Raw genomic sequence first — 68812 nt, forward strand, 5'->3', positions numbered from 1 at the left:
GAATGTAATTTTGGTGTATATCACATTTAATCCTTATCTGCATCTTTAACTGAAGCCAATTGCTTTTATATTTTTATTCTGTATGCTTTTGAACTAATTAGGGGCGAGATGTACTAAAGGGAAAATGCGGTAAAACACCTGTTTTACCGCATTTTCCTATGTACTATAACCCGGCCGCACCGTTATCGCAGGGTAGGGTATCGCCACCTTTGGGTGGCGATACCCTATAGAAGCCTATGGGCTTCTTTTCGCCGCGTCGCCGCAACCCCGCCGCCTCGCCGACCCCCCTTTTCCCCCTCCCTTGGGCTTACCTTCTTGCAGGTCCTCCTGGACCCCGTGTATTTGAATACATCCCGCCCTAAAACATATATTTTTTAAATTAACTGCTGCGGATGTTTTTACATATTTTAGCCCAGCTACTGCGGAAAAGGATGCAGCGGATGTGCTATTTGCATACAACTATGAATCAGACCCTGAGTTCTCAGACACCAGATTGACAAACCAGGTTATTCCAGTTTCACTGAACTGTGAGTTCAATACTACATATACACAAAAAATAAATATGCAGAATAAATATCTCACATTTCTCCCACCTACAGTGAAAGACATTCCCAGTAAGTGGGTTATTTATGTTGCTTCAAAGCTTTGTCATTTCTCAGACCCAACTTCTATACCTTAATGACAAAATAAACTGGATTCTAGAATATGGGTAGATAGCTTGCTTATAGTTAGAACAACTAAATTAAGAAAACTTTTTTTTTTAGGTATACAGTATTTCATCTTAAATCATACACCCTAAATTGTAAGCAATATTTCAACATAAGCAAAGTGTGTTGTACACAGAATACTGAACTACAGTACTATAGTTATCAAACTTTTTGCCTACTTTTCAACAAAAAATCTTTATGCGAATTGTTCATAATAGAACCTATTTATTCATTATTTATTTACTATTTATGATATTGTACTATTTCTGAACTTCCTGTAATAACCCTCACAAATGTATCTAAATATTTGGTTATGAACATTCTGCTATTACTGTAGGATAGTAAGTTTGTATGGTAAACCCGGTCTCCTAAATTCTCAAAATTGTCCAGTTCAAGATGTTCCACCTTTGTGTCATTGAATATTGTCCAAATAAGCCTTTGCTAACTCTTAACTACCTGTCAGGATTAGAGTGACCATTTATTGGTTAATACAGATGGAACCAGCCTCTTCCAGGCCTTGCCTGGATCACCAGCCCCCACCAGCCGCCAGAAGGGGACGCGCGCACGAGATGCTCATGCGTCCCATTCCAACGGAGCCCTACACCGCCTCCACGCCGCTCCCCCGTCGGTGCCCACAGCCCCCCGCACCCCCCTAACCCTGCCCGTCTCCGAAAAACTGGGACGCGAGTGCGTGTGAGACGCTCACGCATCCCAGTCAGATGGGGCACCTCTCCACCGTCGATTGCTAGTGGGGACATTCTGGCAATCCCTGGCACTGAATGAGAGGCGCTCCCTGTAGCAGCATCATTTTTTATTCAAAAACAGATATTTTTTTTTGTAAATGCCCATAATCCACATGGTATAATAAAGGCTAGACACTAATGGGCCTTCTATAGTTAGATAGCTATACAGGATCTATCTGGAAAGTAATGAGATTGATTTTTTTTCATGCCACGCAGAACAGGTAAATGGCTGCATTGTATTGTGGGATGGGTGACTTGGCTACTCATTACCCTCAGCAGCAGTTGCCTGCGAGTGTTTACAGTGTACAGAACAAGCAGTAAACAAAGTGTTATATTCTTCTTTGGTCGAGGTTCAAGATGGAGCGTACATCGAGCAATGATATGCGATAAGTTTTCTGTTAAACTTGGGAAATCGGGTACAGAGATGCTTGCCATGCGTCACAAGGCCTTAAGGAAGGAATCCTTGTCCAATATGCAAGTTTACCTCTGGTTTAAATTCTTTGAGGAGGGCCAAGATGACTTTAAGGATGAATCACTCTCTCTCTCTCTCTCTCTCTCTCTCTCTCTCTCTCTCACTTAACAAGCTGAAATTAGCAAATTTGGACAAAGTGAGCGATGTTTTGAACACTGTCGTTAGAATGGTACCAGAAAGGTTGGGAATTCTAAAAACTATTGTGCAAGAGATTGTGACAAATTAATTAGTGATGCGAAAGGTGTTTGCCTGATTGGTTCCCAAGGTTTTGACTCATGATTGAAAAGACAAGTGTGTGGCGATTTCTCAAGAACTTTTGGTGCTTGTGCAAAGTAAGCCTGACTTTTTTTTTGACAGAGAGATTACAGGTGACAAAACTTTGATCTTTGAGTACGATACAGAGATTAAAAGGCAACATGCAGAATGGCACACACCATCGTTGCCTAGACCAAAACAGGGCCAAATGAGCAAATCAAAGACCAAATCCATGCTCATTGTCTTTTTTGACTCAAAGGGTGTGGTCCAGTGTTCCCTCTAAGCTGTGTGCACGTGCGCGCGCACACAACTCGACGAGCGTGCGCACAGACATTACAACAGAGCGCACAAAGCAGCAGTGGTCCCTTTTTGCAGTTGTGGACTCAATTAATGTGTGTTTCACCCATTAACTACATTGTGCTGTGTTTTAAATGTTTAAATATTTAAATATTTAATATCATTTTGAAATAAAGTTAATACAAATGCTGAACGTAATTTTCCAGTTTTATATATAAGTGACGCACAAAAAATTTAATTTCCTTCCAAAGTTGCACAGCCAAAATCTTTTGCCGCACACAGCCTTCGTAAAATTAGAGGGAACATTGGTGTGGTCCACAAGGAATTTTATTCAGGCCAACCTGTCAATGATGCATTTTACAGGGGAGTGCTCAATCGCTCTAGAAACAGGGTCCTCCACATCCGCAGGGAAATTGCCACTACCTGGGTCCTTCATTATGACAAAATGCCAAGTCACTCATTGCTGCAGGTGAGAGAGTTTTTGACAAAGCACAACGTGGCAATAGGGCCTCAACCACCATACAGTCCAGATTTGGCCCTGGCTGACTTCTTTTTGTTTACCCAGGGCCGGCAACATAAATCTTGGGGTCCGGTACATGGACATCGCCGGGCCCCCTCCCAAAAAAAAACCTCTTCACGTGTTTGTGTGTGTCTAGATTTGTTTTTTTACAAACTACTTCTGATAGATAGATAGATAGATAGATAGATAGATAGATAGGTCAGAGTGATGATAGCATGCTCAACAGCATTCCTCTGCCTACCCTGGCTTCCGCAGCTAGATAGCAAATACCGGATGAAAGGTAACCGGGGCCGGGGGGAGAAGAGAGAGGGTGATCACTCTGCATGTTTGTTGTCTGCTCCGAGCCAGCGACGGAGCAGACAGCATAATAAAAAAAACGGAGTGCATTTTTTTTTGTGCCCAGTGATCATGGGGCCCCTCCAAGCCTTGGGGCCCAGGTCAGATGTCCCCCTTGACCCCCCTGTCGCCCGGCCTGTGTTTACCCCCGATCAAACTCGACCGTAGGCAAAGTGGATCCAGCCGTGACCAGGGCACTCAAGGATGTTCCGGTTAATGCTTTCCAGGAGGTGTACGAAGTTTGGCAGTGGAGTATCTGTGCTTAAGAGTAATACTTTGAAACTGAATAACCCTATGTAACTGAAATTTCAATACATAGTTTTCCCAGATTTATGCTGGGTACACACCAGGACAACTTTCACCAGGACAATGTTAATGGCTGTTCCAGACCATTATACGGTTCAGATACTTCAAAATAGAAAACAAGTAATTCTCAACACGTTTCGTCCCTACGAGGGACTTCATCAGGGGTTCGCAGATAACATAAACATTACTTACAATGGCCTTCACACGTGGAGTATATCCACAATAGAGTGATTTAATAGGTCCTTGTAACGAATTCTGAGGTTCGATGTCTTTTAGACTCTTTTCATTCGAGAGTCCTTGTTTTGGCCTCTTAATTTTCACAAACGGTCATACCTTTAAAAAGTTTATATCCACAGCCCCCTCTCCCTTAAAGTAGGCTACAGTATGTACTGTTCCCTGACCTGTTTGGCTCGTGCACTCCCTGTGAAGTGTTGTGTTGGGGTTTGCAAGGAGTATATCTGCACTACCTCCTCTGGCAGATCTGGGTCTTCTTGTAGACCTTTGCTGTGTGGCTTTTCTGCGTAGTAAATTGTGCAGGATACAGCATGGCGTGACAACTCAGTCAATTTTGTCCACCCTCAGGTTGATGGCAGTGTGGAATATGCGAGACCGGCTAGCCAGGATTACAAAAGCATTTTCCATAACAGCCGTGCCCTGGATATCCTGTAGTTAAAAATCATTTTTTGATGTTTAAGGTCCCTTTGTGCATATGGCTTCATTAAGTGCTCGTGCAGGCCGAATGCCTCGTCCGCCACGAACATCAAATTAAGCCCATCTTTAGTTTCCTGGACAGACGGCAAGTTAAGGGTGTTGGCCGTGAGTCTTTCGTAAAACTTTGTGTCCTTGAAAATGCCACCATCCTACGCACGGCCATTCCTTCCGACATCCAGATTAACTCATAGTTCGCATTAACCACAGCCATTAGTACAATATTAAAATAGCCCTTGTAATTAAAGTAGAAGGAACCACTGTTGATAGGCTGGGCTGTGCGGACATGTTTCCCATCAATATTACCAGAAAGTTAGTCTTAGGCGCTAGAGGCTAAAGGGGTGTAACTTGCCACCCTGCAGCCACCACGTAAGAGGATTGCCAACCTCTAAAAAACCACAAGATAAAAAAGAAAAAATACGTGGGGCGCTCAAAGGTAAACAAGATGAATAACAATTTATTAAAACAAACAAGCAGCACAAACACATACAATTTCTAAAAGCACATTAGTAGATGTGACAGGGTTAATATAACACTGGAATGTGAACACATACATATGCGCTATTCCTTTTCCTCAGGGAAGAAATATCGACCAAGTAGGTCCCAATCAAGTTCTTATTTGGGGCTGGATATGTCCAATGAAAACCATATAGATTTGAATAAATGGCTAGTGTGCACACTTGAATTTGGCAATAAGGCACTTTGCTTTGATATGCATAAACCGCACAGTTGGGAGCAAGGACTTCTGTCTAGATAGTGTGGTAGACAGTGTCCGTCCTGCCTCCCCAAGGCTCTTACCACACGGCAGTGGATTCAATTAAAGTGTCAGTCAAATGATTTCATTTACAACGTTGCTAAATTATATTTATAAAGGAAGTTCATTGATCTGCATTTTTATAATCCTAACACTTTAGTATTTATTATCACTATTCATTTGTTTTTCACCCCCTTATAATGGCACTGGCATCATCATGGTTTTTAATCCAATTACAGGCTGTTTAATCGTTGACGCTATATGCCATAGAGGTCTTGCAGTTATTGATACAGTTCATTTCTAGACTATTTTCTAATTCAAAGCGGATTTATCAGATGTGCATATCTTACTCTTTAGTTTTTATGTTACCCATACATAATTTGTTATAAACAATATCTGTAAACAATGAAAATGAAAATAATATAATAATAATCCTAATAATATTAATAATATATAGCAATAATAAAGAACGGGGTGAAGGTGAAAGTAAATAAAAATAAAAATAAATACAAATAAAAATACAAATAAATAGAAAAATAAAATAATAAATAAAAAATAAAAAAATAAATAAAAAATAATAATAATAAAACATTTTTTTATAAAAATAAACGTAAACAATAATAAATAAAATAATAAAAAATAATAAATAAAAAATAATTAATAATAAGAAATAAATAATAAAAATAAATATAAAAATAATAAATATTAATAATACAGGAGGTGTATAATGGAAAAATAGAAATAAGTATAAATATATAGATGTGAATAAAATATAAAAATGAATAATGAGAGTAGAGAATGAAAATACCATAAATGAATTCAGTATAAACATAGAGAATAATAAATATAATTTTTTGGAGGTAGGAGTAGAGATGCATGTCAAAACACTTGTAATAACATAGATATGCATGTAAATAATACATATATTCATACTCTGTTGGTCATCCATTTGCATGATCTGTATTGTGTGGTCATACATCTTCTATTCATGTAAGGAAACAAGGTAAGGAGAAAGAGAGGGGAGATGGAGGCAGGTTAAAAATGACTTTGAGCAAGGTTCAAGAATGCGGGATGGATTGGATGAAATTGAAGTCTTCTATACAGAATGATACCTAGAAAATGGTTTAAACCACCTTCTCTGTCCACTTTCAATGTCATTATATGAATTCAAGATCAATATTTTCATTAAGGCCCTGAGGTTTAAGAGACTGTAATCTGAGGATCCATGCCGCTTCTTGCCTGCACAGGGTCCTGAATCGATCCCCACCCCGACTTGTTACTTTAATTTGCTCAATTCCAATCACCAGCATTCCTTTGGGATTGCTGTTATGTACCTCAGAGTAGTGCCTAGGGACACTTTGGTTCATGTGTTTATTCAGAATGTTCCTTCTGTGTTCTGTTACTCGATTTTTGAGTTGGCGCGTAGTGCGTCCAACATAGTACATTTGACACGGGCATATTAAAAGGTAAACTACATAGCTTGTGGCACAGTTAATAAAGGATTCTATCTCAAATGATTTCCCTGAGACCTAGTCCTCAACTGAATGTTTCCCATCAATGCCTCCTCCACAATTTGGAAAGTTCCATCGCTGTTCAAATTCCTCTGCGATGACTTTCCATTCGTTGACGCTGGTAAGGAACTGAAATTAAAAGTAAATACAATTGATTAGTAACTGCATTTTTTCATTTTGTTTACAGCTGCACATTTGCGACAAGCCAACTGCAACCCTGGACTTGTCTAAGCTTTCTGATACTCCATGCCCATCAAGTGAAGCTGGCACTCTGGCACCCACTCTGGAACCCACTCCACTGTGCCAACAAAATGCGTGGTAAGGGGAAAAAAAGGAGAAGCAGCAGACGAACATTTTTTGGTGCGGGCACAGCGGGTCCTACAAAGGAACCCTGACAAACATGACAACTATTTCACTTATGTGGCAGAGTGTGTATGCCACATGGCTCCTGACCAGCAACTCACATTTGAGAGATTATGCATGGAGTTGTTGTATAATGGCTGTTTAGGGTGTCTGCGAAGTGGCACCAAATTAGTTGGCATGGCTAGTTCACCAGGAACACCACTGTCACCAGAAACACCAGTGTCTACTCCCCCAGCCACCCTACCAGCCCTTCCAGCACACAATTTCCTCCAACACCCACCCAATCAACCTCCTCACATCTGCCTCAAACAGCCAACTACCGTCACCTATATTCTTCAAAACTAGCCAGCGATGCAGAGTCTCCTCTTTTTGAGGATCTGTAATAAAGGCCCTTATTCTGGTTGGTGCGGTCGAGCCGCATATGCGGCTCCGACCGCACCAGACGAATCCCCGCCCACGCTACGGATCGCCACGGCCGTCCGTACACGGACGGCTGGCGATCCGCACGAAAATGGTGGAGGCGTACGCCTCCACCATGGTGGGAGCTGCCCCCTGCATTCGATGGTCGACGACCATCGAAGGCAGGGCCGCACGCCGCGGCAGCTCCCGCAAGCTGAGACCACACGGACGATTGTCCGTGTGGTAGCTTGTATGGGGGCTGAAAGCTGACATCCGCCGACGTCAGCTTTCCGCCCCCATGAGTGGCGTCATGCCCTCATTACCATGCGTACGCCCCGCGTTTGCATGGGAACGCCCATGAAACGCGGGGCGTATACATAGGGAAATGAGGGACTGAAGCCCCTCACGCCCCTATACGCCCCCTTTGCGGCGTCTAATTTTTTTAAACGGAGATTTCCCCTGCACATGCGCAGAGTGACCTCTGCGCATGTGCAGAGAGAAAACATCGGCGGTACGGCCGCATGCGGGCCGTACCGCTTCAATCTGAATAAGGGCCAAAGTATTGGCTATTTTGCCATTTTCAAATAGGTATGGTACTGTGTGACAGACATTGTCTCAGCCGCAGATCAGTGAAGACCACTGCTCGCATGGCGCGCGCCAATGGGACCGGACCCATTGCATCTGAGCCATGTGTGCCACAGTCTTTACATATCTGCAGCAGACACCCTCTGCCACACAGTGCCATATCCCTACTGTTGAATTTTCCAAAGTGTCTGTTTACAAAGTTGCCAGAGTGTTTTTCATTTTTGGATATATATGCTGCTACCTGTATCCTGCATTACCAGAGGGAGAACAGTATTCTCTTCAATCTGGAGAGCAAAACCAAAGTATTCCCCTTTTTTTCTTTCCCAATAAGTATGGGGTACTGTGTGACAGATATTGTCTCAGCCGCAGATCAGTGAAGGCCACTGCTCGCATCTCGCATGGCGCATGGAGCACATCAATGGCCCATTGCATCTGCGCCATGCGTGCCACAGCCTTTACATATCTGCGGCAGACACCCTCTGCCACACAGTACCCCATACTTATTGGGAAAGTTAAAACTGGGTGATACTTAAATGATTATATATATATATATATATATATATATATATATATATATATATATATATAGAAGAAAACAGCACTCTCAATATTCTTTAACAGCTGCTGGGGTGTCCATATAACTCAGACCACAATCCATAGAGGCCATACATATCCAAGAAGATAAAGAGCGCACTCACCAGACTTGATGATAAATAAAACTTCAAACTTTTATTAGATCCATAAAAAAAAATTTCAAGGCAAGGTCGACGTTTCAGGTCACAGCATGACCCTTTTTCAAGACAGCAGACGCCTGGATCCCTGAAGCAGTATGGGATTCATACTGCTTCAGGGATCCAGGCGTCTGCTGTCTTGAAAAAGGGTCATGCGGTGAACCGAAACGTCGACCTTGCCTGGAATTTTTTTTTAATGGATCTAATAAAATTTTGAAGTTTTATTTATCATCAAGTCTGGTGAGTGCGCTCTTTATCTTCTTGTATATATATATATATATATATATATATATATATATATATATATATATATCTCACAACCCAAAAGTGTTATACAGCGCCTATATGGATATAACTTGCAATGTGATATTTTCTGTCTTTCCTACCTTAGACAATTATAACAATTATCATCAACCAAGACTTCTTCTTAAATATAAAACATTTTTTGTAAAACATATAAAAACTGGTTCACTTGAAATAGTAGTATTATCTTGGGATTGGGGATCATACAAAGTACCCGACGCGTTTCGTCTCTTTATGAGACTTCCTCAGGGGTTTGATACTTTTATTATGAATCTTTAAGGATTTAAAAGCAGTTTTAACTCTTAATGGAGATCAAAAGGATTTCTCCACAGTAGACCTTAGAAGTATTAGAAATATTGGTACTCTTTATTTAGAAGGGCGCCCATCTCGGCCATCTCGGGCATTGAATGCACAAAAAAATCAGGTGCGATGCGACAGACGAGATGCCCGAGATTTCCCATAGGGAACAATGTTAAATGTCTCAATTGACCCGATTTTCCTGTTCAATGCCTCAATTGACCCAATTTTTCCATAGGAAACCATGTTAAATGGGCCACAGAGGCCAAATAGGCACCCTGAAGTGAATAATGGCCACCCGAATTGTTAACGCCACCCCACGATCAACGTCAACCCGAAGCGTGGCGAGCGCAGCGAGCCCGCGAGGGGCGGCGGTACGCGTCCTACGACCTTTTCATACCCCCACTATCCACGTCGGCAAGGAGTTGAGAATAGAAAGTGTGGCGAGCGCAGCGAGCCACCGAGCCCGAAGCGTAGCGAGCCCCGCGAGGGGACGCGGATACCTTCACAGGTATCCGCGTCCCCTCGCGGGCTTCACAGCTGTCCGCGTACCCTCGCGGGGCTCGCTGCGCTCGCCACGCTTCGGGCTCGGTGGCTCGCTGCGCTCGCCACACTTTCTATTCTCAACTCCACGCCGACGTGGATAGTGGGGGTATGAAAAGGTCGTAGGACGCGTACCGCCGCCGCTCGCCACGCATCGGGTTGACGTTGATCGTGGGGTGGCGTTAACAATTCGGGTGGCCATTATACACTTCAGGGTGCCTATTTGGCCTCTGTGGCCCATTTAACATTGTTTCCTATGGAAAAATCGGGTCAATTGAGGCATTGAACAGGAAAATTGGGTCAATTGAGACATTTAACATTGTTCCCTATGGGAAATCTCGGGCATCTCGTCGGTTGATCGCACCCGATTTTTTAGTGCATTCAATGCCCGAGATGCCCGAGATTTTTTACTAACGATGCCCACGATCAAAATCGTGGGCGCCCTTCTAAGTAAAGAGTACCGAAATATTAGCTGTAATTGCTTATCCTAGGTTTGGGAATATACCAATCCTCAATCTTCCTTTATTTCAATGGTAAAAATTAGCCATTTCTATGTGAATAGTAATCTCATCACCAAATGGGTTTCATAGGAGAGTAGTGCTCCAGAAAGGATATTATGTTCGTATAAATACGGGTACCCAAATGTAGTGAGGGCCCTTAGCCTCTAAAAAGGGGCAAATGAAGCAATCACTTCCAAAGTAATAAAATTGAGAGTGATAAACAGCCAACCAAGAAGCTCCTGCCTGATATATTTTAAACAGTCTATGACATGGAAGATATGAGCATTCAAATGGTGAATCCAAATTTACTATCAGACCGTATGCTATATATGGCCGGTAAATGTCCTTAAAATATGCCAGGAAAATGCTCCTCATTTTCCAGGTGTATTTGGCTGAAGCATGCATGGATCAGTTAGATCCGTGCAGGCTTCTCTGTGAAAAAAAATGAATAATAATAATAATTAAAAAAATACAGTGTGCATTCCCCCTGCCCGACAATTGCCAGTCCCAGGCTCATGGTCTGGTCCTGTTTCCCAAAATACGGGGGACAAAATGACTAGGGGTCCCCCCGTATTTTGTATAGCCAAAACATTAACCCCTGACTGGTCAGCCCAGGCCAAAACTCTGGTGGAGTGGGGACCGCCCAATAAAGGGGAGCTCAGGGCTGTTCCCGGTGCGCCTGGGTGGTGGGCACCGTGTTGATAGCCATAAATGTGTAAAAATAAGAATGATAACTTAATTACGAAAAGGAGTGATAGTCAGTGGCGTAAGTTCGTCCCAGTTGCCCGGAGGCAAGATAAATATTGGTGCCCCCCCCCCCCCCCACAATACACACACATACACACCACCTTAAATAAATACATGTTATGTATATTATGTTTAAACTTAAGAGAGTGTGACGTCTATGGTATTGCTAGGAGGGGGAGCCAGCCACTTAACCATTATTGATGACTTTGAATTAAGTGGCTCAAATGTGCAGGGGAAGAGAGGTGCCCCCTTGGGAGCAGCAGCCCGGCGGCAGATGACTCCATTGCCTCCCAGAGTTCTGCCTCTGGTGATAGTGAAAGAGATAGGTGGCCATTGCAAGTCTCATTGGCAGCTCTCACCTTACAGGAGCCATCACTAGAATTATTGCTGATTGCCAGGGTAAACTGTTCAGCCCTATTGTTGTAATTGCATCGCACTGAAACCAAGGCTCTGCAGTTCCGGCTAGTGGCACCCACAAGTGCCCACTAGTCAGAACAGAAGTCAGCTTCTCGTTTATGGTAATATGGAACATACGAACAGGGATCCTCTGTGGAAAACCATTAGGGGGTTACCAGGGCTTGATAAAACCTCTGGGGGGCTCAGGGCAACTAAGAAAGGTGGGTCTCCATTCTTCTGTAACACCCCCTGGAAACTTTTGCACTCACTCCAAAGCAGAAACCCAAAACAGGGCTGCCAACATTGGTAGCCATAGGGGGAGGTTTGCTCCTATGCCAGTGGTTCCCAAACTCACGGTGCCCTAGAGAATTTAAATATTTTCAAGGCACCCCTAGGCCAAATGTTTCTTATCGAAAAATTCAGAAAAAAATATATAAAATGAAGTGCATTGTGTTTATATGTCACAGTTATCTGGTGAGGGGCAGGATTTGCTTCTGTTTGTCCACATATATTATGATTGGCAGCCACAAGCACTGGTTTTGCCTGGTACATTGACCATAAATAATATGAATTGATCTTGGACCACCAACCCAAGGCACCCCTGCAAGTGTCCTGAGGCTCCCCAGGGTGCCTAGGCACACAGTTTGGGAACCACTGTCCTATGCTATTACTAACCTCAATAGCATTCATCTCCACTCATTTCCAGTCTATTCTGAACACCTCACACCTCACAATATAGTTTTTAGGCCAAAAGGTTGCACGGAAGTAGTTGGATAACTATGATAAGCGACACAAGTGGGCGGCACAAACACTAGACTGATACGGCACACTTAATAGCATCCCTGGACTGATATGGCACACTTAGCATCACCCCTGGACTGATATGGCACACTTAGCATCACCCCCTGGACTAATACAGCACACTTGGCAGCACCCCATGAATTATACGGCAGACTTGGCTCACCCCAGGAATTATTTGGCAGATTTGGCTCACCCCTGGACTGATATGGCACAGTTATAATCACCCCTGGACTGATATGGCACACTTACAATCACCCCTGGACCTATATGGCACACTTAGCATCACCCCTGGACTAATACAGCACACTTGGCAACACCCCATGAATTATACGGCAGACTTGGTTCACCCCAGGAATTATTTTGGAAGACTTGGCTCACCCCTGGACTGATATGGCACACTTAGCATCACCCCTGGACTAATACAGCACATTTGGCAGCACCCCATGAATTATACGGCAGACTTGACTTACCCCAGGAATTATACAGCACAGATGGTGGCACCCCTGACCTGATACAGCACACATGATGGCACACATGGTATTATACGGCACAGATGACAGAACCCCTGGACTGGCACAGCACACATGGAATTATACGGCACACATAGTGACACTCCTGCAGTAAAAAGAGTTATTCTTTTAATAAAAAAATGGCAGCACCCCTGGATTGATACAGCAGACTTAGCAGCACCTCATAAATTATACGGCACACTTGGCTTACCCCTGGACTGATATGGCACACTTAGCATCACCCCTGGACTGTGACGGCACACTTAGCAGCAGCCCATGAATTATACAGCAGACTTTGCAGCAAACCAGGAATTATGCGCCACACATGCGGGCATCCCTGACCAGATACAGCACACATGGAATCATACGGCACAGATGGCGGCACCCCTGGACTGATACGGCACACATGGCGGAAGGGATGGAATTAGACGGGAGACAAATTCCTGCAGTAAAAAAAAATTTGTATTCTTTTAATTATAAAAAAGAGCAGCACACCTGGAATTATACGACAGACTTAGCAACACCCCATGAATTATACAGCACTCTTGGCTAACCCCTGGACTACAGCGCATTTAAAAGCCCTTGCAGTAAAAAAAAAAAAAAAAAAAACACCTTATTTTTATTTTCATTAAAAAAAAGGGCAGCACCCCTGGTCTGATACCGGACACATGGGGGCACCCCTGGAATTATATGGCACACATGTGGGCACCCCAGGACTGATACAGGATACATGGGGGCACCCATGGAATTATATGGCACACATGTGGGCACCCGTGGACTGATACGGGACACATGGGGGCACCCTGGATGGATACAGTACACATGTGGCCACCCCTGGACTGATACAGCACAAATGTGGGCACCCCTGGACAAATACAGCACACATGTGGGCACCCCTGGATGGATACAGTACACATGTGGGCACCCCTGGACTGATGCAGCACACCCTGGGCACTGGCAGCAGTAATTTAAAAAGAAAAATCATTTTTTGCTTTTAATTAAAATAATGCAGCCCCCTCTGTAGCACTAGCAGCCCCCTCTATGCATTGATCATCCCCCCCCCCCCCCCCACCAGCAGGTTTCCCCCTCACACCCCTCAGCAGACATCCGTGCTGTCTGAAATCACTAGCCTGTTTGGAAATGGCGCCGTCCATTGGGAACTATATATCCCCAGGTCTCGCGAGAATCCGACGCGGGATGATGACGTTTTAGCCTCGATTGGGACTCGGAAAGATGGCGGGAACCGGCAAACTCCTCGGATCCGGCCTCGGATCAGGTAAGTTTGTGGGGGTTCGGATCTCTAGGATCTATGTGGGTGAAAGTATTTTACATTAAACAAACCTGTTTCACTGCAGAGAATTCTATTGAATTACACAATAGAATGTTCATGTTTATTTAGCCTACAGTAATGCTCAGCTTTCTCTTTTCTCAAAGATTAAGAGATAAGATATGTAACATTTCTAAAGCTACAGTATTTAGATCACAGAATAGTTATCTAGATTAAGAGATAAACTATGTAACATTTCTAAAGCTATTTAGATCACGGTACAGTTCATCTAGTTTTGTTTGATTGTGTACTACATTTGGTTTAAAATAACTGATATTGTAATGTGGTTTTAGTGTAGGTGGATATCTAATACCACCTTTACACTGAACAAATAACCCAGGCTGTAGTGGAAACAGCTACTGAAAAAATTACCTGGGTCAATTTACATAGCAATTCTACCCCTATCTTGATGACGGTTGAGCACGGAAAGAACCCAGGTAATGTGGCAGTGGAAACAGACTCAACCTGGGTTAGGCAACATAGGAAGCACTACACCACCGTTACCCTAAATTGGGTCTATGATTATCCACTTATCCAGCAAGGAGCCACACGATAATGGCTCATTACTTAAATATATCTAAACTAAGAGCTACCTACCTTGGAGCAACCCCAGACTACTCCTTGTGGCATATCAGAACCAAAGGTGAATCTAAGGAGTGGTCCGGGGGTGCACCGGACCACCCATTAGACCCGGCCTCTAACAGTGAGGCACAGGTTGGCAGCGGCGACTCTGCAGTGCTCATGTTTCTGAGTGCTGAGCCTCCTGCACTCACAGTGCGTCGGCCGGAGCGGGTGTTAGCTGCGGCAGCGCTACCCTCCATATGGAGTCCCTTCCAAACCCTGGCCCGCCCACTCACTTCCTGCATGGCACAGAACAGGGCACAGTTTGTCTGTCAGCCTGGCTGCACTGTGATGACACAAGCGCCGCCCCACCACCATAACCATGCTGCGGAGCTTTTGTAGGCTCTCCTGCAGGCAGCAGATTCCTGGCAGTATCTGCTGTGGACAAGACGCCGGTGCTCGGCATTGGAGCTGCAGAGACCAGTACCCACAGAGGTTAGTTTATAAAGGCATGGGGGGGGGGGGGGAATGGTGGTATTATCATCAAAATATATGGTACTTGTTTCTTAGTGCGGCCACAATCGCGGGCATCGTGTACCTTAAAGTTAAGGTACACGATGCCCGCGATGGACCCGATTTCCTTTGAAATCAGGTCCATTTTGCCAGCAAAGGCAAAATCGCGGGCATCGCGTCGGTCGCGGCCATTAACATTGCCCCCGACGCGACCGCGCGATGCCCGCGATTTTGCCATAGGCTTCAATGTTAAAATATTTTTTAACATTGAAATCGGGAGCATCGCGTCGTTCTTGTGCCATTATAATGGCACAATATGAGATGGACTTGATTAAGTCCATCTCACCTAGGAAACAATGTGAAATGGGCCAATATGACCCATTTCACATTGTATATGGCCCCGTCGTCACCCCACGATTGACGCGAACCCGAAGCGTGGCGAGCGCAGCGAGCCCGCGAGGGGCGGCGGTGCGCGTCCTCCGACCTTTTCATTCCCCTACTATCCACGTCGGCGTGGAGTTGAGAATATAAAGTGTGGCGAGCGCAGCGAGCCACCGAGCCCGAAGCGTGGCGAGCGCAGCGAGCCCCGCAAGGGGACGCGTATACCTGTGAAGTTATACGCGTCCCCACGCGGGGCTCGCTGCGCTCGCCACGCTTCGGGCTCGGTGGCTCGCCACACTTTATATTCTCAACTCCACACCGACGTGGATAGTAGGGGAATGAAAAGGTCGGAGGACGCGCACCACGGCCCCTCGCGGGCTCGCTGCGCTCGCCACGCTTCGGGTTGGTGTCAATCGTGGGGTGGCATTGAGGATGTCAAATTGGGGGTGTAGGGAATATTTTACATTGAATCAAATGTAAAATCGGGTCCCAGGGACCCTATTCACATTTGATTCAATTAAAAAATTGCGTCGGTCGCATCGCATGCGATTTGGTCGCATGCGATGCGACCGACGCGATTTTTCCGACACGACCACCCCGATGGAAATCGGTGTGGCCGTGCTAGGAAACAAGTACCAAATATATTTTATAAGGCGAAAGGTGGGGGTGGGAAAACTGAATTATATAGGGCATCCCTGCTAAACCATGCCCCCTCTCCATGAAACCACGCCCCCTTGTGGGGCCCGCGCGAGGGTGCCTACCCTTCTGTAGCATTAGTTGCATTTGGGACCACCCATTAACACATTTACCATTTCTAGATTCGCCAATGATCAGGACCCACATCTCCTCCTAATGTGGGCTCCCTTCTGCCTCTTACAAACTACACATAGCTAGTGGCAGGTGCTCAATTAGTTTAGTAATACCATTCAAGTGCATGAGAGAGGGGTAATGCTGAGTAAGTAACAATACATGGTTTCTCCCAGCTCACTGAATGGCATTAGTAATCAGTCTAGAACACTACATAATAATAGAATATAGAGATATTGGTTACAAATATGTATATATATAATATATATATGTAACCAAAATCTCTGAATTCTATTATTATGTAGTGTTCTAGACTGGTTACTAATGCCATTCAGTGAGCTGGTAGAAACCATGTATTGTTACTTACTTCTTATTGAGGGCTTACCTGATTCTCATGGGTTTGTCCTCCAGGCTCCAGAACACTACACCCTGACGGTGTACTGTCATTTAAAAAGCCTGCCACACTGCCCCCTGGGAGTTGTGACATGGTGGCTCACTATTCACCCACTGCATTGTGACGCATGCCACACCAGGTGGGCATGCCCAGTGACGCAGGGACAGGAGGAGGCTTATGGTGGACCAGGGGAGTATAGGAGGGCCTGGCTAGAACCTCTACTAAGTAGAGAGATTCAGGGAGAAAGTGTGTCAGGATAAGAGAGTGGGAGAGAGAGAGATACAATGTAGTCAGGGAGGGAGGGAGAGAAAGTAGCAAGAGAGGGGGGAAAAGCACTCACTGACCCAGCAGAGGTACCTGATGGGGGTGGGCACTTTGCGGCATTAAGCCATGCCCTCTTTATTACCAATAATTTGCAGCACAGGGACAGGGTCTCCGAAAGGGGCTCAACCCTGCGAGGGGAATGCAGGTCACTGGGTGCTGAGGGGAATGCAGGTTTGTGAGAGGTGCTGAATGTGTGGTTTGAGGAAGAAGTAGGAGTCAGGGATCACACCAAGGTAGCACCAACAAAAAAATTAAATTGTGGGAGGTGAGGTTATGTGGGAGGGTAAGAAGATGATAGTGCAAGTCAAAAGAGCTTATTAGGTTACCTAAAGAGAAAATATATCAAAGGAGAGGACCAAGAACAGAACCATGGGAAAACAATTAGAGGAGGGGGGGGGGGATCATGAGAGGAGACAGAGAGAGATCAAGGATAGGTGATAGGATATCTCGAATCACCAGTAATTATGACTCTTCTCATGCTATATCCAAGAACATGACCCCAGGCGGATGACCTGGACTACCCCATTTACATTGCAGTTCACCCTGGTCATTCCCAGATCCAACCCTGTTCACTAACTGGGTTGAATTTCCGGTTTTGGATCCAGGTTTTTTTTAGGGAACCATTGTTACTGCATAAGTCAAAAGTGTGGCATACAGTATCCTGTTAATCTCAAATATATATTTGCATACTCCATTGTTTTTTTATTGTTTTGCAGCCAATACAACTCCCACTTTTGACCAATTCATGACTTGTAATAGCAAGAACGTAGTCTATGCAATAGAATGTTCATGCCATTTATTTTACATTGGTTGTACCTCTAGACCATTCAAAGTCCATATGTGGGAGCATTTGAACAATATCAAAAAGGCTTTGAGTCACACTCTATCACAGCACTTTAAGAGTATACATAAATCTTCCCCTGGGGCCATTATTAGAATTTTTGCATGAAACAGGTTTCGATCAACATCAGAAATAGGAACCTGTCGACCATTTTGGTCCAAGAGGAGATGAAATGTATTTATAATTTCAATACTCTAAAACCTGAGGGTCTAAATGCTGACTCTGAAGTCAAATGGTTTTTATGAGTATGTTTTTATGGTATTTTATATTCTTTTTTTACGGCATCTCATTTTATCTGTTTTTAACATTATTGTTCTTCTTGATGATTTTTATGTTTTTAATTAATTGTTGTTTAGTAGGGACGTATTATGTCATCTGAAGCGCCAGTGGAGGGGACTTTCTCATTTTATTGTTTGCGATTTGTCTTTTCAATGGTGTTGGGGGTCACCATTTGTGCCTAAACACTAAAATGTCTTTATGACTGGTTATTGTCGCGCATATTGTTTAAATCTCGTCTAGTTTGAGTGCAGCTTCAGTGTATGTGAAACATTTTTCACATTATTGACTAAAAATTAACTGGCTTTGGCAAATAAAAACTTAATCAAAAACGATTGCGCATATTCAATACTTGTAAATAGTAAAACTTCATAAAGGTTTATTTATTTATGCATATTTCTTTCATTCTGAACCCTGACAATATCAGTAACACATATGACCATTTTTCAGTTGCCTGTAAAATGCAGAGGGAAATTTGAAAGGAAATGCCAGATATAGTTCTGAAAAATGGCTGCTACATTCCATTCCATTGCATATATTAGTCCAGGGTTATCCAACAGTATGTTCTATTTAATCATTATTTGCTACAGTTAAATGTACTTTTGCTTCGATTTTGTGGAGCAACTTCTAAAACAAGTTTTTCTGGCAAGGTGGATTTTTTTCCTGTAAACTATCTTGTTTGTGTCACTTACTTTCAGTAGGGTTAGGAAGGGACTTCCCTGTCACAGCTGCTTGGAAGTGGTCAGATCTAGCTCAAATCACGCTCTTTGCACAAGCCACCAGCAGTTGTACCATGCTCAGGTTTATATGTGATTCTGCCATGGAACAAAATGAAGCTCTTTCTCAGAGAAAAGTTCTCAACTGGGACATTAATGACATGAAGCTTCCACAGGTATGGTATGTTATCATATGACAACCCACGTTCAAGGTTGGCTGTAATGTTTAGTTATTGACTAATGTGCCACAGGGCTATGGAACGCTAATGTATTGTTACTAGTTGTAGACAGTCGTTTGCTCTCCATGATGTCTATGCAGAGGTAGATAATTCTCTTGTGAGAAGAACCCAGAGCCTACCTATAAAAATACAGTCATCAAACAATTATTATCTTTTAGCTTTGCAATGTTGAACATTACGCTAATTTAGGTAATCACTTGTAGTCTAATTATTATCCAAATAACACAGACCATGCTTAATTGTAATTATCTCTGGAAAAAGTATGTATATTTGATATATATTTATCATTTCTATTAATGACATATAAAACTGGCTATTCCAATTTTGATGCAAGGATTTAAATAGCTGCTAATGTGAGCTCAATTGGGTAAAAATGGAAATAGCGCATAATCTCCTGACTGGAACGGGTCATTTTGTAACATGCTGTACATAAATCTGCTAGCAGTGGATTATAGGAGCGTTGTTGGGCCAGTAACAGGGCACAGAGATCCCTTGTTCCTGGAGTGCGAGTACTGTACGTCCTGAACAAAAGGTAAGTTCAGCTTGGGGTAGGGATTTGCTGTATATTCCACCAGTGCCTTTTTGTGACATTCTGTTTCTGTTTATAGCTAAATATTATTTATATAGTACTTACTGCATATACAGTATAAGCAATCTTTATTAAATGACTTGTTTCAGACCAATTGAAAGTGTAAAGACAGAACGGGTGCTGTGGAAATTGTGATGTAGATTTAATAAAGCTTCTAACATTGAAAAGCAGTAGTGTTGTCAACAGCAACCAATCAGATTCTAGCCAGCATTTCTCTTGAAATCCTAGAAAATGATAGACAGAATCTGATTGGTTGCTACGGGAAACTCCACCGCTTTTCATTTTAAGTAACTTTAGTAAATTTACCCAGTGTGTTTCAGTCAAGAAATAGCATAGAAAATAGGGGAAAATGTAATCCAAACCTAATACAATATCTATTATAAGCATTTGGTCTCTAATGTACTCGGTACAGTACATACCACTTCAGGGAAAGCCTGAAAGTGTTCTTGGCAATTACCAGGCCTGGAATGACTGCTCTGCGTGTATGCCAAGGATGTGTATTGCCCTTGTTTGACTCTACTTACATCTCTCCATCTAATGCATCGATTACCATCCGAACATATTCCTAATATGCTGCTGATATAATGGCACTGCTATTTTATTATTTTATTTCACTTGACAAACAACCATGCTGTCTTGGAGAATTGATAACATTGGGCATCACAGATGGTGTAATTCTTAGCAGTACTGCCTTACTGCTGAGGTCATGGGTTTGATTCCCACCATGGCCCTAACTGTGCAGAGTTTGTATATTCTCCCTGTGCTTACGTGGGTTTCCTCTGGGTACTCCGGTTTCCTCCCACAATCCAAAAATATACTGGTAGGCTAATTGGCTCCCAACAAATTAACCCTAGAATGTCTGTGTGTTTTGTGTACATGTGATAGGGTATATAGGCCCGTATTCAGATCTGATTGCAGTACAAATTTGTTCTCAAAATGGGCAAAATCATGTGCACTGCACATTGAATAGATTTTATTTCAAGTAATTGTTTTTGTCTACTTTTCAGCATTTGGGAGCAAATGATTGATTATCATATGCTTTAGTTTATTACCAGATCTTTGTTCCCTCCAGACAGATACTTCTATAGGTGTCATGTGCAGAGCAGTAGCTAGGTGACATGGTGCCCGGAGCAACGGTATGTTTCGGCGTTCGTCTCCCCCCCCCCTCATCATTTTTCCCTCTTATCGTAATGCTCCTTAAACATTATGCCCCACAAACTGTGTAATACACATTACTCTGCTTGCCTACATGATGGTTGCTAGGAACGACCGCTGCTTAGCGAGCAGTCCTGAATCACCCCCACAGTACATATTAAAACACACAACAGAAACACAAAGGGCGGTATTCAATGAGGCAGAATCGCCAAGTTTTATGGCGATTCTGTGTTTTTTTCGTGTGTGCCGGCGATTTTTGGAGCTCCAAAAGCGTATCACCCTATTCAATGAGCTATAATCGCCGATGACGACCGGTGAATGAAGCACCAATCGCCAAATGTTATTCTCTACAAATCGCCGTTTTCTGTCTATAGGAATTTTCATGGGGAATCACCATGAATCGCCAAAAGTGTATTCAATGAGAAGGTGGCGATTCTTATTTCTTGTTTCATATCGCCGTTCCTCACCGAGTGTCCCTCGTCATCTTTTTATGGTGAACTTTTATAGGAACCTGTGAAATAATTGGTTTTAAGTGTTCAATTTAACTCTGCAAGTGTAATGTATTATTATTTGCTGCCCTTGTGTGATGTGATGGTCGTAGAAGTGCTATACAAATATATATTTAATTTTTTCAGGTATTTTTTTTTTCTCCCACAAAGCACTGTTCTTACCCATGGTGCACCTCACTTACCCATGATTCTCCTCCCCACCTCACTCCTTCGTTTGGCCTTTGAGCAGATTACCCAGCTTTTGCCGTCTGCTGTATTGGAAGCGTTTTTTCAGGGTAATTTGCATTTTTCTTGCATTTCACTGCAATTTTTTAAACAACTGACTACATTAATGAGGCTGTTTAGGGAAACGCCGGTTTGGCTGAGAATCGCCGTAAGGGGCGGCGAATCTCAGCCACGTTGAATAGGGTGACTCGGCGACTCCCGACGAATCCCCATGCATGGCGATTCGCAGCAAAAAAACGGCGATTGGCTGGCGAATGTAAAATCTGAATCACTGTGACCAACGATTCAGGACATTGAATACCGCCCAAACACTTACGTTTTTAGAGTGCCCTGGAGGATGCCATTGCCACAGATGATCATTAATGGGGGTACTGGGGAACATCTCTTTTCATCATTAGTACCCACCTCCACAGCATTTTGCCGCGAATCGCGGGTCGGCAGGAGGAGGCGGAGCCAAAATAACGCAATTTAATGAGACCTTGTGTCATCATATTTGAATCACACCCTCCCTTCACAGACCAGCGATTTGTGGCATATAGCCGGGATGGGGCGGTGCTACAATGAAAACATAATGAGAAGAGGAGCTGCTGCTGCTGGTCAGGCACAGCAGCCCTCCTCCCACAGACATTTTTAAACCTCCCCTTGCTGCCCTCACTTGCTGCTGTAGGGTCCGGGCTGAGCTGCCTGATCCCAGCTGAAACTCCCAATCATGGCAGCCAGCCTAAAGCATGAGTCGGAAATAGGCTGCAGGACGGTGAGTGGATGGCAGAGGGGAAGAGTGGGCGGGGGTGATGGGTGTAAAAGAGAGGATATGCTTTTCAAGTTGCCGGTGCTGCTGTGCTGTCATATAGATACACTGACAGGCGTAGCGCAGCTAGCAGCAACCACGGACATGCAGCAGGATCTGCATGTCCGTGGTTGCTGCTGGCTGTGCTGCGCTGCGCCTGTCAGTGTATCTATATGACAGCACAGCAGCACCGGCAGCTTGAAAAGCATATCCTCTCTTTTCCCCCATCACCCCCCGCCCACTCTTCCACTCTGCCATCAACGGGCGGCATCCAGAGCTCACGCTCCGCCGGCTCCACCCTCGCTACGCCTCTGGTCATGTGTTTGAAAAATGACAATTGGGAGCTGATTGGTCGGAGCACCATTTTACATTTGAAATGAGTGATGACAAGAATGTCATTCATTGTTAAATCTGCTTCTTAGAGAAAGGAAAATAAATTAGTTGAAAAGTAGTTATGTTAAAATCACAGACTTTTGCATCATCAAATTAATGACACATATAAAACAAATAACAGGATGTTTATTATATATAAAACATTTTCACACCTAGGTCTCAATGCATCCCAATCTACAGTATGTAGAGAGCTCACTTTATTAATCAGGAGCTATTTTAATTTAAAGTAAAAAGTTTTCATTAATGAAGTTATATCAGCTGCAGCTACACAAGTGTCTAAAACACATTCAAACGGCCTAATTCAGATCTAATCGCAGGACAAATATGTTACAAAACCATGTGCACTGCAGGTGGGGTAAATATAACCATAGGCGTGCTCAGCTCATTTTTTTAGGAGGTGCACCATTTGTGGGCTATATCTATCACCAGCTACTGGGCGTGCCTATTATTGACTACTGGGCATCAATGCAAACGAAATAGGGTACATATTTATGTATATAGCTTCAGAATTAATCATTCCTCCCACACACACTGGAAAGAGGGACAGTGCGCGCCAAAGGCATACTGAAAAAAATTACACTGTAATGCCCATTGAACATAATGCCACACACTGTAATGCCCATTACACATAATGCCACATACTGTGATGCCCATTAAACATAATGCCAAACACTGTAATGCCCATTAAAGCTAATGCCATAGACCATAATGCCACCCACCATAATGCCTATTACAAATTATGCCACACAATGTAATACATATTACACATTATACTACACACTATAATGCCTATTACATATTATGCCACATAACAGCATACTTACATTATTATTATTATTATTATTATTATTATTATTATTATTATCATTTACTTATATGGCACCACAAGACAGTTGAAGCAGACACTGACACAATGCTCATTGCCAGGGGAAAAGTTAGATGCTCATTGATAAGAGGAGAAACATGCTTGTTGCTAGGGAAGATACATGCTCATTGCTAGGGGGAGATACATGCTCATTGCTAGGGGGAGATACATGTTTGTTGCTAGGGGGATTTGCATGCTTATTGCCAGGGGGAGTATATGTTCTTTGCCAGGGAAGAGTTATATACTTGTTATCAGGGGGAGGGGTTATATTCTTGTTGTCAAGGGGACTTGCATGCTCATTGTCAAGGGGACTTACATGCTTGTTGCCAAGGGGGCTTACATGCTCCTTGTCAGGGTGAGGAGAAGATACATGCTCATTGCACAGGGAGTTTCTAACAGCACACCGCACTCCTCTGACCGCCGCCTCCGGCCTCCAACCCACAGCGGGCCGCACGCACATTCTGTTAGCGGCGGCCCCTCCAAAAATATCCGCCGCATTGGAGGAGACAGAGACTAGAGGTCGGTGGCCTTTTTTGGAGGGGCCGCTGCCTACAGAATGTACGTGTGGCACGCTGTGGCTTGAAGGCCGGACATGGTGGCAGCCAGCAGCAAGGGAATATGGGTGTGTTGGGCATTAGGGGCTGTCTGGGAACTCCTGGCAACCCCCCTACCCATGCGCACGCCTATGAATGTAACATGGGCAGAGACGATTAGATATGGGTGGGGTGTGGGAGTGTGTTCAAACTGAATCTAAATTGTAGTGTAAAACTAAAGCAGTCAGTATTTTCCCTGCACAGAAACAAAATAACTCACCCAAATCTAACTCTCTGCACATATTACATCTGCCCCACCTGCAGTGCAGCAAGGGGCCTGATTTAGACCTGTTCACTATTCTGTGTATGTTAGCAGCATAGCGAACAATGCCGCCTGGACGAATGCCTACTCCCCTGCCACAAGAATCCACTCTCTTATATGCGAGGGGATGTGTACGCTAACACAGCCGCAAGGAGGATAAATCATTCGATGGTTGATCACCATCAAATGATTTCTTCAGCCTTTGATAAGAAAAGTTAGCCTGGACCTCCGAATTTGGGGCATTCGCTGATGTCATGTGACTTCCGCCGCCCACCCCAAGCAGGCATCGTCACACCTGGGTCTGCAGGGGAATGCCCAGCAGTTTTATGGGGACGCTCATAAAATGCTGTGCATTTCCTTGCCCCAGCCCCCTGCCTGCTCCCTTCCCTCACACTATGAAGCGAATGGTCCTGGGGTTTGCACAAGCGTATATTCGGGGATGAACTTGAGGCATCACGGATGGTGTAATGGTTAGCATTACTGCCTCACAGTGCTGAGGTCATGAGTTTGATACCCACCATGGCCCTAACTGTGTGGAGTTTGTATATTCTCCCCGTATTTGCGTGGGTTTACTCCAAGTGCTCCGGTTTCCTCCTACAATCCAAAAATTGACTGGTAGATCAATTGGCTTCCAACAAAATTAACCCTAGAATGTCTGTGTGTGCGTGTGCATGTGGTAAGGAACATAGATTGTAAGCTCCACTGGGGCAGGGACTGATGTGAATGTTCAACTATTCTCTGTAAAGCGCTGTGTAATATGTGTGCGCTATATAAGAAACTGTTAATAAATAAAATAATAAATACATTTGGCCAGTAACGAATGGGTCTGAATTGGCCCCATGGTTTTTCCCATTTTGAGAACAAATATGTCCTGCGATCAGGTCTGAATTTGGAACTAAATTACCATACACACTGGGCAATTTCAAGCTGAAAGCAGCTAAGTTTTGCCATTTCAGCTGCTTTCAGCTGTAAAACCTCCCAGTGAGTACAGGGCAGTGATGAGTGGTGAGCGCTGATGCGGGCTCCCGCATAATCACTGGCTGACACTCATCTGCTGGTATTTTCAGCATATGAGCGACGGGGTGGGTTTCCATAGCATCCTGTACAAGAATTTTTCAGTAATACCTTTCACTATTATTAATTTATTTATTAACAGTTTCTTATATAGTGCACACATATTCCGCAGCTCTTTATAGAGAATATTTGCACATTCACATCAGTCCCTGCCCCAGTGGAGCTTACAATCTATGTTCTCTAACACATGTACATGCACACACATTCACTTTAGGGTTAATTTTGTCTGGAGCCAATTAACCTACCAGTATATTTTTCGATTGTGATATTACCCAGAATAAACACACACAAGCAAGGGGAGAATATACAAACTCCACACAGTTAGGGCCATTTGAGGCAGCAATGCTAACCATTACACCATCCTTGCTGCCCCATGGTATCAGGAACATTTCTCCAAGACATCATGGTTGTTTGTCAAGTGTCTCTTGTTACAGTATAACAGCAGTGTCATTATATTTATTTATTTCTTAACAGTTTCTTATATAGCGCATACATATTCCGCAGCGCTTTACAGAGTATAGCTGCCCATTCACATCAATCCCTGCCCCAGTGGAGCTTACAATCTATATTCCCTACCACATGTACACACAGACACAGACATTCTAGGGTTAATTTTGTTGGAAGCCAACTAACCTACCAGTATATTTTTGGATTGTGGGAGGAAACCGGAGTACCCGGAGGAAACCCACGCAAGTACGGGGAGAATATACAAACTCTGTAACAGTTAGGGCCATAGTGGGAATCAAACCCATGACCTCAGTGCTGTGAGGCAGTAATGCTAACTATTACACCGTCCATGCTGCCTTCCATTACCTGTGTATCAGCCCTATTAGCTGCAGCTTACAGATGGTACTGTATATACAGTATATACAGTCAGAGCCTGATTCAAATTTGCAAGCAAAGTAAAAGCAGCAACTAGGCAAAACCATGTTGCACTGCGGGTGGGGCATACTTTCCTACTTCTTTAGTGTCCTCTCCGAGAGGAGACACTTCAGACTACTTTGGGGGAATTCGCAAGTCCTTCGTAAGGGAGCGGAGCAAATTTACATGATTCATCATGTCTGGGGCCCCTTTGATTACAGGTCACACAATCCGTCCGCTTCACTAGGAATCAGGCAGGATGTGGGAAAGTTGAGGGGGACTACCCAAGAAAACAGGTGACTCCGACAGCTTTCAAGAGGGTAGGCAATTATGAGGTGTGGCAGTTGTAACATGTGCATGGATTTACATGTGGGTTCGGTGTGTTCAAACTGAAATCTAAACTAAACTAATGTAAAAAAAAATAGCTACCTAACATTTGTAGGCTACATTCAAAAGCAGCCAGTATTTATTTACCTTGCACAGAAAAAATATAAATGTATTTGCTCCCCATACATTGCAACATGGTTTGTTCCAGACACAAGGTTGCTGTTTTGCTTTACTTAAACATCTCAATAAGTGCACTCAGACCACCTGTCGTTACTGTCATTCCTCAAGAAACTGGTCACACAGGTTCTTCACATAGTACACAGCACATTCTCAGGTGTCATTTTACTGGAAAATAACTAAGGAGTGGCCTGAATAAAAAAATATATAGCTGTGAGGTAGTTTGTATGTAATAGCTTCCAAGCAGAGTTGTATTAGTTATTTTGATTATTTAGAACCTAATTATATATAATTTGGCAATCTTCCATATAATAGATTGCTAGAATGGCCAATCAATACTGCTATACATAAAAATAATTGTCTTTCCCAATATGATCTATTTCCCCTATCATTATTCTATTCAATTCAGCATTGTCCTGATGTGGGGACAGGTGCTCCGAATAGCAGCTGGCTTCACGATCATTAACACTGCTACTTCAGTAGCATTGATACATTTCGCTGCTGAGTCTGCCCTGAGCGGATGTGTGACCTGAGGCTTGACTGAAATAAGATGATTGGAGAAGTTGATACTGCTGCAATAAGTGAATAAGTGATCTAGTGCCACTTAGGGCCTAATTCAGACCCTAATCTTACAGGCCCGGATTCGGTCCCGTTTCCAATGGTGGGGATCTACACATGTGCATGTGTGCACAGATATATATATATAAATATATATATATATATATATATATATATATATCTGTACACACATAGACAGAGAATAGATTCTAGGCGCCACTTGTGTGTACTTTTCTTCAAGTGCTTACAGGAAAAAAACAGAAGGCTAAAGAAAATCTGTATAAAATGTGTAGAGGAAATCCCTTACATATAGGGTGTCAGCTATCCCCTAAGTATGTAAAGGCCCATACACACTCTGTTTGCACTGAGCGGCTTTCCCCCCAGCGATCATCGCTGGGCAAAAACACCCAGTGTGTAAGGACTGTAAGTCTGGGTATGAGACTAATGTAAAGGTGTGTATATATATATATATATATATATATATATATATATATACATAGACAGGGATTAAATGAAGAATGATGCTATATATTAAATCTATGATAATTGTATAACAGCAATGAGCCAGGTGTGTTAAACGTTAAGTACTGATTTAAACAATTAATAACAATAGGAAGACAGTTTGCATAGTACACATGAGAAGAGTTTAAATTGCGATGGAAGATGCCATCTTTATTAGAAAAAACTGCAGGTAGGAGGGAATAAATATCAATATGTATATATAAGAAACATATATTAAAAAAAAAAAAAAAATATATATATATATATATATATATATATATGTAAAAAGGGGGTGGGGTAAGAACACACATAAAAACATAATAACCTAATGTAAAATCAGGAAGTAGCTTAACTTTAAAAGGAGGAGGTCAGTGGCAGCAATCAACGCATTTTGTCAGTATTATATATATGTACTGTTGGGGGTGGGATGAGATAGTCGCACAGGAATATATTAGGTTTGAAATTATTTCGATATGAACCCTCATATATATAATTCCCTTATATATTTCTATAGGAGAGAGAGGGTGTGCTACCACTGGACACGTTTGGAACACAAATTTACAAGAAAGGAAAAGTATGTCACTGGGTGATGCATCATACTTTTTCTTTCTTGTAAATTATATAATATGTAGTTTCTTCAGTACTCATATTTTGTTAATGATTCCCACAGCGGCCCCAGGGGAGGTTATTGGGATCCCTTGGTCTTTTGACCAGTGTCAGGATTCCAGCATCAGCATCCTAGCCGCTGGTATGCTAACCAGATCCTGGCCCTAGGCATAGGCAAGCTATGCTAATGCCATTTGGAATACCTAGAGGCATGCATGCCAAGCCTAAGCCCAGCTCAGCTTGACAGGGTCAGCGGCAGTTTTGTGGAACTTTTAAGTTAACTGACCATTTTTTTATTGGTGCTGTGGCTGTCTGCAGCAGTCCACGATAAAAGCTCCACCCTTTTAGAAACACACAAATTGTGATGTGAGGGAGCAAGGGATAATGCTGCAATAAACCTGCTCCAGTGATGGGCCCCCAGTAGCGCACGCAGGGGGGGGGGGGGTTCTGATTACCCAGAACCCCCCTCCAGGAGTCTAAGGACCCTAGGCTGAAAGCTGAGGGTCCCCTCTTTCCATGGGTACCAGAATTTTTAATCGGCCCTTGGGAACCGGAGATATCTGACTTCAAAGCAGTGGTCCCCATCCAAGCCTGTTAATTGCTCTTCCCAGTCAGATATTTCAGGTTCTGTCTGACTGAGAGTTTGAGGGTATATTCCAAAAGCTGGGACTCTTCCCCTTTGATGGACACTAGTAGCTTGTCTCTACTGTTCCCAGAACCAGAGATATCAGCCTTCCAGCAGCTGGTTACTGCTCCAACTTCACACACCTGGTATGTAGTTTTATATACTCATTGGCGGATTGCTCTGCCTCCTGAACTGTGATCCCCTAGTCCCCAATACTATTTGGTAGGTGGGATTCTCTACTTTTTAATTCCAATTAAAATCTAAGAAATCTTTTTCCGGGAACTGGAGATATCTGCAGTCAAGCAAGCTGTCCTCCCACCAGAAAATTATGAATAATAAGCCCACTCCACTATACACCCCTCCTCTGCATATTAAACATCCTCTACCACCCCGGAAGTTATGTATCAGGGCCCCTTCATTCAGCCCAATGCCCCCTTCACCCACCTCATCTCCCACCATCTGTGCAGTAAAGGGGTAATTAGTGGAAATTACTGATCCAGGCCCTACATGCTGAGCGGTTGATATAATACCCCCTACCACCCGTGGGACATCAAAGCTTCCCCCACCCCTACCGCTGGAGGATTGGTAGAGGCCCCAATACATTGCTATGCCCAGGGGTCTACACTGCTGTTGCTGCCCCTGTATGTGTATGTATATATATATATATATATATATATATATATGTATATATTATTATTATTATTTATACATTTACATATAATACTTTAACTGACCCGGCATATACTGGGTCACCTAAGTGTCCATCTCCGGAAACCCCCTTCTGAAAATCCTGCATTTATTTATTTATTAACAGTTTCTTCTATAGCGCAGCATATTCCGTTGCGCTTTACAATAGCATTTGCCCCTGGCCCCAGGCCGGTCTGCTGCTGAGACCTTGCAGGTTTGTGAGATCCAACACATACCGGAATTTCAGACACCGGCAGCAGAGTCCAAGACGCAATACAGGGATCCATTTGAAGAGTATCACAGGGAGAAATCACACAGATATATTGGTAAGACCGTATTTCTAGGAATGTCAGGGGCAAATGCAGGATTTACGGGGGGTTCCATATTGCACACATATACATACTACACCATACACATGCATAGCACAACACACACACATATATAATGTACATACATACATGAAGGGGAGGCAGACAGATGACATGAGGTGCCACCAAGTAAGTGGTGGCTTGATAGCAGAATGTAAGCAGGCAGAGATGGTCGGAGGACCAGCTTCAGGACTAGGTTATGCAGCGGAAGGGTATGCATTGATTAAAAGGTGAGTTTTTAGTGCCCATTTGAAGCTTCAGGGACAGGAAGAGTCTAATGGAGCGAGGGAGTGCGTTCCACTGAAGGGGTGCAGCCAACAAAGTCCTGAACTCTAGCGTGGCAAGCAGTGATCAGGGTGGAGGAGAGACGATGGTCATCAGCTGACCATAGGGGGCGGGAGGGAGTATGAATGGAGATGAGGCTGGAGATGTGTGGAGCAGTGGAATTAAAGATGACCCTGTTTGTGACGGTGAGGAGTTTGAAGAGGATTATGTAGGGGAATGGAAGCCAGTGCAGATTGAAGGGGAGTGGCAGAAGTGGAGCAACGGGAGAGGAAGCTAAATCTGGCTGCAGAGTTAAGACCAGATTGATGGGGAGTTAGATGGGAGTGAGCAATGCCAGTGAGGAGAACATTGCAGTCGGCGAGATGTGAGATGACCAGTGAGTGGAAGATAAGTTTATTTACACTCTGGGAGAGAAAAGGCCTGATGCAAGCAATGTTGCATAACTGGAACTGACAAGAATGTGCCAGCTTGGATGTTGGATGCAAAGGAGAGGGAGGAGTCAAGAGTGACATCCAGACAGCAGAGTTGGGGAACAGGGGAGATGATGGTGTTGTTAACAGTGATCAATATTTTAGTAGGGGGTGTAACTCTAGATGGAGGAAAAATAATGAGTTCAGTTTTGTCCATATTGAGTTTTTAGAGAGCGTTCAGACATCCAGGAGGAGATCCAAGTGGAGGGGGGAGAGGATGAGATGAGGGAGTGGACTTCCTCATCTGTAGTGTGGGAGGACAGAGTTGTATAGTTGAAGGGGGAGGATGATTGGGGTAGGTGGGAAGCAGAGGGGGATTATGTTGTATTATCTAAATTTTATAAAGAAAGAAGGAGGCAAGGTCAGTGGCAGTGAGGGATGATGGGGGGGGAGGGCGAAGGAGTACATTGAAAGTTTCAAAGAGATGGTGGGGACTGGATGACTGAGAAAAGATGAGTGATTGGAAAAAAGATTGCTTGGAGAGGGAGAGAGCAGCGTTGTAGGAGGAGAAAATAAACTTGAAATGGAGGAAGTCTGCCAAAGAGTGAAATTTCCTCCAGAGGCATTAAGGGGGCCACAGAGGCCCCCTGAATGGGGCAGGTCATGGTGCAAAGAGGGGAGAGGAAAGTCTCCAGGGAGGACTGGATAGTAGGGTCAAGAGCCCCAAGATTGCGTCTGGTGATGGTGGATCTGGGCGTTGAGGGGATGATGAGAGGGTGAAAGAAAGCAGATAGTGGACAGAGAATGGGAAGGAAGAGTATGAGAAATCAGATAGATCACAATGGTGAACAAGGTGAAGACGAGGTCAAGGGAGTGTCCGGTGCACTACTGTGTGGCATAATGTTTATAAAGGGCACTACTATGTGGTGTAATATGAATAAATAGAAATACAGTGTGACATAACACAAATAAGTAGCACTACTGTAAGGTGTAATGTGTATAATATAAAGTGACATTTTCTGGGAGGCATTATGTGAATAAAGTAAGAGGCACTTCTGTGAGGTGTAACATGTATAAGGTAAAGGGGTCAAGTCTAACATGTATTAGGTAAAGGGGCACTTCTCTGAGGCGTAATGTGTTCAAGATATAGAGGTATTACTGTGTGACGTAACATGAGTAATGAACACTACTTTGAATAACATGAACATTCGGGGGGGGGGGGGGGGGGGCACATGCTGCTCCGATTTTAAACATTGGCCATGGGGGCGACAATGCTCTTTCTGGCACAGAACACCAAATGTGTATGTTAGGCTTTAGGGATGATGATTGCTATGGTTGAAGAGTGATTTTTTTTTTGCTAGCTGTTGCTGTGATCTGTGATGCTGTGATGGGTGCATGTGCTGGGAGTGGGTTGCTGGGTCAGAGGTGGAACTAATGCCTAAGGGGCTTCAGGCAAAATCTTGCCTTAGATATCAAATTAGTTAGGAATGACTCTGATGACCCCATCACATAGCAGTAACAGGACAGATAGAGGTAAAAAAAGGTGTCCCATGTAGAGAATTACTAGACATGGCATGCTATGTTGTAAACCGCATGCCACATCAGGAGAGGCTACACCTTACCAGCTGCAGCATAGTTATACCATGTTTGGGGCAATGGGCATATTATAATGGGCCGAAGGTGCTTATTTTACCTTGCACTCACATATGGGTGTGAAGTAAAATAATTGATGTTGTCCTTCCAAAACCATCTGTGATGTTGGTTGCACCTACAGTAGAAACAAAGAGGGCTATCTAAATATCCACTATTTAATAGGAACCGCAAAAAAAAAAAAAATGACAAGCTGTTACTTGATAAAATACAAAACTGACAAAAAGAGAACACAATACTACATTGTTGCTGTGTTCCTCTGTAACATTGTTTTTTTTTGGCAAAATATACAGTATATGTCTATGTCATGTATATATTAGGGTCAATTAAAGGCACTTTGCAGAAACAACTGGTACTCCCACCTGCAAACTTAAAACACTTGTCTCATCCATAAAGCACCCCAATATAATTGTCTCATACCTTGTACCCCCATTTCCATCACTTTGTATTTTTTCACCCCAAATCTGGCATTTCATTATTGGCTAATTAAAAAGTTAAAAGTGCCTAATAATGCAGTGTTCACACTGTTTGTGTAAACTACCCGGCTTTTACCTGGCATTGTAATGATGGGACTGCAGCACCGGATCCTGTTCTCACTGCTAAGGCAAAGTTCTGGGGGAAGCAGTTCTACCCGGTAATTTGCCCTAATTTGCCAACCGATGTCTGCATACCCGGGTAAAAAGCAGGGTTGGAGACCCGGGAATTTCGACATGGGTTGACCCGTTGACACTGGGGAAAAAAAACCTGTGTTAAAAGGAATTACCGGGTCGACACATTAGACCCAGGAATTTTCCTAGCAGTGAGAACGGGGTATTAGTCATTAAGGGGGTGGCCAAGGGGTTCTGATCCAAGTCCAACATTTTTACACCAAAATTGTAATTCCCCCCAATGTTTCACCTGCTCAGAGTAGGTGAAGGGACTTTGAACACAAAGCTGTTCCTGGCTGAGTCTACAGTCTTATGGCAAAGTAATACAGGCTATATGTGAGACATTAAATTCCACAGGTGTGCCAAGTCAACAGTGTCTAGGTCGACAGTTAATAGGTCGACCACTATTGGTCAACAGGCAATAGGTCAACACATGAAAAAGGTTGACATAACTAGGTCAACATTGACAAAAGGTTGACACAGTCAAAAGGTCGCCATGGAAATGGTTGGCAGAGAAAAAGGACGACACACGTTTTTCACTTTTTGTGTCAATGTCGACATTTCTTGACATGGACACTGTATTATTGTACTGCGTCTCCTCTCATGGCACACTGCGCTCACCATGCTTCGGGCATGGTGCCTCCCTGAACTCTGCACTCTATTATATTCTCCGTCTATGCCCACTTGGATGGTGAAGTAAGAACAAGTCAATTTAAAAAATAATAAAAACTTGTGTTGACTTTTTCCTGTGTCGTCCAGTGACATATTGAGCTTATGCTTGCATTGACTTATTGTCTATGGCGACATAGGCCATGTCGACCTTTTTCAGGAGTTGAACTATTGCCTGTCGATCAACAGTGGTCGACCTATTGGTCTAAGGGGCCCACTTCTGCCCCTGTCACCCACTGTTTTTCCCTGTCACACTCTGCTTCTACCCACTGCTGTGTTGCATATTATGAACTTGGGTTGGGCTGAAGGAGGAAGGGCAAATTATATTTTTGCATCTGGGCTCACCACCCACAAGTTGCACCACAACAGCCCAGTATGCCTTCGTTAACTATGCAAAAGTTCAAGCACCGGTATTTCCATCTGCAAGCAAATCAGGAAACAACAAACCTAAATACTAATTGTTTTGATAGTGTTCTCAGACAGAGATCAGATTGCAGGGTGAGATATACAGTAGGAACATGGTATTACTATTACTATTAGTGGCATCATCAGTATAATAGTGTTTATTCCAATGATATGTACCCCATGTGCCTCTTACAGTCACTGATACCCCTTTCACATTGCATCTCCAACCAGGGTTATTACCAGGTTGGAGACGTACGGACCAGGGTTGAGGTGCGGAGTGAAAGCACCACAGCTTATTACCTGGGTCGACCAACATGGCAATTATAAGAAGGGTGAAACCCAGGTCGCCCATGAAATGCTGGGCTTTCTTACTAACACCCCCCCCCCCCTCATGCGAGCATCATCCTGACAGTGCAACTTGGCGACGGTGCTCGGACAGAAGCCCTGTACATGCCCATAAACGATTATGCGCATGCGCAGGGCACAAACTTTGGACCCCCGTACGAATGTGTGGGGGACTGAACACACTAGGATCAGGGCCTTAGTTCGGAGTTGGGTCGGACCCAAGATCGCAATCCTTGGTCCGATCCGGCTTTGAAATGTGAAAGGGGTATGATATACTCTATACCTCTCACACACATAGCCCATTATTCAGATCTGATCGCAGTACAAATTTTAATTTTTATACTGCAATTTAAATTTCAGTTTCAACACACCCCACCCAAATTTAACTCTCTCTGCACGTGTGACATCTGCCCCACCTGCAGTCCACATGGTTTTGCCCATTTTCCAAACAAATTTGTACTGCAATCAGATCTGAATAAGGGCCATAGTGACACACTATGCCTCTCACACTCAGGGCCTCATTCTGGTTCACTCCTTCTGGCAAATTCCTTCTTAGATGGACAAAACCATGTGTACTGCAGGGGAGCAGATGTAAAATGTGCAGAGAGAATTAGATTTGGGTGAGTTATTTTGTTTCTGTGCAGGGAAAATACTGACTGCTTTATTTTGACACTGCAATATAGATCACCCAAAGCTAACTCTCTCTGCACAAGTAACATCTACCCCACCTGCAGTGCACATGTCTTTTTCCATCTAAGAAGGAATTTGCCAGAAGGAGTGAACCAGAATAAGGCCCTCCATGTACCTCTAATACACACAATATTTTTTTACTATGTGCTACCTGCAGTTTCCTCTCAAGAGCCAACTGCCAACAGCCTCCTGTGTTTCCTCCACCTTCCTTCTACTTTCCTTTCCTGACAGTCAGTGTATGTATGTGGTGTGTCTGTGCTTCAATTGGCTAAATTACTGCGGGCCGATTCAGACCCGTTCATTCAGCGGGGTGCTGCTTACCTGTTTTACCTGCGATTATACGCAGCCTAATGAACAGGTCTGAATCGTGCCCAGTGTTTGTTGTCACTCAGCTAATCAAAGCACAGAAAGTAATGCTGAGGAGATCCTGCACAGATCTGGAAACTCCTCAGTGTCAGAGACACAGCAGCTGCTCAGTATGGTAGTGGCTAGATCAATACCATGGGAAACTCCACGTGACCTGCTACAGCAGGGCCGCAAGGGCAAGGTCGGGGGCTAGCAGTTTTACTATCCATGTCAACATCTATTCAATTTAGTAACCTGTGGCTAGCGAAGCAGAGCGAGCCACCAAGTCAATATACTACAGCAGCGTGCTTTTTGTACTTGGGGCCTGAATCTGGTTCACTCGCAAAAGCAAATTCTCTAATGGTCAAAACCATGTGCACTGCAGGTGGGGCAGATGTAACATGTGCAGAGAGAGTTAGATTTGGGTGTTCTTTTGTTTCTGTGCAGAGTAAATACTGGCTGCTTTATTTTTACACTGCAATATAGATATCAGTTTGAAGTACAAACCCCACCCAAATCTAATTCTCTCTGCACATGTTACATCTGCCCCCCCTGCAGTGCACATGGTTTTGTCCATCTAAGCAGGATTTTTTTAGAAAAAATAAACCAAAATAAGGCCCATGGTTTTGTCCACTAGAGAGAGAATTTGCTTTTGTGAGTGAACCAGAATCAGGCCCTAGATGCGATGTGATCTAGCACAAAAAGTACGTGCTGTACATAGATTTTGTGTTATGTGTGGGAGCACACATCACATGGGCAAAACGCACCGTGTATGGGTACCGACCAGCCAGCTCCTAATTGTCATTTTCAAAACACAGTCTGTGACATGACAAAAAGGAACTGAATGGCTGGTCATTTAGCCATACCCGGCAACATTTTCATGGGTCCCGGTTTTTTTTTTGCGGGCATCAGTATCCTGTGGTGGTGGGGGTGCATTTGGTATTCCCCCATCACTTGCTGCTCTGATTAGCAGACTAGCGGTGGATAGACATTATGCTCATGCACACAGGGTCCATTCACGGGAGATAGGGGGGCACCTACGTCGACTCGACATAGACAATAATGAAAACAAATCACGTCAAGTTTTTCATTTTGCTTATGTTGACCTAATGCATGTTGAGCTTTTTAATGTGTCCACCAATAGTGGTCCACATTCTGACTGTCGACCTAGACACTGTCGACCTAACAACCAGTATCCTTCTTGTCTCTTCTCCCAGAAATACAGATGTAAAAAGTCAGCTTAATTTTCTGATATTAGGGGAGATTTATTAAATCTTGGAGAGAGGTAAAGTGGAGAGAGATAAATAACCAACCCATCAGCTTCTATATCCCACACACCCTTAGCGATTCAAGCCACCGACCATATTAACATAGAAACATAGGGGGTTATTTTGGTTCACTCTTTCTGACAAATTCTTTCTTAGATGGACAAAACCATGTGTACTGCAGGTGGGGCAGATGTTACTTGTGCAAAGAGAATTAGCTTTGGGTGGGGTTTTACTTCAAAGTGAGATCTATATTGCAGTGTAAAAATAAAGCAGTCAGTATTTTCCCTGCACAGCAACAAAATAACTCATCTGCCCCCCTGCAGTGCACATAGTTTTGTCCATCTAAGAAGGAATTTGTCAGAAAGAGTGAACCAAAATAACCCCCATAGAATTTGATGGCAGATAAGAACCCTTTGGCCCATCTAGTCATATTTGTTCACAATATCAGCGATGCCAGCGGGTGTACAATGCAGGGCGACAATATAGTTCAGCGACGTCACCAGGACCCCTGCCGGACATGCAGTCGCTGACAATATCATCAGATTGAGCTGCATGCACAGACAGGGAGGGTCGTTAATGACCCACGGGAGCACACATCGTTCGACGTTTGGAGCAAACACGTGGGGTGATATAATGAACAATGGGGGTTACTCACACCTGATCGCACGGCTTCAAATTCACAGTGTCAGCGATTATCTATAGCCTACGCAGGCATACGGATCATGCGCGAGGCCACCCTGCGATAAAGTCCTGCTCATTTTTTTTACCGCTGCCCATTAGCAGACTAGCGGTTTGTGGGTGTCACCTGCCAATTTTCTGGACAAATGCAGGCATGCCCAGGCGTTTTCAGGGGGGGTACGTGATGTCACCTCCCAATCCTCATGTTTCTATTGCATCGGCTAAGTCCTGGGCTACACACATGCTGCACACACTGGGAAAATGGATTTGCAGCTGATTGGAGGCCTGCAATATATCTGCAGGCTTGCACAGGTCTACTACTGTCAATTTCAAACCCTGTCTGGAACATGTCAGTTAGGGGCTGATTGGCTGGTACTTTATCACTCTCTATTTATCACTTTTTAAAGCTTAGTACTTATGGCCCAATAAATTAAAAGATAATTTCACAATTTACACAGATTGTAAGAAAAAATACTAAAATGATTAACTGCTGCTTTTGTATTATATGAAATAATGGGACAGATGTATGAAGTAGTGTAATGAGGGAGAAGCGGTATCAGTGCATACCGGTTCTCCCCCATGTATGATGTTGCCAGCATGCAGTAAATGCTAGGGGTGCTATGTGCCCTTGTCCATATCGGCGCTGCTTTCTAAACGATAGCAGGCTGATATGCAGAGTTAATGTATGAACAGTCGACAGCAGTGACCATTCCCCCCTGCCGCTATTGACTTCAACAGCTACTCGGTGGCGCTGTCCCTGCTGCTTGGTCCAGGCTGCGCAGGAGATCACGCGTGAGTAGCGAGATCTCGCGCATGGCCAGTACAGCTGGCAGAGGGGAAGGAGAGAGCACGTCAGTGTGAGCTGATGCATTGTCTGTTCAAGGGGTGGAGTTTGCGCTCCTCCGCTTCGGCGTACAAGATCTAGTCGATGTCCCTTCCTGCTTCACCTGATTGATGAGGAGAAGCAGGAAGTGTTATAGTGGAGCGATAAGCACTGCTATAGTACATCTGCCCCAATGTTTCTTTTACTAGATGGTTATAAGTTTACTTTGAATTATGAAGGCATTCCGTGACTTTTATAAAAGTACACAAGTATACAAAAGTATACAATCCCAGAATTGCTCAGTTTAATCTTCACAATTATATTATGGAGAAAACACACAAAAAAAGGTGTTTTATTTAAAATAAATATTTAACCAGCAGGCACGTGCTATTGTTTGGCTTATTTTCAGGATTTGGAAAAAACAGAATGGTTCCAAGAGTGGCCGGACTCCTCTGTGAAGCACATCTACAGTTCTGTAGATAAAAATGCCCAGAGACATCTAAGTGGCTGGGCAATGCGCAATACCAATAATCACAACTCTCGTATCTTGAAGAAGTCCTGCCTTGGTGTCCTTGTCTGCAGCAATGACTGTACAACCTCAAATGGTGGGAAGATATACCTAAGGCCGGCCATATGTGACAAAGCACGTCAAAAGCAACAAAGTAAGTAAGTGTGTGTGATTCTCAGGGTCTTGTGGAGTGTACAGGAGCAAGTACAGGATAGGTTCACCTGGTATTTCAAATCTAAATAATTATTTTGGCAATGTATTTTATTGCAGGGAGATAAAGGGGTGGAAATCACTCATTTATAGGGGCACACGGCTGTTTCCACTCAGCCAAAAGTTCATCTTATTTGTGTACCAGCTCTAAGCAGGAGGTGACCAGATCTGCTTCTATACTTTTAATAGGATCTACAGTATAGTCAGTGTTCCTGTTGCAGCTGGGAGCCGCATCTCTTAACTCATACCTCCCAACATGACCCTCTCCAGGAGGGACAGTATTCTCTGTTTCTGGACATCCCTCTTAATTTATGATTGCCGCCATAGGCAGAGCCAAATTTCCCATTAGGCATATGAGGCACGTGCCTAGGGGCGGCACATGTTTGGGGGCGGCACTTGGGTGCCTGTGATAGTACTGTCAGCCCAAAATGTACCAATAACTGCAAAATATCCACTGTACTGTACTATATTCCATTTTAAATAGAGTGTAAATGGATAGGACATGCAGATACTGCCCCTATAAACTGTCCTACTTAGTAAACATTATTGTTGTGCCTAGGGGCGCCCTCATCCCTAAATCCGCCCCTGGCCATAGGTTATTTGCTCAGAAACAGATTATAAAATCGGGCGCAAAGGATATAAAAATAAATAAATAATATTCCGTATCAACACAATAATCAATCCATTATAGACATGCAGCAGCTCCTAGTTGGTTTTCTGGTAACCAAATATATAGAACACGTGGATAGTTAAGAAGAGAGCGCTATTCAATACAAATATATAAAATATAATTAAAGAAAATTATATATGTATAAACAATATATGTAAAAAACAACAATACTAATACTTGTATAGCATGCAGTGTCCATGAAGAATTTAGCACAGGACAGCTCTACTGATAAGAGCTATTCTTTTCAGTTGTGGGGGCTTCTGTTTGTGTGCAGAAGCTGCTGCAGTGGCAGTTAGTTCATTCTCTCTCTCTGTGCCCAGCTCTCTGCAACAGAGTGGAAGACACTGGGAGGATCCAATCGGATCCCTCTTAGAGCACAATGCGAAGAAAAGCCCATTGGCTTTTAGGATTCGGTATGAAATACCGACGTTTAAAATCCTGACGTTCAAAATACCGACAGCTATTGACAAGGTCAAAATACCGACATTTAAAATACCGACAAGGTCATATAGAATGTAGACAGGTGAAAAAGTCTACATGACTTTCAGTCGTCAGGTCGCGATGTAGACATGGGGTTTTTCACTGTTTTTTTTACCCGAATGGACACAGTTGGCAGTTAACCGTAGCCCCTCGCATTCCTGGATTCGCTCGCAATGCTTCGGGCACAGTGCCTCGCTGCGCTGGGCACACTATTTTATTCTCCCACCACGCCCTAGTGGATGGTAGGGCATGAAATACCGCCTGTCGGCACATGTCGGGTCAAAAAACAGTGAAAAAAACCATGTCGAACTCGCGACCTGTCGACCGAAAGACATGTACACTTTTTCACCTTGTCAGGATTTTAAATGTCGGTATTTTGACCTTGTCGGGAGTTTGACCTTGTTGGGTCAATGGTTGTCTGTATTTTGACTGTCAGGATTTTGATTGCATCCCGGCATCTACAGATGGCATTGCTTACCAATTCCATGCTTTGGAATGTATCACAGAAAAATAAACCTGGTTTTGCAGTGTAAATGATTGCCACTTAAAGAAACCCCAGAGAACGGTTTCGAAACGTCTTACTTCCTGATTCTCACACCCTATGTGAAGATAGGACAATTCTGATGTCATTATGATTGATGACAGTGGTAAAAATAGTTTAAACATTTTAACATTGTCTGCGGTATAACTTTAAACATGATGCTTTAAGAACATGTTTAAAGTTATACTGATAACACAGTTAATCTTAAACTAACATTATAACTGTGTTGGCATAATGATGTTGTCATTGTCCAGCCCACATATAGTTTGTCAATATATTCTGTGCCTTTAGCATGGAGTTATTTTATCTTTGGGCGAGCCCCCTAGGAAAACCAAACAACACGCTGAACAGGCTTGGGCTGTATGTCATGCTAATGGTGAAGACTGTGCTACTCCATGTCACTGCTATATTACCTGCCTGTCATCGCCTAGGGTCAGTGTGAAGAATGCCGCCAACCCTCTCCACAAATGACCTGTAACTATATTTAGTTCTAAAAATAAAATATATTTATTTTATTTTTATTTTTTTAAGTCTCTAATGTACAGTATGCCTCCTGGTGCATTTAAGTGGTATTTTGAGTAGTACGTTTGCCTCAAATGGGTTTAATAACACATAAGCCTTTATATCTTCCACCACAGCAAGATAACATTACTGTGTCTACTGAATGCAGCCTTCAGTCCCACTGGAGGGTTTCTGCTACTTTATATTAAAGTCTTCTGGTGGATTGCAATAAGTATGTTTGAATAGAAGCCTGGACCTAGACGGCCTATACGGGGCATGCACATTTCATTCAATCCTGAGCTCCAATTACTGACATTGACAAACAGCATACTTGTCTTCCTGGTGCTCTCCATGCGGGAGAAAATGCTCTGTTCCTGGACTTTCCTGGTAATGTATGATTGCCATCACCTGTGGTGAAACACCTTTACCTAGCTCCCCACAGGTGATGGCAATCATACATTACCAGGGAAGTCCAGGAACAGAGCATTTTCTCCCGCATGGAGAGGGTCAGGTAGGCAAGTATGACAAACAGTAATTTAAGGTTAAGGTAAAGTGGCCTTTTACATTCCAAACAACGTGCATGAGATATGTTTGCTCTATATATGGCAAAATACAGTGTATGCTGGTGCTCCATGCCATGTATCTAGAGGCTGTCTGAAGTTTTTGGAAGAAAAGATCAAGCTATTAAAGAATGGATATTGAACATGTTTAAATTAACAGGTGATCTAGCATGCAAAATATAAATTCATGAGGGTCAATTTTCAAGTCAATGGCCTCTTCATGCTGTATTTATAAACATTTTATTAAAACAGAAAATCAGAGAGCATGGGAACATAAAGGATGTCTATATATAGCATTCTGGAATAAAAAGAGTAGAAACCGACAAAATTAATGAAAAAAATGCACATATTTAAAAGTCTCTGCATCGCCTCCTATAAGCAGTTACGGTACTTATGTAATATCTGGGCTCCCATTTTTCTTATGAGACCGGGTCCGCTCGCCACGCTTCGGGCACGGTGGCTCTCTGCGCTCGCCACACTATATAAAAATCAACTCCATGCATAGTTGGATAGTAGGGGTATGAAAAAATGGGGTGCATTTAACATGGGAGCCCAGATAAAACATAAGTACCGCAGTTACTGCACCCTATTAATTTAGTCAAACATAATTTGGTATTTATTACAATTGCTGAATGACTGCATCCTTAATACTTTAATATTTGCTAAAGTTGTATAGTAACCTGTGAACAACACATACATATGGCCAATGTATTGCATGCATTACAGTCTCTCTGTACACGGAGAAGAGACCCTAGTGAACAGGGCTGTAGAAGGGCACTATCCAGTGGCGTAGCTACGTTTTGGGCGCCCCCCCCCCGCCCCGCTAAGCACTCCTACCCCCCCCTGCCCCGCCTCCCCGCCGCCCATGCAAACCCCCCCTCAATCCCCCACAGCCTTACCTATCGCACTGGTCCCGGCGGCTCCGTTCTTCTGCTGAGGACCACCAGAAAATGGCCGCCCCCATACAGCAGACAGTTTCAGAGAACAGATAAGCAAGCATACAGTATTAAAAGCCAGGGCATTAAAACAGGTCTGCTTGTATGTAAGTAATATAACAGCCCAGCACCGCTATCATATTTATATCATATCATATTTACCAACTTAATCAGTTAGAGAACCTCAGTGTTGCATGAACCAATCCTCACATCCGCAGTTAAGTGGAACAAAGAGCACAGACAGTGGGGTACTGTGCAAAGAGGAAGGTGTGATGACTAGATCAATCTTCCTCCACCATGTCCTTGATAAACATTGTCTCCAACCAAAAGAAATTTATGGTAATAGGTGCTTAACGGACTCAATACATGGTCAAGGAGGAAGAATTAATGTTAAAATGGGTACACACCTACAGATTTATCTGTCCAATCTATCTGGTGGGAACAAAACTCTGGTAATGTATGGGAGCAAATTAAAATCAATCCTTTGCTCCCAAATGTTGGAAAACAAACAGTGATGATCAATTGAAATTGTCTCCCGTACATTACCAGATGTTTGTTACCACCAGACAGATTGGACAGATAAATCTTTGTGTGCTTTAGTCGCTAGTAAATGATATGGGGCAATTTAAAAATAAATGGTCTAAAACATGGCAGGTTTAAAAGAGATCATTTGAGGACAGAAAGACCTATGTACAGTCCTCTCCATTTCAGTAGTGTAGTTTGCTTAGAGCCCCGGAGGGTGCAGGGTCCACTTATAGTGAGGAATGTCCTTCATTGTTCCCAGAGACTTCACCGCATTCTTCATCTATTACGCTGTGTTACAAGCAAGTTCATTATGAAGTATACAAATTTCCCAAGAAAGGGCCAATATCGATTACATCTCAATAAATTAATAATTAATTCAAGAACCCTTTCCGAATTAAATAATATTACACAAATACATTACATCCTAATTTGTACATGCCTTTTACATGCCTAATACATTACACACCTTTTTTTTTAAATACAGTATGCTTAAATCACTTATTGAAGCACTATGGATACTGTTTTTGAAGGGTAAAGCTGGGTAAACACCTATAGATTTAGACGGTGCTTGCGTTCCATACACAAGCGGGACGCCACTTCCGCGATGCACAGACGGAGATTGCGTTCCAGACACAAGTGAGACGTCACTTTCGTGCGTCTCAAAGACCGAAAGTGGACGGACGGCGTCCTCCGTTCTCCACTTTCGGCACAGTTAAAAAACACATATAACCAATACATGGGGAGCATGAATAAAAGCTCTACTAGCGCTCAAAACAAGGCATATTGTAAACGTATTTAATGTACCAAAAGTACGTAATGCACTCCCTGGAAATCACTCACCCAGGATGGTATAAAACCAGGCACAGTGTCAGTCACTCTGTAGCCTTGAAAAAGACAGCAGAGGCTGTCGAAACGCGTTGGCAGACAGAGTGACTGAGCCCTACAACTCTTGTGAGATGCCCTTATTCCCATAAGGGCCTCTTTAAGGTATTTTGTTTTTATTTGTTTTTAATTTGTTTTTTAAGTATTAAAAGCATTTTTTAGCACTAAGACGGCCTCCACAATTGTTTTCATGCACTGCTCGTGACTTGAGCCAGTCTATGGGAGCATTCAGAGGATAACGCTTAGAAAAGATACCTTGATAGGAGTACCATCATCTTACGCACTGTAAGTACGGTACGCATGATAATAGAACATAGAAGACCACACTCCTGGTGATCCTTATAATAAAAAGATACCTTTACATACACATCAGTGCATGCTTACTAGTGAGTTCGGTACGCCTAATTGGTTCCCGCTATCCCCCTAGTCATTGGCTTTTTCCAATCAAGTATAAAACTTATGGTTCTTCTTATTTATCTATTTCCATAAAACCTGCAACAAGGGACAATTTGTTGGAAATACTCCAATTGCAGACCTCATCATAAAAGAAACCTTTATAGGAGTCTATAAACTACTCCAAGTGTGAGTATGGTACGCACCATTATCCTTCTTGTGTGAAAAATTCAGTGTCTTTCAAATAGAGTAATGACACATTGCTCTATATATCTTCTATCCCACAACACGGTTCTTCATCATTGAAATCAAAAACCACATCAAGGAGTCAAGCGCCTTCCATATTATTCCTCTCTAAACCTATAGATTTATCTGTCCAAGCTATCTGGTGAGAAGAAAAATCTGGTTGCGTATGGGAGCATATGAGAATCGAACATTTGCTCCCAAACACTGAAAAACAAACAATGGTCATTCATTCAAATTGGTTCAAACAATTGTTTTTGTCTATTTTGCAGTGTTTAGGAGCAAATGGTTGATTGCATTACCAGATTTTTGTTCCCATCAGACAGTTTGGACAGACAAATCTGTAAGTTTGTACTCTGCTTGAGAATCAAAAATTACATTACAATCATTTAATATGTGGCTTAGAAGTGCTATCCTTCCTTATTACTATTGTTTATATTAATACAATGTTTTAAAAGCCAACTGAATCTTCTAAATGTTTACCAACATGTCACCATCTTCCTTTATACTACAAAACATAAACTACAAATTTACTTTTGCAGTTTTTTGCAGTTTATAAAAATGTGAATATTGTGATGTTAGGTCTCAAAATTACTTACAATGAATACAAATAAAACATTATACGTTAAACACTTAATTAACTAAATACTTTCATGATAATTTACTAAATTGGGCAACATATTCTTTGGAATATTTCAAACTGGGAGCTTTTTTGATGATAAATCATCCAGTTTGGCTGATGAAATGGTTTGAAATTAAAATCTTTTGACAAAATTTAACATCTTTTCTAAATGCAGGTACTGAATTTTGAACCAAGTGATAAAAATGGTTCTTGCTATATAAAAATTCTTTTTTTTCATCAACTTGTCCTTCCATGAATTTACCGTATATACTCGAGTATAAGTCGACCCGAATATAAGCCGAGGCACCTAATTTTACAACAAAAAACTGGGAAAACGTATTGACTCAAGTGGGACCCTCACTCGAGTATAAGCCGAGGGGGGCTTTTTCAGCATAAAAAATGTTCTGAAAAAGTAGGCTTATACTCGAGTATATATGGTACCTTTTAGGAGATGTCCATCAATTAGTTGCGCCTGTTTGTAAAAAATATTTTTAGAGGACCAATTTCTTGAATGAGAAGTATTTTCCTAAATGGATTATTTTTTAAGGCTGCAGATCCAAGGATAGCAACTAGTGGGATTTACATTTGAAAACGTAATTATTACATTGTAATATTATTCACTTAAGATAATTATCATACGAGTGGTTCCCATAATGGGTACCAAGGCACAGGCAGGGCTGTTGTGGGTTTGTAGTCCAGAAGCAAAGCAAATTATTTATGATCAGTGTAATAGGCAAAACCAGAGCTGGTGGTTCCAATCATGAAGTATATAGCACAGAAACAGCTCTGGTATGTGTGCTCAATGATATTCTAAATGCAAGGGATAGAGGAGACGGTTCAATCCTAATCCTTCTGGACCTCTCTGCAGCATTTGACACCATTGACCATGGGATTCTAATTGAGCGCCTGAAAAATTTCTGTGGTCTGGGTGGCACAGTCCTTAGCTGGTTCAAATCATTTCTCGCTGGCAGGTCACAGTGAGTTTCATCGGGAGTATACTCTTCACCACCAGTGCCGTTGTCTTGTGGTGTCCCACAGGGTTCTATACTATCTCCCATGCTTTTTGCAGTATACATGCTCCCACTGGGTGACATAATCAGATGTCATGGCCTGGTCTACTACTGCTATGCAGATGATACACAACTGTACCTGTCCTTTGCTCCAGGCCCTGGTAACACAATAACAACCGTAAATGTCTGCCTTGCTGAGCTCCAGGAGTGGATGAGTGCCAGTTGGCTGAGACTGAACCCAGATAAAACAGAAGTCCTGATGATAAATCACAGGACAAGAGCCAACTGACAGGTCTTACGCTGGGGGGCACAGCACTAAAAAACTCTGATCATGTGCGGAATCTTGGTGTTGTCCTGGATAGTGGCCTGACACTTAAACACCAGGTGTCAGCCACAATCAAATCCTCATTCTATCATCTAAGGAATATAGCCAGAATCAAGAACTTAATTCCCTCAGAAGCCCTGCCTAAAGTCATACATGCATTTATATCATCACGCCTAGACTACTGCAATGCTCTCTACCTGGGTCTTCCAGCAAAAGAATTGCACCGCTTGCATCTGGTACAAAATGCAGCCGCCAGACTATTAACTAACCAGCCCCACTCCTGCCACATAACTCCCATTCTATACTCCCTTCACTGGCTATCTGTAAAATGGAGAATTGTTTCAAGATTGGCTTACTCACTTTCAAGGCCCTACATGACCAAGGCCCAAGGTACCTGCAGCAGCTGCTGATTCCTTACTGTCCTACTCGATTACTACGATCCTTTGAAGAAGGACTACTAACAGTACCCAGAATCTCCCTGAATTCATCTGGGGGTCGAGCTTTCAGCTTTGTTGCTCCAACTCTATGGAACTCTCTTCCTCGCACAGTGCGAGAAGCCCCCACTGTAGAATCCTTTAAAAATAGACTAAAAACCTACCTATTTACTCAAGCATTTTACTGATCTACTGTTAAGCTTGTTTTGTATTTTGAGCTGTAAAGACAATGGTAAAGCACTTTGAGTCCTATTGGAAGAAAAGTGCTATATAAATATTATTATTATTATTATTATTATATATACAAATAGAAGCACAACCCTGTTTACCACTACATGGCTGAGCCTAAGAATGGCAGGTAAGCAGAATTTATTTAATATATACAAAATATAGGTGGAAAAATGTAAAGCGCTTTTTAGAATAAAATGTAACTTCCCTCTATCTCAGGGGTGGCCAACCGGTCAGAGGTAAAGAGCCGAAAAATATCGGTAGTCAAGCTAAAAATCCGACATCATGTGCGCGCCAAAGGCACATGCGCCCAAAAAAGGGACGTAGGCTATTTTGACCCCTTGGGTGGGTGTGATACAAATATGCCTCCAATAGTGCAGTGCCATATATACATATGCCCCCCACGGTGCCAGGTATGCACCACGCGGTGCCGGGTATGACCCCACAGTGCCAAAAAGCTGGTATGCCCCCACAGTGCAAATTTCCCAGCAGCAGCACTCACCGTTGTTGCTGCTGCTGCAAGGTGGGGAGAGGACAGTCTGGTGTCCCCCTGCAGTCCTCCTGTCATGTCACCGATGGGAGGAGAGCACAGCACACTGCTCGTCTCCTTCCCCCTCATTTCCCTGTGACTGGGCCGCCCACCAATCAAAGCTCGCTGGCCGGCTCCTGATTGGCTGCTTGCCCACGAGCTCTGATTGGCAGACGGCCCAGTCACAAGGATGCACAGTAAGGGGTAGGAGAGATGCGCGATGCGCGCTCTCCTCCCCTCAGAAGGAGAATGCATTCAGGGAACCGGCAGCAGGGGGGACTGGGACAGACGGTGGGCGGCGGGCAGCAGTGGGAGCAGGAGCCGCACTTTACAAAGGGGAGAGCCGCATGAGGCTCAAGAGCCACAGGTTGGCCACCACTGCTCTATCTGGTAGTCCGGGCGTCTCTCAGTCCTGTATTTCAGGATTTGCTCCAGGTAGATGGGCTCATATAGATAACATGAAACGGAAAATACAGCAGATTTTGTATTGATCTGGTGTGGTCACAAATAATTACACCTCAGTGTATATTAGTCCCAAACAAGGTGCTCTTTTTTTCAGAATTATCCTTCCACCTTCATTAATTGTCAAAGCTGTCGTACCGAAACTCACATAGGTGAGGCCAGATAGACCGCATGTAAAGGTATCTTGTTTAAGAGGTGTCGTACCCCCACTCACAGCATGCTAGGTAGATCTTCCTTAATAAAGGTATATTTAATGGATCCCCAAAGGTGATGCGTACCCCAACTACCCCAACTCACTGTGGAGCGTATAATGCTGCTCTTTTAAAGGTATCTTTGTGACTCAGGGATTTATGTGATAAAATCCATTTATTCGGAAGCACTCCAAAGTACACATAAAAGATACAAAAAACACCAATCAAGGAGGATCCTATCCACAATCAAACAAGAGAAACTGGATACAAGTATAGATGTTATAACAACCTGAGTGTGGTTGGATCCAGTGTCCACACAGATGGAAAGGGTCTGTAGATGTTCCAGTCTCCTGAAGTGTAGAATGGGTCCTCCTTGCCACCCAACGCGTTTTAATACTAGGGATCTTTTTCCCTTGATCCATTTTGTATACATATGTTGTCTTTTTAAGGGAGGTGACCCTTTATTAGGTGTTGAGAAAATAAAGCAGCTGCACAGGAAAGTGGAGGTGTAATATACAGATGGAGCTTGTGCCGTCTTTGCAGGGGATGGCGGAAGATTCGCCAGCCGCCATCCACCGCCAGCCACCGTAAGGGGACGCGCACGCGTCCCCTTACAACGGGGCTACCCCGGGTCCCCGCCGCCTCGCCGAGGGTCGCCCCGGATCCCAGCCGCCTTGCCGCACCCCCCCCCCAACCCTGTCTGTCTCCCTGAAGCGGAGACGGACAGGGTTCCCGTCCCCCCGCCGACGGGAAACTGAGACGCACGCGCATCTCAGTCAGATGGAGCGCCTCTCCGCCGGCGATCGCCAGCGTACAGATTCTGGCGATCCCGGAGCAATAGCGAGAGGCGCTCCATCTGTATCTGTTGAATTTATTTAATGTATATATTTTTGCTGAATATCTTAATGAGGAAGGGGGCTTGAAAAACTTTTTATATGCTAGGACAGGGTTCCTCATCCACAGTCCTCAAGGCGCACTAACACAGACTAGTGATGCCTTTGCACAGGTGACTTAATTAGTACAGGTTGGGTATCCCTTATCCGGATATCCTATATCCGAAATATTCAGAAAAATTTAGTTTTTCATAATATTTAGGGGGGATTTTATCCCTTTTTTATACTTACCTCATCCCCTGCTGTCCACGGCAGCTATCGGAGTCCTCTTCGGTGCATCCCTGGTCCCAAGGATGCATTGCGCAGGTGCGCCAGTGACATCACCGCCACACCCGCAAAATGCATTCTTGGGATCGGGGATGTCACTGAAGAGGAATCCGATGGCCGTCTTGGAAGCCAGGGGACACCGTGGACATCAGGGGGCCATCAGGGCACCGCCAGGGTACCAAGTAAGTATGTAAAAATATTCAAAAATCTGCAATAATCGCTTATCCAAAATGATTGTGGTCCCGAGCATTAGGGGATACTCAACCTGTACCTCAGTTATTTTGATTTATCCATCGGTGTTCAAGCTTAGATATCACTAAACCAGGAATGTGTGTGTTCCTTGACAATCAAGGTTGCGGATCCCTGTTCTAGGGCACCATGACTCAAGAAATTTTGTGAACCACTGCATTATATAAGCCTCAGTCACTAGAGATGAACCCAATCAAGCATGTATGGCATATTCTGTAATGACCTCAGAGACTGCCTGTTTAGCCAACAGCAAGTAGGCAGCACTTTCTTGTGGAAGAATGGTTCTGCATCTTACCTACACAATTACATCCACTGGTAGACTTAGTGTGCAAATGGTGGATATAATTGTATGACACTGCCTTGACAATACTGTTTAGCTTATATTTTATATAATGTATTTTTTATTTATTTATACTTATGTGGTCCTATTTAATAAAATAGTACAACTAGTGCATGCACATGTTTACATTTTCTAGTATTACTTTCGGTACTTGTTTCCTAGCACAGTGCCCACGATATAAAGTTGTATGGCGTCACATCGCATGCCATATGCCCGCATGCGATGCGATTTTAAATTGTATATCTTCCCTATACGACTTTTAATTGTGTAAGCACCCTAATGGGTGCTTACAATGTTAAATGCACCCCCACTATCAACGCCAACCCAAAGTGTGGCGAGCGCAGCGAGGGGCGGCGGTACGCATCCTCTGACCTTTTCATACCCCCACTATCCACGTCAGCGTGGACTTGATTTTACACCGATCCCGAAGCGTGGTGAGCACAGCGAGCCCTGCAAGGGAAAGCGTATTACTTTACATGTATTCCGCGTCCGCTCGCCACGCTTCAGGCTCGGTGGCTCGCTGCGCTCGCCACACTATCTAAGGTCAACTGCACACCGACGTGGATAGTGGGGTATGAAAAGGTCGGAGGACGCGTACTGCCGCCGCTCGCCGCGCTTCGGGTTGGCGTTGATAGTGGGGGTGGCGTGGGGGTGCTTTTAACATTGTAAGCAACCATTACGGTGCTTATACAATTAATTATCTTATAGGGGGCACATTTAACATTGAAAACACCCATTAGGGTGCTTATACAATTTTAAATTGTATACCATTGTATATGGCATACAATGGCATACAATGCGATGATATACAATTTTAAATTGTATAACATCGGCTGCCATCGCATCGCATACCATCGTATGCCTTATGGTATGTGATGCGATGGGCGCCGTGCTAGGAAACAAGTACCTACTTTCATTAGACCACACAAGACTGTGGAAACTTGATATTTTATTGGCTGCAATGTATACATAATGTGACATGTTATTAAATAAGTCCCATTATGTTCTCATTATTATCCCAGACATCTGTTGTTCTACTACATCTTATAGATGCTAATAGACCTTGTACATTCTGCTTAATGGTTTTAATTCTCAGGTAAACCATGTCCAAACTGCAGAGGAACATTGAAATTAGTGTCCTGTCGTGGGCATGGTGGATTTCCAGTTACCAACTTCTGGAGGCATGAGGGCCAATTCATATATTTTCAGGTCAGTAATAAAAAGACTCTTCTTGTGCCTATATAGGCTCACGGCTGTGTTACAATTAGTATGTTAATGAAGCCAGAGCTACATCTCTGTGACAAGGTCAGTGTCATGATGAGAAGATAAGCAGCATACCGCTGAGATTGTGATATACAATACAATATTGATGTGAGACACCTGTGGGCCAAGTTGCTAATGTCGACATGTATAACCTGTCTTTGGGCCTTATCAGCAGGAATCGCTTATGCCACCCACTGCATAGTTTCTCGATGTTTGTGAAACTGCACATGCACAAGACCCGTTCAGCACATATAAGGACTGTGCCTTACTGACAGAGGCATTCACGGGGAGGGAATGGGGCAAAGGTGGCCATTGTACTGGAAATCAGGGACATGTTTTCCCAGTTTCTTGGGCATGGCAAGACCAAGCATTGCATTGCGGACACAGACCACCTGTGACTGCAAGGTTAAACTTACTCAAGTTGCAGTCGCAGAGGAACATCACAATGATGTTTTAGAGCATGGGTCTTCAACCTATGGCCCTCCAGATGTTGTGAAACTACATGTTCCAACATGCATTTCCACATTTTTTCCTATAACAGCATGCCAAAACTGTCAGGGCATGCTGGGACATGTAGTTTCACAACATCTGGAGGGCCACAGGTTGAAGACCTGTGTTTTTGAGTATGATGTTCCTCTAGAACTGTGATTACAAATGCAGGCAAGACATGGTATGCACCTCCTCCTACATTTACATTACTATGGCTTACATATGCCACAATGCGAGCAGCTTAGCATATGCAATCTGGACACAATCAGGCCCTTTATTAGTTGCCAGGTGAAGGTCCCAATATCTTTTCTTATTCTGTGTAAGTTAACATTTAAGAAAATGACTGTAAAAACTCATTAGACACAGGCTATTTCACAGATTTGTAAGCATGTTTATTCATATCATTCTGATTATTGTCTTACATGCCTGCAATAAGCATCACAACTGAAAGGGGCAGTGTATCTTCACTGACCTACTATGGCTAGTAAATCTAGGGGTGAAGGCTTATCTGTGAGTCTGAGATTCTGGGTGCTATTTAATGCTTGGTAACCATTTGATAAGGTAGTGCATTTGCCCATAGTTCACCATGCACAGATGGGGTAACCCTCTCAATACCAGCCTCCGTATCTATTCCCACAGCTTGCAACCATTATTTTGTTAACATTAAACATCTGGGGCACTCAGTGCCACATTACCGTGTGCCTTTTAGGACCCTGACACACAGAATACTGTATTAATATAATCTACCCATTAACAATTTAAAGTTCATAAACCATAGACATTAGATTCACATTACAATTTCCAGATAGTAGACTGCTGGTTGGTAAAATTAAAACCATAGTATGAGATCATTTGCGAGGTAGGGCTTGAGATAGCAACTGCCTATGGGGTCCCACAGGGTTTAATCTGGCACTGGGTGCACTGTATAATGACACCATGCCAGAGAATATGTTGGGAGTGACTCATGAAGAGTATTGTATATTTAAGCTCCCCTCAGTTTGTTACCTTTCATGCAGCTTTTTAAACTTTTTTTTCCAGAGAATACCCCCTCTGTTATATAGATGGTTATGTTCTACCTTCTTGGTCATGGGCCTTTAAACGAATAAGGGCTCTCATTCTTGTTGACTTGTAAAGCATTGGTTTTTTGCTGCTTTGTGAGCCTATTAACACTGCCCGCACGTACGACAACTGCCTGCCAAATGTCACTGCAGACATGCGAATGGATGTTTTGCATAACCATGTGAACGCCCCCTACCCACCTCCTGCTCACCCCCCCCCCCCACTGCGAGCGCCTTAGAGACTGTGCAAGATTCCAAGGGTGCCCACAGAGAAGACCTGCACATGCGCAGATCCTCAACATCAGGCGCTGTTGCAAATTCGCATCCCAACCAGAATGAGGGCCAAGGTGTATTCCATGTATTTCTGTGGGCCACTCAATTTACTTGGCTGCAGCCAGAACCAGCTTTCCGGCAATGAAGTCTTGAAGATAGCAAAGATCTTGGAACGGTCAGAGTCTTTGCTACTGTATCTTCAGTGCCAGCATCATATTTCGGATAACACTGGCGTCACTGCCGGCAGTTAGGAAAGAATTTGTTCTTGACACAGGATGTTCAGTGCGGGATCCTACTGAACCAAAGACCTGTATGAACTCTATGCCCGCACCCATTATGGTCAACATCTACTTAGAGTTTTGCTTCCAATGCTATACTAGGGTACATGGTTTGTAACAGGAGCAAGCCTAATGCAACAGAAGTAATATAATTATCCCACAAAGCTGCTTGCCCAATACTACTCATTTCCGCTCTTCTATGTATATATATTTGACAGGATGTATTTTTCCCCACTTGTAGAACTATAGATTATGAGCTTTAAAGCAAGGCCTACTTACCTATCTGTTCATGCCCAGTCTCAATGCATTACTGTGTATCTTCCCTATTATAAAGCTCTATGAAATATTCTGGCACTATATAAATATTAGAATAAAGTTAATACATTTAAACTCAGTCATATTCTATCCTACCTGTACAGCACAAACTCAGCAATTCAGCCCAAGCCTTTGCTAAGATCCCAGGTTGAACATCCAAAAGGAGAACTTGCTCCATGCACTTCGAATGCAGCCTATCAAAGGCTTTTGCAGCATCTAAGGAAAGCAGTAAATATGTCCCATCAAAGTTAGACATTAGCTCGACTACATCCTTATTATCCTGGGCTTACCTGCCCAATACTAAACCTACCTGGTCATGATGGATTGGCTGGAGTAGGTATCGTACCAGGTGATTAGCTCTTCATTTAGCATACATCTCAACACAAATTTAAATGGGCCAATAGTATTTGCAGTTATCGGGATCCTTGCGCAATACGGGACTTGTCACGATTTGCAGTTTCAGCATTTGTTTGGGCAAAGTGTGCTGCAGCACAGTACATTTGTCTCCCCAGCAGCTGTCTCAGGCACCCACCGGGCCCAGCTAACAAGCAAGGGCAATTAGTGCCCACCCTCCCAGATTTTTATCCCCACGTTTATGTATATATTTTTTACAAAAATCATTTCAAGATTTAAAAAAAGCCAACAAAAATAGTGGGGAAAATATTGAGAAACAAAAAAAATAGTTTCAATGACAATTTGGGACAATGTGCCTAATTCAGACCTGATCGCTGGGCTACTAACTTTTGTAGGTTTGCAATCCTGTGTACGCCAAAGTGAAATCCCACCCTGTGCATGCCTGCGATTTGCATAGCATGGCTTGCGAAAATTAGCTGAGTTGACAAATAGCTGCACATTCACTCTCAAGCCGCTCACCACTGAATGACTTTTCCGCTGTATGCAGTCTGTGGGCAGCCGCAGACTGCACACAGGACTTACTTGGCGGCTGTGATAGAAACAGGCTGCAAGTGCTGACTTCAGATACCGTCCCCTAAAAAACACTTGGACACACCTGCGTTTTTCCTGACACTCCCAAAAAACGTCTGGTACCACCCTGCCAATCAATTTGAATATGGGCAGCAATAAAATAGTACAGGATTTTATTGCAGGATGGCCTCGTACATGCTACTACAGGCCATACACACGCGCAGTCTATCAATAATGCGCACTCTATCAATAATATAGTTGGCCATGCGATAAGGGCTGAATTAGGCACAATATCAGCATTATTGCTGAACAGAGCTGATTGCTAACGATTCCTAATCTCTGATTACGAAGTAACAATACTGCTCATTGCTGATCTCATTTCAAAAATATCAGTGTCAATTTTAATGTTTTATTCATTTTCCTAAGACAAAAGGTAATCATGACCATCCTAAACCAGAAACAAAGCTAGAGTCCGACAGCAGAAAGCCAGTGTACAAGAAGCGGGTGTCTATCGGATCCACATCCACGGAACATAAACCAAACAGGAATATTGAGGTACTGTATTTCTAATATGGTTATTTAGCATGTATTTACTGTTAGAGGTCTCTGGTTAATATTCTCCCCACAAATGTACCCTCCCATCCTGCCAAGAGAAAACTGAAATGCTGGAGAATAAGTGTCATGGGGAAGGCATCTCATTTATCCGTGATGTTCCAATATATTCTGCCATATACAGGGCAGCCGAGAAGGGGGGGGGGGCAGGCACTAATTACCCGGGCCCGGGCTTGCTGGAGGGGCCCTGGTCTGACCCCCCATTTCCCCTTCCGGCATCAGCAGCAGCACACATACAGCATGTGCTGTGCTGACAACAGGCTCAGCATGTGTGTCTCACTGACAGCGTGATAACTCATGCTGAGCCCGCACATGCTGTAGGTGTGTGAGTTTAGAGTTTTCTTTCACCCCCTCTAAACATTTTACCAGGGCCTGGCATTCCTCTCAGCTGCCCTGGCCATATATGGTTTATTTCTCCTGTGAGAGGTGTTCTCAAGGGAGCTAGATACAAACACATGTCACACAATCTTGTAGCAGCATTTGTACATTTATTATTTATTTATTTATTTATTAACAGTTTCTTATATAGCGCAGCATATTCCGTTGCGCTTTACAAAGGAGACACTGATACAACAAACAGGGTATTTACAGACAGTCAAAATGTAGGAGGGCCCTGCTCGCAAGCTTACAATCTATAGGCAAATAGGCATTGATACATAAGGATACATACTATATTCTTTATTGCATCGATTCCACCAAAATGCAAGGATGCATGTGGCATGATTTTGAGACAGATTGAATGTGAGGTACAAAGGAAAGTTCTGAGTTCAGGATAACACCTAGGCAGCGAGCTTGAGAGATAGGAATAATTGTCATCTTCTCAACAGCAATAGAGATATCAGGTTGATAACTACTATTTATTGGCGGAAATATAATGAATTCTGAGACACGGCTCAATACAGATGGGGACAGGTTTGGGGAGGATAGGTAGAGCTGAGTATAATCCGCATACAGATGATACTGAAATCCAAAGGAGCTGATTAGTTTGCCAAGAGATGAGGTATAGATTGAGAAAAGCAGAGGGCATAAAACTGATCCCTGAGGTACTCCAACTGAAAGAGGTAGCGAAGAGGAGGTAGAATCAGAGAAACGAACACTAAAGGAGCGGTTAGATAGGTAGGATGAGAACCAAGAGAAGGCTGTGTCTTTAAAACCTATGGATTGTAGTGTTTGTATGAGAAGTGTGTGGTCAACAGTGTCAAAAGCAGCAGAGAGATCTAGAAGAATTAGTAGTGAATAGTGGCCTTTAGACTTGGCAGTGTACATGTGGCACGTCTCAAGATGGAAGTCACAGGCATCACTCAAAGGCCTTTGGAAGCACCTGGCTTGCTTTTCTGCAATGCATGTTCCTTAATCTTAAATGTATTTATCCAATTGAGTCACCTGGGGTTTATATTAGACTCTATTTACATTTTTTGTTATACTGTAAATTACTTCCTTTTACTCCCTGATATGAGTACTGGTATAGACGGTCAGTAGAGTCTGTTGATTCCAATGTGTTTTTGATATTGCATATCTACTTTTATAGTGCATTATAGGTTTTTGATGTTTTTGTTACACCAACTACATTAGCATTTATCTTTTATACTGCAATTCCACTTGAAAAACACACTGATTAAAGCTGCTATTGTACTGTGCATAGTTGTTACTCTTTTATTCACCAGGCCATTCTGATAAGTACACATATGGAGATATGAGTACCCAGTGATATGGGTACCTAGGGTCACCGTCATTGACGAGTCAAGTGTCAGAGGGGAGGGGTACTGGGGTCCATGCTGCGGCTCTTGCTAGCAATATCTTCCATCATCCTACATTAACAAATGATGGAGGAAATCGCTAATGACTCGTGAGACCATGAATCGTTAACGATACAGTGTGTACACACTAGCCAACTACCCAAAGATGTAGCAGCAATGTTTATAATGTACAATTGGAAATACCTGAAAATGTAATTTGTTCATAAATAATGGTAAGTAAGCATGGCCATGTATTGAAAAGATAGCTGCTGTACGCACAGAATCCATTCAATGGAGCCCATTTATCATTTAATATTTGCAGCTAAATCCCCCAAAACACACACACACAAAAGACACTGGGGGGGCAAAATGTAATAGGGTGCGATTTTTTTAGACATGAGAGGTGTTTGGTCAAAAATTTCCGAATTTGCATGTTTTCCGAAAATAGCACATTTAATAGGGTGCGCTAAAAATCACACTTTTTGCCCCGAAATTTGCACATTTTGACCTGGCAATTTTTGGTCACACTAATTCCCATCGAGAGGTTTTCCCATTATAATGTATACAACTCACAAAAGCAATAGGGTGCGGTTTTTGGTAAACATTGCCAAAAAATAAATAAAAAATAGACCAAGTTCTGACTGGATAAAAAAAAAATGGTATGGGATCCCCCCTCCTGAGCATAACGAGCCCTGAGCTCATTGAGCCAGACCTAGTTCCAAAAATATGGGGGACAGAAAGTATAGGGGTCCCACGTATTTATGAAACCAGCCCCGGACTCTTGGGCCGGTCCTGGTTCCAAAAATACAGGGACAAAAAAAACTAGAGGAACCCTGTATTTTGGAACGAGCACTGGGCTACAACAGCGTGCAGTGTCATGCCACAGCCCGCAGGGTCGTGCTTACCGTGGTTAGTCAGCCCTGGACGGGGTACCAGCGGAAGTGGGGACACATCCTATATAAAGGGGTCCCCTCCCAGGCTTCACCTAAGCCTGGGGCTGTCCCCAGCATCCCAAGGTGGTGGACGTCAGGCTAATATGTGTAAAATAAAATGTAAAAACATTGCTTTTTACAGTTGAACCACAAGTCCCAGCATGTGGGGCATTAATGGGCCCCTTGGACTTTTAGTTCACCTGTAAAAAGAATGTTCAAATAAAAACACACTCAGAGAAAAGTATAACTTTACTATACATAAACTAATTTTATACCAGTATATATACCAATCCAGGCTCCAGCTGTGTGTCTCTCTGCTGCCGCACTGACAGCGAAGGTGAGCCAGCTCCCCTCAAACTGACTGTGGAGTGAGTCGGCTTCCTCCTCACTAATCATAGCGGGGATCCCTGTTGTTACAGTGCTATAGAAGCAGATGCTTTCAGGCAGTCAGGGCTGAGTGGCTTCCCCTGATTGGGTGAAAGTGTCTCCATGGAGATGCATAGAGCCAACCAGGGCTGAGTGCTGAGTGAGGAGAAACAAAAATCCCAGATACAGGGAATAAAAACACATCACTGAGTGGGATGCAGTTAGAATCCTCAAAATCCTGACGCCGGAATCCCGACACTTTCTCCCTCTATGGGTGTCCACAACACCCATAGATGGAGAATACATTAGTGTGCTGAGCGTAGCGATGCACCAGGACCGCTGCATGGCGAGTGCAAGGGGGCGATCCACGTTGCCCCCTTGTCAGGATTTTGACCGCCGGGATTTCAAACCAATCCCCACTGAGTAACTGCACAATCCCCAGATAAGCAGAGTGCAGAGGCAAAAATATAGTAGTCCATAGGACAGGCATGTCCAAACTATGGCCCTGCAGCTGTTGTGAAACTTACAAGTCCCATCATGCCTTGCCACAGTTTTGCTATTAGGGAATGCTAAAACTATGGCATGGCATGCTGGATGTGTAGTTTTACAACAGATGGAGGGCCATAGTTTGGACATGCCTGCCATAGGACAACAGATACTTAATGTTGTGTCCCGTTGTCCACGACCCCCATAGAGGAAGAATAGAATAGGTGGCTCGGTGCCCGCAAGGGGCTTTTTTGCGCTCGCCATGCTGTCTGACTCCGGGCAGTCTGGATCCCGACGTCGGGATAATGACTGTCGGGATCCCGACTGTCGGAGTCCCGTACCACACCCGTACTTAGCACCCTCTTTTCTTTTTCTCATTGGGAGCTTATGAACACCATTTCGGAGTGTAAACATCTTTTTGAACAAGGACTTGTTATTTGTTGTATGAAATGGCAGCTTGATTACCATGCAAAATAAGATGTATAACTAATATTGTCCATCCTTTTTGTTTTAGTCACTTACAGGTAATATAGAAACCCAGAAAGTACCTGGTACAACTTTGACTGAAGAAGCATTTCCTCCTTATTATGAATTGAATGATATGAAGATGGATAAGTCACCAACTGAGCAAATGCTCAATAACTGCTCATCACACATAAGGATTTCCAACCATTTCACTGAAACATTAAGTGATGTGGAGTGGTTGAAAATGCCCAGGAATGGCAGTATCAATGATAGTGAAGAATACAGTGATGGAGACTTGATCGCTTCTGCAATGGACTTTGATCTGCTTAGTGATGAAGACCAGCAAACAGTGACCAATACCTTTTTTGGAAAAGACCCACATTTCAACTATGACCAACCTCTTGGAAGTCTGTTCTGGGAAATGTCACCTTTGCACAATTGCCCTCGCCCAAATCACCAGTTAATGCCAGTTTTGGAATCTGCATCAAAAAGTGGTGTTTTCAGCTTCAATTCTAATGACCACCAACCAACTGTTGACAACAGCAGCCAACTGGAGTCCTACCTGTACAGGTACAGTTCTCAACTCTCTCCATCTTTATAGGACTGGGACAGGAATGAATATCAAGGAGATTCATTTAGCAACAAACCGCAGTTGATTCAGTTGACCTCTTGAACAGAAAATGGAACTGACTGCCAACAACTGAACCCATAAAAAAACAAATAAAAAAACACTTCAATATTTTATCATAGGGAAAACTCTTTTCTTGGATGGAACAACGTTCTCAGGATGATCAGAAGACTAATCATTAACTTACTGCATATTGCTGAATATCTATTTTGTACTTCTAAAGTCTCACAGCCCTCAATCACTGTAGTCAATAGATATAAAGCCCTATTACTATGCTGCATAAATTTGTCTGCTTACTTACTGCCTTTTTGCAACAGACCTAAATAACAGTTCCAGAGTCATACAATTATCGGTGCTCACAGGTACCAAAAAAAAAAAAAAAAATTACAGCCAATCCTTATACAGTAACAATGTTTTATAAAAGTGAAAAATACTCATTGATGGCTTGATGTATGGATAGATTGGTACTTAAATTTCAGTGCCCTGCCATTTTAGTCATATTTGTTAAAACAGGACAAAAGGCTCCACTCTATAACCCTGTTATAGAAACGTTTTATGAAATAAAAAAAAATATATATCGTATCCTATATAATAAGGCTAATGCTGCTCCTCATCTCTATGGGGGAATTTCAAATGTTTTGCGCACAGTTGACCTACATAGAACTCAACGGAACAATTCAAGTTTGCTACATGCGGCCGTGCACAGCCGTCTGTGCTAACGTTACTGTTCTGTCATTTGACTGGCTGGTAATATAGATATATATTATATATAATACACACACAAACTATATGGCTACAAGTATTTAGATGCCTGACCAATACACAAAGATGAACTGTAGTGACCTTGTATTTAAATACAAATACTTTAGTATGAAGTTGGTCCCCCTTTTGCAGCTATAACAGCTTTGATTAGTGTTGGAAGGCTTTCCATAAGATTTTGGAGTGTTTCTGTGGGAATTTGTGCCCATTGATTGTGTAGAGGTCAGGCACTGATGTTGGACGAGAAGGCCTAGCTCACAATATCCATTCCAGTTCATCCCAAAGGTGCTCATTGAGGTTTTTTCTGTTTTAAAGGCTTTTTTATTGAATAGTTTTCTCAAAATACAATTGTACAATTGAAATAAAGAAAGTTTTACAATCACAGATTCAACATTGTCTATCAGTTATTCGCATAAAGAAATAACATCAAAGGAGAGACTGGGGTGTATAAACATGGAAGATTAGTTTATAGCAAGAAAGACATATCTCTTTTAAAATTAACTTGATCGTTCAAACATACGAACCATAATCAACTGATCCTTCAATTGGTGTAACATCTTGGTAAGGTAGACAATATAATACATTTGTTATAGAAACACTATATTGACATAAAACCTCCTCTTGGCCTAATCAACAAGAAGAAAAAGGGTTAAGAAGGAACGGGAAGACCAAACAAAGCAATGCATTGACAGCTTCAAACAGAAACATTATGGTTTATATTATTAAGTCATCCAAGCTATACAGGAAAATCATATGACAATGCCGCAGCATTACAATAAGAGTGGTGGAATTAAGTTGGGATCGCAGGGAGGGCAATTTGGCGCATCAGGAACCATGTTGTGTTCTCAAAGATCTTTTGTATGGCGGTTTGTGTTGTAGTATCAAGTGCTAGAATATAGATGTCCCATTTAGCATAGAAATGAGCTACCCCCTTCTCAATGTCACATAATGCTGCTTGGCGCTCAAAGAACAAGATCTTGAGGAGGGTGTGCTCATTGAGGTTTAAGTGATTCAAATGCACAATAAGGCAGGGAGGAGCTTCCTACAGGAAGCCAGCTTTCTTCTAATTGCAGCCTGGACTGGCAGTCACAAAAAGGGGGGGGGACGGGGGGACCTCCCAATGGGATTGCCTGTAATGTCTGCGACTGACAAGTAGAACTTCCAATAGGAAGGACTTCCCACTCAATTTATGAATGCTATCACTTGTTTTATACAGGTTAATTGATAAGAAAGATGTTTCAAAACAGGTGATGGTAACCATAAATTTATTGAGGGAATTCCAGGAGTAGAATATTCTGTACCACCTGGAGATGTTCATGTTGGGAGGTATGCAGTATGGCTTCTACTCCATTTGAGGTGCATTACAACCTACACCGGCAGTCCTGGCTTTTAAAAGCTCAGCAGATCAATCCAGTCCTAATTTTCTTAGAGAAAAGATTCCTGGAATAGAATTATTTGCTCCTGTGGTTTTGTTTGATCTTAAAAAACGACTGAAATAAAAATTCAGGAAAGATGGCTATTATTATTATTATTATTATTATTATTATTATTATTATTATAATACGGTACCAGTAGTGCCATGTATGAATACTTCCTATAGCAGTTTTGGAAATTTGCAATGTAAAAGTTAACTACTGTATATAGAGGACCATCTTATAAGACAAGACATTGGTTAGGATTACTTGGTGAATGAAGTTACATACATACTGTGTGTACATACAGTATAAGACGTGTGCTGACCCCTGTGTTTTGGTTTTGTCTTATGATCGGTACTATTTTTATTAAACCAGTACCTAGGTTCACAATCAATACATTGACACCGTATGGTCAACATGCACAAGGTTGACACAAGAAAGGTCAACATGAGATATTTTTCTACTTTTCAGGCTTTCCATCCACCTGGGCTCCGATTTAGAATGCTGAAGTGTGGCGAGTGGATTTAGGCACCATGCAAGGGGTTGTGGTACACTAATTTGAGGTCTACGGGGTGACATCTACAAATTGACACCCAAAAAATCCATGTTGTCCTTTTCATATCTCATTTTCATGTCGACCTTTTCTCTATGAGGGTAATGCCACAGCCAGGGGACACACTTAACAGGGTCAACCAGGCCAAAACATTAACCTCTCCACCTTGTCAGCCCAGTATGTAGGCTCCTGGGGAAGAGGGGACCCCCAAATAAAAGTTCTCTCTCCTGAGTACCCCAGGCCTGTACTGAAGCCCGTGGCTATCTCCAGTAACACTGGGCGGTGAGTACAAGTTTTCAGTGAAAGGCCTAATTATAATATTATCTTTTATAGTGGCCTACAGGTCCCAGCAAGCCTCCCCCACATACTGGTACTTGGAGAAACACAAGTATAACCATGTGAAGAATTAAGAGCCCACTGGTAGCTCTAGTCCCCAGTAAAATAAATATTGAAATACAGACCATACACACAGAAACCAAGTTAATACACACTTACTAGCTCATATATACTTTACATGCTCACCTTGTCCGCGCTGATGATCAGTCCCCGTTTCCAGAGGAATCCATTTGAAGATCTGTCCTCTTCTCCAAGGTACATAAAATAAAAAATGCCACCCAATTCTTGCTGACAACGCAGCGTTATTTGTGCATATCGCACTTATAGTGTGGCTTCCTAAAGTGACAAGACCCACACGTGATCCTGCACTTGGAGCCCTGCCAGCCAATCAACACCCGCTACCATGACAACATGCCACTCACTGACTGAGAATGGCTGTTTCTCAGCCAATCAACTTTTCCTATAGCCCATTAAATTCTACAGGAAAGCACTGATTGACACTATGGGGAGGCACTCCAATCAGTGGCCTTTTAACACGGTCTCAATCGCTGATCGGATCTGACAGACAGCAATCCGGACCAAAACTTGCAAGATCCGACACCGGGAAGACGGCAATTTGCCTCATTTTCAGATCCAGACCTAGCCTATCATTTGTCATCAAATGCACACATCAGTTAAGGTACAGTGCAGGAGGCACAATTTTGCAGTCATGGTCATGTTAAAAACTAAAAATCTTGCATTATATAGCATAAACTGGGTGTTGCTACTGGATATTAACACACACCCACACACATTATATATTATAAGGGCACGGTAGTGCCCTTATATTAAGGCTGAATCCAACGAACGGATTTTTCCCATAGGGAACTTTTCGGATGGGGGCATGGTGTTTGAGGGACTGCACCTCAAAAGTGACTGGGCGTACTGAGCTGAAATTTGGCAGGTACGCGTAGAATCGTCAACCGGTGCTGCGTGCCAAATTTCAGGTCGAAATATAAAAAAATGACCAATTGGGAGCGATCTAAACTTCCAACTGCCAGTTTTTTCCTGACACTCGCGAAATGACCCTTTGTCACCCATGTTAGTCTATGAGGTTTTTTTTGGGAAGGCATAACTCGGGGTAGAGGAACAATTGAGACTTGGGGTTTGTTTTATTAGGTAGATATTGTCCCAGTGGAGTGCCTTTTGGGGTTGAGGATTTTCAGATAGGTACAGTTTTTTTTTAATTTAGTGAAACGTCCCCCATTATAGAGATAGGGGTTTCAACTTGTTGCGCATGCGCATTACATAGCCGCCAGCAGGGGGAGTAAATAGAGAGGCTTCACTTGAGTTGTACCAAGATGGCCGACAGCGATGTGATGTGACCTGCTTCGGTCAGAACCTCCGGCTTCTGCAGGTCCATTAGCTCTTCACCCCAGTCTCATCAGCGCCTCCTCCCCCTGCACCGTGTGTCCAGACCCCGGCCCGCTACTTGTCCACTCCATAATAGGCTCTGACTGAGGCAGCAGTGGAAATGTATGGGTGGACGCGGTGTCAGTATATCGCCATGTCCGACCCATCGCCCCCTCCCCCTGCACCCTGTGTCCAGACCCCGGCCCCGCTACTTGTCCACTCTATAATAGACTCTGAATGAGGCAGCAGCGGGAATGAATGGGAGGACGCGGCGTCAGTATATTGCCATGTCCGACATTCATTCCTGCTCCCGCTGCTGCCTCGGCGCCTATTATACACAGTGATACCGCACAAGCAGCGGGGCCGGGGTGCCGTGCATACACTCCCCACACACTGCGGCAGGTAAGCCGGAGCAGACTGCCAGACACATCACCCGCCTGGGAAGTCGCCGCCGGGTAGTCAGTGTCATCCACTGCGGATGACTGACCCGGCGGTGGAGGTGGCAGGCATCTGGAAGTGCAATGCCAGCGCCTGGGAACATGATAACCGCAGCTGCTGGTGAACGGGAGGGGGGAGTTTTAGGAATGCCTGTATAACAACCCTGCTCCCTCCCTGTCTCCCAGCTCCCCTTTCTCTACCCAGCACTCTCTCTCACCCACCCTGTCTTCTCAACTACCCCCCCTCCCTCCTCAACCCCCCTATCTTGCCCTCCCTGTGCCCGCTGTGTGTACGCTGTTCCCCCCCCCGTGCCCCTGTGTGTACGCTTCCCCCGTGCCCCTGTGTGTACGCTTCCCCCGTGCCCCTGTGTGAACGCTGTCCCCCCAGTGCCTCCTGTGTGTACGCTGCCCCCCATGTGTACGCTGCCCCGATGTGTATGCTGTGCCCCCTGTGTGTATGCTGTCCCCCCCAGTGCCCCCTGTGTGTACGCTGTCCCCCCCAGTGCCCCCTGTTTACGCTGTCCCCCCCAGTGCCCCAGTGTGTACGCTGTCCCCCCCCTAGTGCCCCCCGTGTGTATGCTGTCCCCCCCCCCCAGTGCCCCAGTGTGTACGCTGTCCCCCCAGTGCCCCCCCATGTACGCTGTCCCCCCAGTGCCCCTCCGTGTGTACGCTGTGCCCCCCCGTGTGTACGCTGTGCCCCCCCGTGTGTACGCTGTCCCCCCAGTGTCCCCCGTGTGTACGGTGTCCCCCACCAGTGTCCCCGTGTGTACGCTGTGCCCCCCCGTGTGTACGCTGTGCCCCCGTGTGTACGCTGTCCCCCACCAGTGTCCCCCGTGTGTACGGTGTCCCCCACCAGTGTCCCCGTGTGTACGCTGTCCCCCACAAGTGTCCCCCATGTGTATGCTGTCCCCCTCCAGTGTCCCCCGTGTGTACGCTGTCCCCCTCCCAGTGCCCACCGTGTGTATGCTGCCCCCCCCCAGTGCCCACCATGTGCACGCTGTCCCCCCAGTGCCCCCAGTGTGTACGCTGTCCCACACCCTGTGCCCCCTGTGTGTACGCTGGCCCCCCCCAGTGCCCTCATGTGTAAACTGTGGTCGTCCCCCAGTGCCTCCCGTGTGTATGCTGTCCCCCCCAGTGCCCCCCGTGTGTACGCTGTCCCCCCCAGTGCCCCCCGTGTGTACGCTGTCCCCCCCAGTGCCCCTCGTGTGTACGCTGTCCCCCCAGTGCCCCCCGTGTGTACGCTGTCCCTCCCCAGTGCCCCCCGTGTGTACGCTGTCCCCCCCCCAGTGCCCCCGTGTGTACGCTGTCCCCCCCCAGTGCCCCCGTGTGTACGCTGTGCCCCCCGTGTGTACGCTGCCCCCCCCAGTGCACCCGTGTGTAAACTGTTGACCCCCCAGTGCCCCCGTGTGTACGCTGTACCTCCCCAGTGCCCCCCGTGTGTACGCTGTGCCCCCCGTGTGTATACTGCCCCCACCAGTGCCCCCGTGTGTACGCTGTCCCCCCGTGCCCCCCATCCGTGTGTACGCTGTGCCCCCCATCCGTGTGTACGCTGTGCCCCCCTCCGTGTGTACGCTGTGCCCCCCTCCGTGTGTACGCTGTGCCCACCCCCCATGTGTACCCCTGTATGTACGTCGTGCCCCCCTCTGTGTCTACGCTGTGCCCTTTAATATTATTATTATTATATTTCCTGCCCAGACGCTGACCTCCCCATGGTACCGCCGGGACTGAGGCGCTTCCACAGCCTGCGGACCAGATACAGACGCTTCCTTGAGTTGCCTCCGCCACGGGAAGTCAGAAAGAAGCCACCCTGGTCATCGGAGGAGCAGCTGCACCCAGGTAAATTCGTCCCCCATTGTCCCTGTGTGTACCCTGTCCCCCACCCTACTGTCCCTGTGTGTACCCAGTGCCCTCGTGTGTACGCTGTCCCCTTCCCAGTGCCCAGCGTGTGTACACTGTCCCCTTCCCAGTGCCCAGCGTGTGTACGCTTTGCCCCCCGTGTGTGCGCTGTCCCCCCCCAGTGCCCCAAGTGTGTACGATGTCCCCCCCCATGTGCCTCCCGTGTGTATGCTGCCCCCCCAGTGCCCCCGTGTGTACGCTCCCCCCCAGTGCCCCCATGTGTACGTTGTCCCCCCCCAGTGCCCCCTGTGTGTACGCTGTGCCCCCCCTGTGTATGCTGTCCCCCCAGTGCCCCCAGTGTGTACGCTGTCCCACACCGTGCCCCCTGTGTGTACGCTGTGCCCCCAGTGTGTACGCTGTCCCACACCCTGTGCCCCCTTTGTGTACGCTGCCCTCCCCAGTGCCCTCATGTGTAAACTGTAGTCGTCCCCCAGTGCCCACCGTGTGAACACTGCCCCCCTCCAGTGCCCCCCCGTGTGTACACTGCCCCCCATGTGTACGCTGCTCCCCCCATTGCCCCCCGTGTGTACGCTGCCCCCCCAGTGCCCCCGCGTGTAAACTGTACCCCCCCAGTGCCCCCCGTGTGTATACTGCCCCCACCAGTGCCCCCGTGTGTACGCTGTCCCCCTGTGCCCCCCTCCACATGTACGCTGTGCCCCCCTCCGCGTGTACGCTGTGCCCACCCCCATGTGTACCCCCGTGTGTACGTCGTGCCCCTCTCTATGTGTACGCTGTCCCCCCCCCCAGTGCCCCCCGTGTGAACGCTGTGCCCCCAGTGTGTACGCTGCCCCCCCTGTGCCCCCAGTGTGTACGCTGCCCCCCCCCCCACAGTGCCCCAAGTGTGTACGATGTCCCCCCCCCATGTGCCTCCCGTGTGTATGCTGCCCCCGTGTGTACGCTCCCCCCCAGTGCCCCCATGTGTACGTTGTCCCCCCCCCAGTGCCCCCTGTGTGTACGCTGTGCCTCCCCTGTGTATGCTGTCCCCCCAGTGCCCCCAGTGTGTACGCTGTCCCACACCCTGTGCCCCCTGTGTGTACGCTGTGCCCCCAGTGTGTACGCTGTCCCACACCCTGTGCCCCCTGTGTGTACGCTGCCCCCCCAGTGCCCTCATGTGTAAACTGTAGTCGTCCCCCAGTGCCCACCGTGTGTACACTGCCCCCCTCCAGTGCCCCCCGTGTGTACACTGCCCCCCATGTGTACGCTGCTCCCCCCATTGCCCCCCGTGTGTACGCTGCCCCCCCAGTGCCCCCACGTGTAAACTGTGCCCCCCGTGTGTATACTGCCCCCACCAGTGCCCCCGTGTGTACGCTGTCCCCCTGTGCCCCCCCTCCACATGTACGGTGTGCCCCCCTCCGCGTGTACGCTGTGCCCACCCCCATGTGTGCCCCTCTCTGTGTGTACGCTGTCCCCCCCCCCCCAGTGCCCCCGTGTGAACCCTGTGCCCCCAGTGTGTACGCTGCCCTCCCCTGTGCCCCCAGTGTGTACGCTGCCCCCCCCCAGTGCCCCCTGTGTGTACGCTGTCCCACACCCTGTGCCCCCTGTGTGTACGCTGTCCCACACCCTGTGCCCCCTGTGTGTACGCTGTCCCACACCCTGTGCCCCCTGTGTGTACGCTGTCCCACACCCTGTGCCCCCTGTGTGTACGCTGTCCCACACCCTGTG

General features: G+C 44.5%; 1 protein-coding gene across 1 annotated transcript; it reads left to right on the forward strand.

Moving 5' to 3' along the window:
* Window positions 1–30730: 30730 nt before the first annotated feature.
* Window positions 30731–60526, forward strand: GCM1 (GCM transcription factor 1). The gene is made up of 5 exons (XM_083174969.1): window positions 30731–30817; window positions 38949–39201; window positions 51634–51746; window positions 55564–55692; window positions 59784–60526. The coding sequence occupies exons 1-5, from the start codon at window positions 30731–30733 to the stop codon at window positions 60333–60335; spliced, it is 1134 nt and encodes a 377-aa protein (XP_083031095.1). The 3' UTR covers window positions 60336–60526.
* Window positions 60527–68812: the final 8286 nt, after the last annotated feature.

The sequence above is a fragment of the Crinia signifera genome, chromosome 3 (genome assembly GCF_055691185.1).
Source record: "Crinia signifera chromosome 3, ASM5569118v1, whole genome shotgun sequence".
Classification (NCBI taxonomy): domain Eukaryota; kingdom Metazoa; phylum Chordata; class Amphibia; order Anura; family Myobatrachidae; genus Crinia; species Crinia signifera.

Coding starts and splice junctions, on each gene's coding strand:
- GCM1 (XM_083174969.1), top strand. CDS start 30,731: ATGAATGGAGATGAGGCTGGAGATGTGTGGAGCAGTGGAATTAAAGAT. Junction 30,818..38,948: donor AGGAGTTTGAAGAGGATTAT/GTAGGGGAATGG, acceptor GCTTATTTTCAG/GATTTGGAAAAAACAGAATG. Junction 39,202..51,633: donor AGCACGTCAAAAGCAACAAA/GTAAGTAAGTGT, acceptor TTTAATTCTCAG/GTAAACCATGTCCAAACTGC.